The sequence below is a fragment of the Lissotriton vulgaris genome, chromosome 7 (genome assembly GCF_964263255.1).
Source record: "Lissotriton vulgaris chromosome 7, aLisVul1.2, whole genome shotgun sequence".
NCBI lineage: Eukaryota > Metazoa > Chordata > Amphibia > Caudata > Salamandridae > Lissotriton > Lissotriton vulgaris.
Window position 1 is genome coordinate 264,375,391 of NC_141695.1, and position 72,089 is coordinate 264,447,479.

A 72,089-nucleotide genomic window follows, 5' to 3' on the forward strand; every position below is an offset into this window, starting at 1 on the left:
TATTGATTGGTTGCCCAAATATTTGTATGGGAGAGTGAGTGTGTGTGTGGGGGTGGCTGGGAGGTATGTGACTCTGTGCATAGATGTGTGAGCAGTTGATTCAGTAGATCTATGGGTTCAAAAGTGCATGTGGAAACAGCTGTATGGGCGGTTGACTGTCTGTATGAGTGTATTGGTGAGTGATTGGATTTCTCAGTGCTACATGTCAAAGTAAGTACATATGTAAAACACAGTACATGTAAGAGTTGACATATATAAATAACTGTGCATAAGAGCCAGTGAATGTGTGAGTGGCTGTATGGATCATTGTGAACTTGTATCAGTGATTGTATAAGAGAGTAAATATGTGTTAGTATATGTTTGATTAAGTAAGGTGTGTATAACTTTATAGTTGAGGAAATGGAGGTGTGATTGATTCTTTGCATGACTGACTAGGTGTGTGAGTAACTCCATGGATGAGTGACAGTCTGTGAGTGTCTGTTTACACTGATTGTATCTAAGGTTATATTAGAGTCTGAAGAGGTTCATCGTATTATCACATGAATGATATCATCAGTGATGTGATCAGTAATGTCAAATGAGATGTTATCAGTGATTTCATCAGTGATGTCATTTGAGATGTCATCAGTGATGTCATCAGTGATGTCATTTGAGATGTCATCAGTGATGTCATTTGAGATGTCATCAGTGATGTCATCAGTGTTGTCACTGACCATGTCATGAATGATGTAATATGTGACATCATCAGCAGTGGATTGCAGGTGCGCGATATATAGTTATTGCAACTAACTATATATGCGAATTTCTATGGTTTTGTGCGAGTAAATTAAGGTTTTGTAAATGATAATCCCTAACTATATATGGTCTATAACCAATGGTTTTTTCAGTGAATTTTCATGGTTTTGTAAATGCAAATTCCTAACTATATATGGTCTATAACCTATGGTTTTTTCATTGAATTTCATTGTTTTTTTAAAAGCTAATATCTATAGCTGTAAAATATATTCTTTATTACGTGACGTATCACGTAGCCACGTGAAACGCCTCATGACGCGTCGCATAAACGTGACGTATCGTCTCTGCAGCGCAAACAAAACCCGTAACGTAAGCGCGCCAGAGCACGCTTACAGATATATATATTTTTTTTAACCTTAATTAGACAAAATCCACACGTGCACATATCTTGAGGCGTTGCAAAGGCACATCAAACAAACAGTCCCTACAATTTTGCCAAGTTTGGTGGAAATCTATTCCTTTAAATTTTATTTTACTGTTTCTCTTGGTTTCCCCTTGTTACGCTTACCGGAGCGCTACCCGGTACGCAAACCGGACGCTCCAAAAACACAAGATGTCGGACTCCCGTTACGCTGCCGGTTAGCTGCCCGGTTGGCGTACCGGGAAGCGCCTCTACCGCGAAAAATCGCAATTTTCTTTTTTTTTCTTTTGCCCCGCGGGGCACTTTAATATCCCCCTCATCAATCCTAGGGGGTCAGTAGGGGTCTACCTTGCCCCCTTTCCTTCATTTCCCCCTTCGTTTTTCACCACCTCTTGTCTCTCGATCCTACCGAGAGACAAGATGGCGGCCGCTCCGGACTGTTTACAATGTTGACAGCCAATGAGCTTCTCCTCAGACTCCCGTTACGCTGCCGGTTAGCTGCCCAGTTAGCTGCCCGGTTCGCGTACCGGGACGCGCCTCTACGGCGAAAAATCGCAATTTTTTTTTTTTTGCCCCGCGGGCCACTTTAAAATCTCCCTCATCAATCCTAGGGGGTCAGGAGGGGTCTACCTTGCTCCCTTTCCTTCATTTCCCCCTTTGTTTTTCACCACCTCTTGTCTCTCGATCCTACCGAGAGACAAGATGGCGGCCGCTCCAGACTGTTTACAATGTTGACAGCCATTCAGCTTCTCCTCAGACTCCCGTTACACTGCCGGTTAGCTGCCCGGTTCACGTACCGATTTGCGCCTCTACGACAAAAAATCGCAATTTTTTTTTTCTTTTTTGGGCCCCGCGGGGCACTTTAATATCCCCCTCATCAATCCTAGGGGGTCAGAAGAGGTCTACCTTGCCCCCTTTCCTTCATTTCCCCCTTCGTTTTGGCCTCCTCTTGTCTCTCGATCCTACCGAGAGACAAGATGGCGGCCGCTCCGGACTGTTTAGAATGTTGACAGACACCGGAGAGCCAATCAGCTTCGCTTCGCAAAGCTCCGTTACGCGAAAAGTACGCAAACTGGTACGCTATCCGGTACGCTGTCACAGACATATCTGTTTTTTTAAACGTTAATTTCTCAAAATCCACTGGAGCACATATATTGAGACCCAGCAAAGGCACATCGGGCTACCAGTCCCTACAGTTTTGCCAAGTTTCGTGCAAATCCATTCAGCCGTTCGAGCTAAAAGTGAGGCCAAACGCCCTATGGAAAAATGAATGGGAAAAACGCGTTTTGGGACCGCCATTTTTTCTCGGCCCCCCCTTGACGGAACCCCCCCAAATCTTCAGGGGCTGCTCAAAAACAAAATGTGCCATTTTCCTGAAAATTTCAGCCGATTCCGTCCACAAACGCCAAAGATATTAGACATAGAATTTTCAAAAGTTCCATAGAGAAAAAATCCTAACTATATATACCTACTGGCTATCCCCAGTAGGTAATATATATTTTTTTATATATATATACATTTTTATTTAATTAAAACATTTATTCTTTTAAATTGCATTATTTATATTATTATTATTTATTATTTTATTTTATTACCCTTTACATCCTAAAAACTAATCCCACCCTGCTCCTCATTTTAAATACCCCTGCCCCATAATCATAACCCACCCTTACTCCTTTTACTCCTTAAAATACCCCAACACCCTTAAACACTAACCCATCTTAACCTATAAATATTCCATGTACCCCGAAACCCAAACCTATCCCTAAACCCTAAAAATACCGCTGTACCCCATACCCCAAACCTAGCCCAGAACCCTATAAATACCCCTGTACCTCAAAACCCAAACCTACCCCTGAACCCTAAAAATACCCATATACCCCAAAACCCAAACCTAGCCCTGAACCCTAAAAATACCCCTGTACCCTAAAACCCATACCTATCCCTAAACCCTAAAACTACCCCTGTACCCCATAACCCAAAGCTATATCTGAACCCTTAAAATACCCAAACACCCCAAAACATATACCTCAGTACCCCAAAACATATACCCCTATACCCATACTTACCTTATCCAAACATTTTAAAAAAACATGCTTTTACTATTCATGCATTTACAACAAATTTCGTTGTGAATGTATGCATGGTAAAAGCATATAAAATGTAATGCCATGCGTTATAAGGGCATTGCGGAGTCATGGTACTTTCGTAATGAAAGTATGCGAAGTGATGGCACGCAGAAAGAAAGTTGCGGAATAATGGGTGTTTACCCTCCCCCGGTAAGTACATTGGTGGCACGGCGGCCCACATCTCCAGCAACAAACTCATATTTTTTCATCACCCATTTGAAAAATGCACAGGTCTCTCTCATTGATGGCCATCACCTACATTCACTTTTAGACACACCTCCCGCCACAAGTTCTAGAATTGCAAACTTTAGAGCTTGGGAGCTATGTTTGAATCTCGGCATCAGCTCAACATCCTGTGATTCCAGGCAAATCGCTTTGTCTCCCCGTGCCTACCACAAATGAATGTGTTCTTCTGTAATGTAAATTGTGCTCATGCCATGTTGTCGAGTTCGCGCTATATAATATTGCAAGGAAAAATAAAGTGCGGAAACTCGAGTTCACACACTACTGAACGCACACTCTTAAGTGCATCAGCAGTGTACTGTGAATCGGAGCGTTTCACAGGCCTGTCACAGATAAGAAATGCTGTTAAAACGAAATCCTACAAAACAATATACTACTGGCCGGCAGCAATTCATACCCGGACAACGTTGGGACGGGCTGCTAGTATCATATAAAGGAATAACCAGAGCAGGCTACAGTGGGAATTAACATTCAAAAACTGTTTTAGGATCCATAAAATCATCTATGATTTGCAATAAAAACATTCAGCCACAGAATGTCAACTTTGTTTATTACGGTTCATATTTTTGCATTTTCAAATGTTCAAAAAGTTTTGAAAATATTAACCAAGTTTGCCATCAAGCGCTACTTGAGTTCCAAGGAACACAATGGGGTCGATTCCGAATCGGGAAAAAAAACGTCCGTACGATTACTGTCCGGAGCCAACGCCGTATGAATCGTACCCGTCCGTCCGATTCGCATAGTACGATCCGTATTCCGTCCCAATTGTCGCGATCCGTACGTATTGCATGGCTGAAACAGTGAACCGTACGACTTGTACACATGCTGTACGACCCGACGAGTACGATCCGGACCGGGTATCAGGACGCGAGTCATATGGTCCACGTCAGGTAAGGGCGATTCGTACAGAAAAGCGCACAATCACATACACACCGTATGGCGTGTATCTACCATGATCGGAGGGGTACGGCGCGTACCCCTTCGATCATGGAGGTACGCGCGGAACACCCAGCGAACATGGGGTACGCACCGTACACCCAGCGTACATGGGGCACGGTGCGTACCCCATGTACGCTGGGTGTACGGTGCGTACCTCCTATGATTGCAGGGGCACGCGCTGTACCCTCTGATCATGGGGGGTATGCGCCGTACCCGGGGAGGGGGCGTTCCGTACCTGTTTCATCACAAACTCTGCTTTTACGGCTGCTTCCCGTAGAAATAGGGTCGTACGGTGCGTACCCGACACGCATCGTACTTGCTGGGTCGAATTAACCTACAGCGAACTGTACAGATGTCGCGGACAGCGGGGTCCGAGTGAGACTCATACGTAGATTAGAGTCGTATGGTCTCTGTACGATTCGTACGGAGTCCAGCTCCTAGTACGAATCGTACTTCGTCGTACGTACGGGGGACGTTGCAGGGTATGATTCGTATGGGAAAAACGCTCCGAACGGCTATTCGGAGCGCTTTTTACCGGATCGGAATCGACCCCAATATGTATTCATACTGTCTAGTAGTGTATAATTAATCAGAATTTCTATGTGTAAAAGAACAAACCTGGAAGGATGATCGGGACTTGAAACCGGGTTTAACAATGACACTTAAGCCCTCATTAGGAAACGCTCATAAACTCTGATGGACCCAATAACAAGAGTTACTGGTAGCAGTTACTCCAGAGACAACAGCCTTCCAAAGCTGCCTAAATCTAGATGTCTAGATCCCAGTAGGAATGACAAATAACCAGTGGAATTATTTGTGTTTAATCTGATTCCAAGGATTTTTTGCCATTCCCAACTCTTAATAGAAAATGTTTTCTAATCCCCACTAATATGCATCTAGCCATAAGGCTTTCCCAGGGGCTGTAATTACCAAACCAATTAAAGGGCCACTCACATTGAGAGTCTTAAATGGAAAAAAATGTGGATTACCGTGTGCCGTTTAATATTCACAGATATGAACCCCAGCAGTACTGAAACTGCTTCAAATCCATTAAAGTACAATACACCGATTACCATTGACCTGAGTAATAACATCACTTCTTTGTCAAAGATCAGACAGTTTGTGATGTTTAGAAAATAATCAGTTACGTAAATTAAGAAAAGCCATCCTCGGCAATGATCTGGTGTGAAAAGCATTCTTTTGTATTATACATGCATTAACCCCTTGCGTGCTCGTGACGGAACCGTTCCATCACGAGCCTCGGGAGGGTTGTGCTATTGACGGAACGGTTCCGTCACGGCCCTCTGGTCGCGCCTGTGTGGCGCGAATTCCACGCTTGCACTGAAGGTTCTATTAGGTGGGCGGGCCGTGACGGAACCGCTCCGTCATAAGCACAGCCCACCCGAGGCTCGTGACGGAGGGGTTCCGTCACGAGCACAGGAATGCCGCGCGGCCCCCCCTCCCCCTTAGCACTGCGGCGGAATAGCTGCCGCAGGTAAGGGGTTAAGGGAGAAACAAGATATATTCAATATTTAATCGAAAGCCTTGCCAGGTGTTTCTCTGGGTCATCTGGCATTATCACTCGGTTTCCTGGAGTACCCTTATGTTTTAGAGCATGCCACTGCATCTGGAGGCTGTTTAAATTTTTGCTGATGCACTTTACATTGGTTTCCAGCACCCAAGTGATGCTGCATTTCTGACAGGTTATGCAATTGCTGCAACTTTAACTGCATAACCTGTCCTCAGCCAGGTAATCCTGAGAAAATCAAAGTCCTAGGGGGCTCAACTGAAACTACCTGAACCCCTGGTCGCAGCTAACCCCTGACTGAACAGACTTGTCGACGTTAATGACCAACAAGAATGACTTTCCTGCTTTTTGAATATTCCTGCTTGGAAATCCTCATCACAAGTAGCCTGTGAACATCAGAAAATGACATAACACAAACATCAAATAAGACCCCAAAGTAAAGAGAAAATGGAGATATAATATTAACCCCTTCAGCGCTGCGCGAATTCCGCTGCGGTGCTGACGGTTCTAAAGAACCAATAGAACCATGACGGAACGGTTCCGTCATAAGCACATGCCAACCGACGCTCATGACGGAACTGTTCCGTCATGAGCATCGAAAGGGTTAAAATGAGGTATAATTTCCTTGCAAAATAGCAAGCTAAAATCACTATCCTGCTGCTTTGACTTCATGCCTCCTTTCTTGTTTAAAAGGTGGAGTAAATCCTTGCATGCGCTTATGAAGAAGGATGGCAGGTTTTTGTTTTTTAAAGTGTTACTTCTGTGTACACCTGGAAAAAATGTCGCAAAGTAAGTTGGATTCAAGATCTTAAGATGATATTCTATCCTAAATAGCAATGGTAAGCGAAATTAAACTTGGAATTATTGTGTTTTCATACAATGGTGCTTACTTCAAGAAATGCAAACAGGGTAGGGGAAGATATACAGAACCTTCCATCTAAAGGGGCCATAATGAGATGGGTTATATCAGTGTAAAATGCCATTGTACACCGCCATTTATTCCTAAATCCTACTTGTTAGACCTGTATGCTTGGTAAATGCTGTAAATTAAATGATACTAGTGGGCCTGCAGCACTGATTGTGCCACCCACTTAAGTAGTACTTTAAACATTGCAGCCTGTGTATGTTCATCTTAAGACTGATTGAATTTTTGTTGTTGTGGTCTTGTTTTATTTATTAAAATACCTTTTATTTTCGTAACCATATGTGGGATACTTTTTGAGGGGTGTTTTCACTTTTTTACTGTGATGTGTTGCAAAAATACTTTACACAGTGCTTCATCCTGACAAGGATTGAGGTTGCTACTTGACTAGGGCTCATACCCCAGTGATCTAACAACCCGATTTCTCAGACCACTCCTGAAGAGTAGGCAAGGCATAGGTGTGTATCCTAGTGAGGCAGCTCAGTGGGTTAAAGCAATTAGTTTGCAGCCTACAGGTTACACATTTTGATCCTAAAAACTCTTTCAATGGGTGATGTGCCTGCTGCAAACACCTTCATGTTCAAAGTTCAAAATTGCTTTATTCGAGATTTAAAAACACTCATAAAAGCATAGACATTAAAACATTCCATTTGATAGTATCAGTCCAGTTAAATTAACCTTGACTGGCTGGCACATATACTCAAAAGGAAACCACTTAACACAGATTAATACTATTACACTTTTAAAACAATCTCTAAGATCATGTCTTTGTAAAAACAGTATGGACTCAGTTATATACACAAGGCACTGGTTCAATTCATTTTTAACAATTCTAAAATCATTACAATACTACATGGGATAGATTTAATCATGGAAGAGATTTTTTCTAATTGCCCAGACCCATCCGAGATATTTTGCAACTGCATATGAAATAACAGGTAATGTACTGGTGCAAATTAACCTTAATGCCACTGTACTTTTCCTGGTGCCTAAGAGTCTACGAACTGGTTTTAACCAGACTCATCTCGGGATGGTATAAGCTTTACACACAAAGAGAAGATGGGCGAGAAACTCTTTATCAGTCTTACAGACTGGGCACAGGTTGGAACTGGCAGAGGCCCATCTTCCTGTTAACGATCTTATTGGAAGGGACCCTGCTCTAAGCTGGAAGTAGAGCTTTCTATCTCCTGGCTTTGTGATACCATCCCAATATGGCTCTAATTTAGGCACAACTTTGCACTCAAGAAAACGACCCTCCATTGAGGAGGGAACAGCAGTATTCCAGTCTGTATACACAATCATTTCCCAGTATTTTTCTTTTAGTGTTACCTTCGAGGGAAAAAAGGCTACTTCTGGGTTCTCCCACAACCCCTTCATGCCCATTTCCACTAGATTTTTGAAAAGATCCTTTAACCAGGATATCTTATGAAAGTGGTCATTTTTGATTACATCCAAAACACCCTGGGCATAAAGGGCAAGTTCGGGGGTTATCCATAGCCGACGCCAATATAATAATGGGCGCAATCTAGCCATATCTACCAAGGCTTTCCTGCCTAGATCATACCGAAGTGGTTTCATAGGTGTACTTTTGGGTAGATTAGTTTGATTACGCAAAAATGTATTCTCAACACGTGTTAGGGGTAACAGATTGTCATAACCCCATATCTTGGCACCATATAGTGCATGCCACTGCATCTGGAGGCTGTTTAAATTTTTGCTGATGCACTTTACATTCGTTTCCAGCACCCAAGTGATGCTGCATTTCTGACAGGTTATGCAATTGCTGCAAGTTTAACTGCATAACCTGTCCTCAGCCAGGTAATCCTGAGAAAATCAAAGTCCTAGGGGGCTCAACTGAAACTACCTGAACCCCTGGTCGCAGCTAACCCCTGACTGAACAGACTTGTCGATGTTAATGACCAACAAGAATGACTTTCCTGCTTTATGAATATTCCTGCTTGGAAATCCTCATCACAAGTAGTCTGTGAACATCAGAAAATGACATAACACAAACATCAAATAAGACCCCAAAGTAAAGAGAAAATGGAGACATAATATTAACCCCTTCAGCGCTGCGCGAATTCCGCTGCGGTGCTGACGGTTCTAAAGAACCAATAGAACCATGACGGAACGGTTCCGTCATAAGCACAGGCCAACCGACGCTCATGACGGAACTGTTCCGTCATGAGCACCGAAAGGGTTAAAATGAGGTATAATTTCCTTGCAAAATATCAAGCTAAAATCACTATCCTGCTGCTTTGACTTCATGCCTCCTTTCTTGTTTAAAAGGTGGAGTAAATCCTTGCATGCGCTTATGAAGAAGGATGGCAGGTTTTTGTTTTTTAAAGTGTTACTTCTGTGTACACCTGGAAAAAATGACACAAAGTAACTTGGATTCAAGATCTTAAGATGATATTCTATCCTAAATAGCAATGGTAAGTGAAATTAAACTTGGAATTATTGTGTTTTCATACAATGGTGCTTACTTCAAGAAATGCAAACAGGGTAGGGGAAGATATACAGAACCTTCCATCTAAAGGGGCCATAATGAGATGGGTTATATCAGTGTAAAATGCCATTGTACACCGCCATTTATTCCTAAATCCTACTTGTTAGACCTGTATGCTTGGTGTGGTTTTTCCTTAACTTTTTGCCTCCGACCACCTGTTTTGCTGACTTTGATTTTGCTGGCCTTAATCCTCACTGCACTTTACCACTGCTAACCGGTGCTAAAGTGCGTGTGCTCTCTTTTTAAGAAATGGAAAGTTTGGCTTATATCCAATTGGCAGATATAATTTAAAACTAAGGCCCTAGTAAAGTCGCACTCCCTGAGCCCAGGGACTGTAAATTAAATGATACTAGTGGGCCTGCAGCACTGATTGCGCCACCCACTTAAGTAGTACTTTAACCATTGCAGCCTGTGTATGTTCATATTCAGACTGCAATTGTGACCTGGTAAAGTAAACCACTTGCCAGACCCAACTTTCCTTTTTAATACATAGGAATCACACCAAGGGTAGGCCCTTTACAGCCCAGAGGATAGGGTGCTGCGTACTTAAAAAGTGAGCATGTCCTGATATTGTAAAACCTTTCCTGTTGCAAGGCCTACATCTCCCGAAGGATTACATTTGAGTTACCTTATAACATTTTATAAGTGTACTTTTCGAAAAAGAACAGATACACCCTAACTTTCTTGTGTCTGGAACCCCAATTAAAACTCCTGAATTATGGTAAAGTAAGATTTAAAATTACAATTCTTAAATTGCCACTTATGAAAGTTGGCATTTTTTTTGCTTCAACCATTTGGGGTCTGCAGCTTATCTTTGAGTCACATGACTGGCTGTGGTTAACAGGTAGGCTTTGTGTACTCTACCTAGACAGCCACGCACAATGAGGAGATTAGTTGTGACTGGATCGGCCATCACTGGAAGGAAGAGAGGGAGGAGCTGGACCCAGCCACACTTACACTGGAATGGACTGTGTCCTATCTCCACAGAATGGGCTGCAAAACCCCTGTAGTTAGACTGGAGCCTGGGCCAGGAAGGCAGGGCACCTATGCACTCCAAAGGCTTGCCCCCACTTAAATTCCTTTCCGGACCTGTGAGTACTCTGCTAGGAAGAAGGAATGCTGTACTGCCGAAAGGACTGTCACTCAGCTGGACTGCTGTTCTGCCATGCTGCCCTCTTGCCTGATTGAGAAGGAATGGACCTGCATCTCTCCAACCTAGAACCCAGAGTGATTCCAAGGGTTTGTTGGATGGCCTCCTGATCTGAAGCCTCAAGGACAAAACAGGCTTCCAATCACCTTGCACTTGTACTTTGCCATCTGTGAGTCCACCCTGCCAAGTGGTACCATCCCAGTCCAGGACACTTGGAAATTTGCTTAAGGCAGTGGTGCTAGAACAGTTTTCAGAGTGAGGGTGCTGCCATCAATGTTACATCACTGAAGTCATAGGATTGTGAGGCATATAAGCATAAGCCAAAGAACAAGTGTAGCAAATGAGCCAAACCCATTTAGCAGGAGAGTAGTAAGGGTGCCTTTTGCAGGTTGTGGTCCATTTTGAAGCATGCTGATGCAAATATCATAGATTTGCACTTTATGGTAGTGCACTATCATTTAGAGAGAGTGTGTTTTCCATTATCCAATATAGTTTTTACTGGCATGCAGGTGTAATGATAAACCTATAGCACACAAATAACAATGTGAGGAAATTGGGTTTGAGTGACTAATTATCATATGCACATTGCTAAGTAAAATGTCTTGATTTGTTTGAATCCTATTAAATATCTTTATATTCATCAAACTTCAAAATTACAAAAAGAGTGCTTCATTTGTGTTTTGTTAGCTGATGGTATATTTGGACCTATTTGTGCAATATGTGTGCATGTATTTGAATTGTATTGTGTTGGTAAAGAATTTACATCCTACAACCTTTCCTTTCAAACATTACTTGTACGCTAGCAAGATTGACACATAGTTAACTTAACACAATCGGCCCACCTTGCAGTCAGAAAATAAAAAGTAAACACTAATTTCCATGTTAAATGATTAAGCACCAATTTGTAAGAAGGCATAGCCTCACTTTTGACCACTGGCTTTAAAGGCACAGCAAATGTCACAATTTCAATTTGTATTGCTCATCCATCTTATGTACTCTGACATGGCTATTTATGGGGGTGCTTCAGCACTGCCTTGCACCTCTTATTCCAGCTCCTATTGCTTAAGGTGCTCTGCCAGCCTTGGCGGATTTAGCGAAACCAAGACATCTCCTCTGCTGAGCGGTGAAACTCTGTACAGAACCAACGCATCTCCGCTGCTGTGAGGTTTGGACCTATCACAAAGACCCTCATCACTGTTGCAGCCCACAACACCCTTGGAACTGCCACTGCATGATAAATCTTTGCCATAGGCTCTGCATCTCTTATCAACAGCAGCCTCGATGACTCCGCCAGACTTCACATTGCAGCCTCGCAGATTTTGAAATGGATCCATCACCTCAACTGCGCCCTGCATCCTTAACTCCAGACTCCGCTTCGTGAGTCACATCAATAGGATCCTTGATGATGACGCAGGCCCTCTCATCACAGTCTCACTGCATCTCGGAACTGAAGCATTGCTTCACTTGTGCGACACATTTCGATGCGGATCCTCGCAATGCTCCACAAACCAGGATTCAGCATACTTTGATGAATGTCACTAACAGGATCCCTGTTGCCTGCCGGCCTGTACTTCATTGTGGTCGGCCTGAGCCTGTGACTTTATGCTTGTTGGAGCGATTTTCAAATTTTGAAATTGCATATCAATGAGTCTACTGATTGAATTTTTGTTGTTGTGGTCTTGTTTTATTTATTAAAATAACTTTTATTTTTGTAACCGTGTGTGGGATACTTTTTGAGGGGTGTTTTCACTTTTTTACTGTGATGTGTTGCACAAATACTTTACACAGTGCTTCATCCTGACAAGGATTGAGGATGCTACTTGACTAGGGCTCATACCCCAGTGATCGAACAACCCAATTTCTCAGACCACTCCTGAAGCACATTTAGTACTGGCTCTCACAGGCATTTTGAGGGCATGCTCAGGTGTGAACACTGTACTAATTAAAGGTTTATCGAGATTAAGAGAGCAAGAAGAAATTGTTACTCCTGCCCCTTCAATCACTCTATTGTATTCATTGTACTATACATATATGTAGTATACCATGAAAAGAGCTAACAGGGATCTGTAACAATGGGAAGGAATAAAAAATAGGAAGAAGGGTCGGGATGAAGGACAAAAGCCATGCACTCCCATAAAGTGATAAAAGCAAATGATATTTGAAAATGCAAAGAGAAAAATCAGCAGCCATACATCAGCTATGAGGGGAGCATGTTGTTAGCCTCCTGGGCTACACCACTTCGGAAACGCAAGGCTGCACCATATTTACAAGAATCTGGTGCAGCCTTGCGTTCCCCCCTGTGATGACGCTATGTTTAACAATTTAGCGTCAACGCAGGCACCCTTCACCAGGGTGCAAGGATGTCTGTTTGCAGGGGAGGACAGGTTATGTGTTGGAACGTGTCCCTTTCTGCACATAAAGAATTCTAAAATGACATTTTGTAACTTTCTTGTGTGCTGCTTCATGCAGCACACATAAAAGTTACAAAATGTCATTTTTAAAAGGTTTGTTTATGTACAGGAAGGGACACATTCCTGTACATAAACAAACCATGGCATTTTTTGCTTTTTCAATGTGTGCTGCACAAGGCAGCACACATGGAAAAAGCACAAACAAGGAGAAATAATGCATTCCTCCTCGTTTTGCCAACTTAAGACCAGGGCTTTCCTGGTCCTAATTTTGGCGCTGCCTCCTATGTATGCCATGCTCGTACATTGGGGGCAGCATCAAATACAATGGGTGTTGCGTTGGAACGCCCATCACAACACATACTGCACGCCCCTTTCACGCTAAAAATAGCTTGAAAGGGTGCCTTAAGTACAAGGCAGCGTTAAGCCACATTAAGTGTACATAAGGCAAACCCGTATCGCCATGGGAACCTCCTGTGGCGATAGGGGCTTGTACATATGCCACAAAGGTTTTTAAAAGCATGGATGGAGAGCTATGCTACAGTGGTGGAACAAACACAAGAGACAGAGGGAAGAAGCAAATAAGAAGCAGAACATTGAAAGAGACAAGAAAGGCATCCAATGAAAGAGCCTAAAGCACATTGGAAAGATTAGGAGGCAATGATGAGTCCAAAAGATAGCAAAAAATGACTGTAGCGAGACCACAAACATGAACAACACACAAAGATGTACAGCAGCAATCAAGACTGGTATGTGGTGTTTCAGATCAAAGAGTTTCAGGTCTACGGGATAGGTAGCAACTAGCTCTGCTATATCTAAGGTCTTCATAAATTGCATCAGCTCCATCACTCCTGGCCAATGCTGGCCCTGAAGAAATATTCTGGTGAACTGTCCCTCCCTACCAAACCTGTTCAGTCCCCCAGTCTCTCACACTGACAAGTTATGAATCAGTGAGATATTTCAGGGGACGATTTCATGGGCTGAAAAACCCCTCAAATTGAGGCCCGTTCCGCAAGAGCGAATTAAAGTTAAGGGTCCGAAAGTGCGGTTGTGCATGGAATGCTCAGTCTTGAGGAAATTCCTCCAGGTCTTAAACAATAGCCTGTTACACTACTCTTCCTTCAGACAAAATAAGATTAACAATAAAAGCTTTTCAGCTTAATAAACCTCAACTGATAATATATTTAACACTATCTTCAGCGTCGGTCTCTACATAATTAAAATGAGTATTGTCACTTTACAGAAAAGTGAATCAAAAATCTCTTTTGTTTTTCTGTCAGTGCCCATGTTCTAGAAACTTTACAACTGCTTAATTTATAATAGCAAAATGTAATTGGGATAAAACAGAAATGGTGTCCTCCATTAATGCACCCCATAACTTTCCAAAGATTCACACTCCCCAGTTCTAGATCTGAGATGAAAACAGACATAGCTGCAGTATTTGTATTAAAAGTAGGGCTGCTTAATTTACCCCCTGTCTACTCCATGTGCTGCTTTTGTGTCACTCAAACACATACCATCTTGTCATGATACCTTATTTAAGAATTAAGGTGTATTTCAAACTTTGTTTTAGATGTACACGTGAAAGTACAACCTTGAGTCACGGCCCGACAAACTGTAAGCTTGTGCAAAAAGGATGGACGTCGTGCTCTAGGATGGTAATATTTTGATAAGTGCATTGTTATGGACCAATTTCCTCTGTTGATTTTCAAAATCTTACACATTACTGACAATTTCCAACAAAAACAGAAAATCAATAGAAGCATGGGGCCTCATTCATGAAAAGTGATGCATCGCTGCGTGAAAACAGCGATGCGTCACTTTTCATTGCGTCCTCCTTGCGACACCAATGATGCGTCATATTTACATTATGATGCATCATTGCACAAGGAGTTACAGATACGTCAGTATTTCTGACATATCTGTAAGCGCAAAAGTGACGCATTGCTGGAGTGTGTCACAAAAGTGATGTAACTCCAGCAATGCGTCCTTTCACATGGGGCAAGCCCCATGTGAAAGGGCCTGCGTCAGTCTTACGCCTGCTGTGAGGAAGGCGTAAGATTTTGACGCAGCGGCGTCCTAGAAGTGACGCAGTGAAATCTCATAGATTTCACTGCGTTACTTCTACGACCCTTCCTTGCATACATTATACCTGGCGCAGGTATAATGTGGCGCAGGGATTTAGAAAGTGACGCATCTACCTAGATGCGTCACTTTGTAAATATGGCGCAACAAGGCGCATTTTTTACGCCACTGGTGCGTCACAAAAAGTGACGCACCGGCGGCGTAAAAGTGACGCAAGGGCTTATAAATGAGGCGCATGGTTTTTAACATCTCATGACAGCTCTACAACCTTTCTGTTCATGCAACTTGCTGTTCTGTGTTGCATGAAAGGGAGAGAGCAGAAATGCATCACATCTACTTAGATATGGCACACGTCTGTTCTCACATAATGCTGGTGTACTTTAAACAGCCTATCGCCAATGCAGGCACCCTTCCATCAAAGTGAAAGGGCTCCTGCATTACGAAAAGGATTATCTTTGCACAAACAGAGCTACCTTACTGCATATAAACAATCCTTCAAGGCATTTTATATATGTGTGCTTCAAATGCTGCACCCGTCGAAAGAGGAAATAACAAGGACATTTCTTTTTTTCTTCTCACTATGCATTCTTCAGGAAGACGTAATGATTTCATGCAATCCCAGTTTACATGCCTTTATAAATCCAGGAATGTATGAAAACCATGGGTGGATGCAATGGAATGGCAGGGCTCCACCCATGAAACCCCTCCCAGAACGGGTAAATTACATTTCTCCACAAGGTCATGCAAGGCGGTGCAAAGCTCCCCTTCTCTGGCTTTGTAAATATCTCTGGCTTTGAAATATGCCAGAATGTTAAACTAGCATTTAACATTCTGGTTGAAGCACAAAAGTTGAGCAGCCACAATGGAAATTCTTAGTAAGTCTCGCCCTCTATTCTTACATGCCTTTAGTTATGCTTTTCCAGGGATACTTACTGCTCTAATAATCATAATAACAACATTGCTCTTATAAATTTCAATGGACCAATTACCTCAAAGGCTCTGAGTTTAGATCCCAATACTTGTTGGATTCTTTGCGGATGTGAGTTTATTTTTGTCTATGGGGATTCAGTAGTAGGTGTTAGCAAGGGCAGTTGAGAGGGAGTCAAAGGCCCTGTGTCCCACAGCCTCATATTTGTCCTCTCCCTTGGTCCAATGTTAGGCTGGGGGTGGACCCTGAATCGATTAAACTTCAGGACAATGTTCCTCTGTGCACAAATCCCAACTACTCTGCATAATTTTCTCATTTTTATTTTTCCTTTAAAATTGGTGAGAAATGTAAGTTGGGCGGAACCAAACACGACCCCCTTGATGCTTTTCTTCTCTGTATCATCCCCATTGCCTTAACCGATTGGAAAGAGAAATCCCTGATGTGTTCCTACTGTGGTTGGAGAATGTGTTAGTTATCATTCCCTACTGTCCAAAGAAGATGAATTTAAGGACAATAGAGGGCTGTGGAGTTTACCAATTCCGAAGTGGACAAATATTAGTTTGATCACAGAATTGTTCTCATGTGTTATTTCATTATCTGCTACAATTTAACTTATTTGGATTACTTTCAACTTTTGTTTGCAGATTTGCCATCATCAGTCTCCTGACACTCTCTCAAAAAGTCCTGTCCTTTTTCTAGAAATGCTGTAAGTGGATCAGCCATTGACATATATGGTTTGTGTTTTTTTTACGTCCTAGTCCAAAATCCGCTCCTCTGCACAGCTCCTATATTTTGCTTAGGTGAACTAGAGGCAGCCGCTGATGTTTATCCTCCAACAGTGTCACAACAAACTGCTGACTCGGTTGTCCTCTCCAAATAGATGATATTTGATTAGTACACAATGTCAATTCCAACTAGAAGGACTCTTGTGGTGTTTTGTCACAGAAGGCAACATTGTTTTCAAGTCGGTCTATACTCTCTCGAAGTCCTGGTTGATAATTTTAAACTCTTGATCATTACAGATGTTTCCTTTATTTCAAATGAAAATCATACAGAACTTTGCTAGCTTAAGCATTCACGTTTTATTTTGAAAGAATAATGTATTGTATGGTTATGACATAGCCATGTAAATCTGACATAACAATGTTAACCTTTCTCTTGCTTCCAGATCACCATCATTGCTATCGCTCACAATGGGAAATAAGGTTAATAATCTACTGGCGCTCATCATGGGTGAGGATACAATGATTCAAGTGACCACAGTGTTGATTAAATTCCAAACCAAGCCTATATATTGTAGGATGCTAGAATCTTTTTTTATATGATCCAGTGACACCATTTCACATAAATACTTAACAATGTATGGGCAATTGCATTGCATAATCTATCAATTCTGATTTAGGAAATATATGACCATGACCTTGGCTGAAATATGCTAAAGTTCCCATTTGAGGTACCTTAGGAGGCCTACCTTCACAGATTTACCCAGAAACAATGTTAAAACTTGAAAATGAAACTTCAAATTAAAAGGTGGTGGAGCAATTATCATTTAGCATCTGTTTGAAGATGCCAGTCTACTTTTCTCTGCAGCAACAGACCTGGCCTCACATGTAAAGGTGTGCAAGGAGTCAAATGTTGGTGGGTGCAGTGAGGGATTGCACCCACCTGCTGGTGGCCAATTGGGGTGGGAGAGTTCCCTGTTACCCTTGTGCAACACTTTTGCCTCTGTGCTTACGTCAGTAAAACTGCATGGGCAAAGAAACAAAGTGTTTCCACATTTGTATTTTCCATTGTTTATACTCTAATGCAAAAGAGAGAACTCTCCTTCATAATAGCACTGTCTTAAAATGTTCTCCCAGACAATCCATATTATAGAAGAGGCTGCTTTAACAACCAGGGCTATTCCTATAACACCAATGAGCCCTGGGGGACCATGAAGTGGGTGCAAATAATTGTTGTGCCCTCAGGCCACCTACTGTAATTTGTCTGGGAAAAAAATTCCTAAATGCTCTCAGGCACCTGGCTCCTTTACATAAACATATAAACATAAAAAATGACAAGGTAATAACTAAATGAACATTAATATATCACTGGAATAAAATAGTGTGAGCTAGAGGAATGAGATAGACTAAGTTGTACCTGAAGGAGGACCTCCCAGTTTCAAATACATATTCCAGAGGCTGAAAGGTTTCATGATCAGTCTACAAAAAATGGATCACCTGTCACATATAGGGATTCTTCAGGTCCAGAATTGATACACCTGCTCCTTTAGTAACTATTACTGACTAAGCTACCTAACTCCAGAATGAATACATGAATGAATGATTGAGAAATGTGTATAGCGCAAACTAGGCCCAAGGACGTCAAGGCGTTTGTATACAGATTGACCACAGACAACTTCGGAAAACATGCTTAGGCCCTGCTCTTAGGAAAACAGCCAGGTCTCCAGAGACTTACGAAAGACAGAGTGTTCTTGTTGCCCTGAAAGGGAGACCGGGAGAGAGTTCCACGCATTGGCAAAAGTCAGAGAGAAAGCTCGCCCCCCACCTCATTATTTTGAACCTCTGGATCATGAGAAGATTACGATTTTGTGACCTGAGGTTCCTTTAGGGCATATATCTTTTGATGATGCTATTTAGGCCAGATAGGCCCCGAACATGAAAAGCGTTGTGGGTTAGGCAGAGGGTCTTGAATAGAACTCTACGGTCCACCGGGAACCAGTGCAGCAGACTGAGGGAAGAAGTAGCTGAGTGATACTTTGAGAGATTCAGAACCAACCTTGCAGCTGCGTTTTGAACCAGCTGAAGGCGGTGAAGCTGACCTTTCTTTATGCCCATTTAGAGGGCATTACCGTAGTCTAGTCTGGCTAGGATTAGGGCCAAAACCACCTTTTTTCGGCCTTCAAGAGACAAAAAACAGGATATTTTTCTAATAATACGTATAAGCCTGAAACAGGTGGACACAGTCCTTGAGACCTGCAGAGTCATTGAGAGGGTATCATCAATAATGACTCCAAGATTTTTCCCATGAGAGGCAGGAGTGGGACAGGTGCCAAGGGAATCTGGCCACCACTCGCCCGACCAAATGTCCGGGCCTTCCACAAAGACCAGGACCTCCGTCTTTTCGCCATTTAGTTTAAGGTATTTCTGAACCATCCAAGATGAGACTGCCATCATGCAATCTTTGAAATTACGGGCAGCGTTCCTGACCTTATGCGTAATGGAGACCATAATCTGGGTGTCATCTGCGTAGGAGAACACCTCAAGCCCAAATGTTTTCACCACCCTTGCCAGCGGGGCCACGTAGATATTAAAAAGGGTAGCACTCAAAGAAGAGCCATGGGGCACCTTGCAGGCAAGGGGGGAGGGCTCTAAAGAGAAACTTCCCATTCTGACTAGTTGGGACCGTTCACTGAGAAATGAGGCAAGGAGATCCAAAGCCGGCCTCCAACCCCTATCTCCTCAAGACATTCCACCAGTCTGTGAGGGGACAGGGTATCGAAGGCGGAGGTGAGGTCAAGTAAAATCAGGAGGGTGGTTTGACCTACATCCACCTCGACTCGAATATTATCCAGCAACAAAGTAATTGCAGTCTCAGTACTGTGAGAGCTTCTAAAGCCATGGTGGGAGACATCAAGAATCTGATGGTCCCTCAGGTAGGCACTGAGATGCGAATCAAGATGGGATTCCAGAATGTTTGCAGGACGAGGGAGAAGGGAGATGGGACAGAAGTTTTTAAGACAGGATGGATCTAGTAAGGGCTTCTTAAGTATGGGACTGACCACTGCAGCATTCCAGATCAGCGGATAAAGTCCTGAAGATATGGCTAAATTCAGGACTGTCATAAAGTGGGGGATGAAAGCTTCTTTTGCTCTTTTCATGACTTTAAGTGGACAGAGGTCCAGGGGGGACCCTGATTTAATCACATCAATCAGTAGATCTACGGCCTCGGTCTTAAGGTTGGGGAAAGAGCAAAAACTTCATGCAGAAGTGCGGGTGAGTCCGCAGTTATGAAGTGTATCTGACGTAGTATCCAGCATCAAGGTGGAATTTTGAGTCTCCAGCTGGGCATAGATGTCATCTATCTTAGAGTGGAAAAAGGAGGATAAGCTGTCACAGAGAGGCTGTGAGGGTTCCACCTTGTCCAAAGTAGAAGGGGCAGTAAGAGTATTAAATATGTTGAAGAGCTCCTTGGTGGAGGTAGTGCACCCAACAATGTTGGAGAACAATTCTTCTTTTTCCTGCAGTATGGCTAATTTGTAAGTCTTCAAGGCTTGTTTATAGGACTCCCTGCCTGATGGTGCCTGGTCCTTCCCAGTGGCGTCCCTAGGGTTGGTGTCACCCGGTGCGGTAACTCATGGTGTCACCCCCTCATAACTTACCGGACGGACCAACTCACCCTCTGCCTGCACCATGTCCCCTCTGCCTGCACCATCTCTCCCTCTGTCTGCACCATCTCCCCTCCGCCTGCACCATTTCACCTACTGCCTGCACCATCTCTCCCTACGCCTACACCATCCCACCCTCTGCCTGCACCATCTCACCCTCTGACTGCACCATCTCCCCTCTGCCTGCACCATCTCCCCTCTGGTTGCACCATCTCTCCCTGTGTCCACACCATCTCCCCTCCGCCTGCACCATCTTCCCTCTGCCTGCACCATCTCCCCCTCTGCCTGCACCATCTCCCCCTCTGCCTGCACCATCTCCCCTCCGCCTGCACCATAAGTGTAAATAGTTAGACACAGAGCAGAGGCGAGGCTGCAGAGCTCCGACCAGTCATTCTGGACCTTGGTAGCTCCATAGCCAACTCCATCCCGTAGAAACATTGCACGATCTTTCATTACATGTTTTAAGGAAGGCAATGTGCACATAAAACAGAACACACAGGTTATTTTTTTGCACAAAACCGGTATCTTGACACAGAGCTGCCTTTCACATTTTCCAATGTGGGAGGCAGGAACTAGGGTGCTGTAGCCATTTTAGTGACTTCATAGAGACCACTGCACCCTTTTTATGGCTACCATACGACCTTTAGTAATGACTTGAGATAAGATATCATTGTCGCCTACTTCAGATAGACCTCTAATAATGATTGACTTCTGGGAGATTGGCATTATGCAAGCCAGGAAAATGGGCCTTGTGCCTCGGTTAGGTTGCAAAAAAAGCTAAAGCTGGGGTGCAGTGGGCCCCTCGCACCCAGAAGCACCAGTGCCATGTACCTGCTACACTGCAGATAATAACGTTGTTTCACACAGAACACGTCTTGCAAGTGATTGTGTTGCCGCTTCAGCCAAAAGCACTTTCTGCAATACTCCTCCAAAGGGTGCCAGAAAGGCAGCACTGGTGGGTTTTTAATATATCCTAAGCAGCATATTGTTTGTTCTTCAGAGAAAATAAAGGATGACAATATTTTACCCCCTTTCCAAAAAGGATATCTGAAAATGTGTGCTAGATCTGAAAGCTACAAATGCCATGATTTGTGATAGTAATGCACATGTGGTATATGGCCGCCGGGGATAATCAGTGCAGCGCTGGCAACAGGGAAGTAAAAGCCTGACAAGCAGAGGGGAGGAAGAGGTAGCAGCAGCCGAGCAGATTGGAAACCAGTTAAGGTTTATCTACAGAAACAATGCAGAAAATAAAGCACATAATGCATATACAACTGAGCAACTCGAGATATTAGCGGCATTGCGACTGATGAGTCACAAAATATCTTTGAAAATACTATCTTGCTTCTTATTGTGTACAGTGCAGATTTGTGAATAAGCCCCGACAATGGCTACAGCCACAACCTGGCTGATTGGTAAGCAGATACGTTTTCTGTAGTATAAGTCACATTAAAGCAGGGGGAGAAACTACGCTGAGAAAATTTTCGGTAGGGTTTAGATCTACTATCGTGAGCGCCGTGATGAAAGAGTCTGCACAGAGTAAACACAACAGGATCACTTCTTGCTAGAAAGCAAGCCAACAAAATAAAAAGCTGTGTGAACTTGGAGCACTTACAAAACGTGGAAGACCCGTGCAGCTAAGAACAGAGAAGTGATTTCTTCATTTATTCATTTCAAACGATTGCAGTGGTGGTAGGGAGGCCGATGTGCACAGGAATGACCAAATATATTCAAAAGAACCACAACTCCCCATGTTTAGACTGTCTGAATCTGACCAGAGAGCAAGACTACAGGCGGCGAGTATTGCAATGCAAGAAGAAAGAAAATAAAACTAGAATGCATGAGCTAAATTAAAAACGAAATGGTGAGATTGCTCTGCAGTGGGTGATTGCCATGTGCTTAATGCATGTTTTCCTTTGACACCATTATCTGTAGTGGGGCGTAGCATCAAAACCAGGGCGACGAGAAAGAGCTCATTGATACCTGCAGTTCGCTGCAGAGTTTAGAGCTAGTATCCGACCAGGGCAGCTGCGAGGAGTAGCCACAGACAGAGGGCCCTCTGCTCGGAGGCAGGCTGAAGCGCAGCTCTCCCTCTCGCCTTCCTGGCTTCGCTGCTTAAAGCGCTCCGATACTTTTGGGTTTTAATTCGCGCTATTTTTTTTAAAAAAATGGTGCGCAATCTGTGTGGGGCATGGAATGGAAGGAAGGATCGAGGGTTAGTCAGAAACAGTCCCGTGCCCTCCGCCCTGTGGAGTTTGGGAGTTACACTTTGAAACTCAAAGATTACACAAATCTCAGCAGCAAGTGTTCAACCTACTAAGCCATTTTGTGACCCACAAATGCCAAGGTGCGTGCAAAGGGCAAGTTCTGAGGAAATGAAAGGCACACAGCCTCTATAGTTAAAGCATGCTGTGCTGCCACAGAAAAGAAAGCAAGGCTCGTGACGGCTATAGAAAATGTGTGCCACGCTGTCAAAGTTACCAAGCTAAGGCCGGTGATATGCTTTTCAGTTTTACATCCCTAGAAGCCCTAAAATGTGTTTACCTTTTCTGTCTAACAGCAGAGCCGCCCGCTACCTTCCCTCGGCTCGAGATATTACTGCCATGAACCCTCACGTCTGCCGTGGACGCGCGCGTACGTACCGTCGTTGCTGCGTGACTGAGCTGTGTTACATACACACAGCGTAACCAGATGGATGGTGTCACCCCATGTGAGGGTGTTGTGAGGGTGTCACCCGGTGCGGTCCGCACCCCCCGCACCCCCCTAGTGACGCCACTGGTCCTTCCTCCAGAGACTTTCCTTTATTTCTACACACCTGCCTCATTTTACGTAACCAATCAGAGAACCAAGGTGTGGTAGGCTTGGACCTGGCAGAATGGTAAGATTTTTTAGGGGGAAGAGTATCCATCATGGAGGAAATTCTCTCAACAAGGTCAAACGCAGCAGTATCCGCATTTGACAAATCAAAAAGTCTGAGAGTTAGAGAAAAACTTTGCGACCGTATCATTGGAGATCAGGGCAAAATTAAATGTTTCTTCCGTTTAAGGTACTGCCTTTTGGGAAGTACCTATCATGGTAGTTATTAGCTCAAAAGGAACGGCATGGTGGTCTGACCAGGAGAGAGGAACGGGCACATTCACAGAGATACGGTCATCATTCAAAAAGATCCCATCAAGGGTATGACCAGCAATGTGAGTGGACGACTTCACTAACTGATGTAATCCACATCCATTCAGGGCATTTAGAAGTGAAAGAGCATCATGATTAGTATTATTTTCTAAATGAAAATTGAAATCACCAAGAAGCATGAGCTTGGTGCGTTCCAGATATGGTTCTAGCATGTTACATACGTTCTGGTCAAACGAAGCCCTAGGCCCGGGTTGCCTATAACAGACAATCCTAGAGAAACTTTCTGTGGGAGTAAAATTTATGGAAAAATAAATTGCCTGATAGGCATCAAGAGTGGAGCTGAGAGGCATTGTCCGGCAGGTAAAGGCGTCCCTGACCATTATGCCCAGACCACCACCACTTCACCCCTCCCTATCCAATCTCCAGAAGCGATAGCCCGGGGGAATAGCCTCCGCGAGTTTGGGGCCTGATGAATCATTGGCCCATGATTTGGTAAGGAAAACCCAATCCGGAGCATTTTGGAGAACAAAATCTTTAAACGCAATGTTGTTCTTTATAAGGGACCAGGAGTTTATCAAAGAACCCTGCAGAGGCCACTGAGTGTGGGAGTGCATAGGATTGATAATAGTAGGGGAGATACTGGTTACCACCCCATCCCTAAGGAGGAGACCACATCTCCTACAGTTTGAAGGCCAGTTTTTTGACAGCCTTTCCGATTTCCAGACATGAGGACAGCAAGGAGGAATTCTCTTAACAATGTCTAGCAGGTACGCCCTAGAAAAGCACCTAATAGCGTCAGCAGTCTGTGTCACACAAACAGCATCCCCGGCCCCCGGCGCGTACTTGGCGCGGACGGGCGCAGATGAGCTTGCCTTTGGCGCACTATCGGTGCACCTGCTGCGCGCGTCTGCTGCGCGGGACCGGAGGCATGCTGGTTAAGAGAGCAGGAAGTAGGCAGCGCACTAGAGTGCTAACCGACGGTTTCCATCCCTTGACCAGCCGGCCGAAGAGCAAAAATGGCACCGCCTATTCACCCTCCTCAACAAACGGTAAAAACCGCGGTGGAACGGGGTGTGCGGCCCAATCAGGCGTCCTAGCAACAAACAGGCAGGTCTTCCACAAATAAAATATTAAAAGAAGATAAAATGTTAAAACTAGCGTGGAACAATAAAAAAACACAAAGTAAGCAGGACCGAGGTACCTGCAGGCGTCCGACCAGTACACAATGTGTTTTCCACATTGTGCATCAAGTCCAGGCATGGATGCGAAAGGCACAGAAAATGCTCGGATGACCTTTTCTTCCATAGTAGGTGCCGAAGTTCCAGTGAAAAACACAATTTAAGGTGGCATATTCTAAGCAGAGGTATAATAAATGTCTGAAGTAATAAATGTCTGAAGTTAAACTAAAAATATGTTTAAATTCCTAGCTCTAAAAAGGCATCTTTTAAGTGTTGTGTATGCCCATGTGGGCGAATGTCTGACATAATATCGACAGACAGAATATCGAAATACAAAAATATCGGCACAAAAATATCGACATCAAAAATATCGGAGTCATATCTTCATAAAGGTAAGTACAATAATATCGTAGTACAAAAATATCGAAATTAAAAATATCGTTTTTTTAAATGTATTAATAATAATGTAAAAATATTTTTAAAATACATATAATTTTACAAATATTAAATAAAAATATTAAAAACAAATTAAAACTAATACATATACATTTAAAATAAATAAAACACTTAATAATTTAATGTAATTTTCTTTTTTTTTATTTCATTTAATTGATTTAATGTAATTTTTTTTATTTTTACCCTGTACGCCTGTACCCCAAAACCCCAAAACTGACCCTGAACCCTAAAAATATCCCTGTACCCCAAAAACCCAAAACTGACCCTGAACCCTAAAAATATCCCTGTACCCCAAAAACCCAAAACTGACCCTGAACCCTAAAAATACCCTTTTACCCAAAAACTGAAAACTGACCCTGAACCCTAAAAATACCCCTTTACCCAAAAACTGAAAACTGACCCTGAACCCTAAAAATACCCCTTTACTCAAGAACTGAAAACTGACCCTGAACCCTAAAAATACCCCTTTACCCAAAAACTGAAAACTGACCCAGAACCCTAAAAATACCCCTTTACCCAAAAACTGAAAACTGACCATGAACCCTAAAAATACCTCTTTACCCGAGAACTGAAAACTGACCCTGAACCCTAAAATTACCCCTTTACCCAAAAACTGAAAACTGACCCTGAACCCTAAAAATACCCCTTTACCCAAAAACTGAAAACTGACCCTAAACCCTAAAAATAACCCTTTACCCAAGAACTGAAAACTGATCCTGAACACTAAAAATACCCCTTTACCCAAAAACTGAAAACTGACCCTGAACCCTAAAAATACTCCTTTACCCAAAATTAATTAATATTATTTAATTACCAATTAATTATTAATCAACAATAACAATAAAGTAAATATATTAGCACATTAGCTGTAATTAATTTAATTTAATAATTAATATTATTTTTCCCAATTAATTAATTAAGAATAACAAAAAATTATATATAAAAAAGTACTCTAATTAATGTAATTAACTAATTGATATTAATTAATTAACAACTAATTAATAATTAAAAATATGTACAAAATTATATTAATTAATTACCTAATTAATATAAATTAATTACCAATTAATTATTAATTAAAATATTTACAAACATATATTAATTAATTAATTATTATTAAATTACTTCCCACCCTATTCCCCTATAAACCCATAACCCGCTACAGAACATATTTATCAATTAATCAATTAATTAAAATTAATTTAAAATTAATTCTCAACTAATTAATTAATAATTCCTACTAATTAATAATTAATTTAACATAATTAAATTACTTCCCACCCTATTCCCCTATAAACCCACAACCCGCTACAGTAGTAATAGACAATAATTAAATTACATTAAAAATAAATAATAAAACATAATAAATACAATATAATATACACTAAATTTATTTAAAAATTGATATTAGTAACATCGAAGTTATTTATTTCGATATTATTGACATCGATATTTAAAACTTCGATATTACTGATATCATACTAATATCGATATTAAGACTGTTGATATTACTTACCTTCGATATTTTGTCCCATCGATATTTAAACTTCGATATAATTGTATATCGAAATTTAAAACTCGATATTTTGTCTGTGTACCCATGTGGGCATATTGAAACAGATGTGTTTATTTTTACTTGATGCATGTCATGAGTTTACATCTGTTCCTTCTGATGGTCATTCCTCTGTTGGTGCGAAAGTTTCCTGAATACCCACAGAGCTTTAACTTATGATCACGTGCAGTAGCGAGTACGGACTGTCTGAAATCAAGCCCTAATATTTGATTCGTTTTTCCTAATATAAATCTGAAACTTCCTAAGGATCCCCTTTAGGATAATTTTTGGGGCAAATAGTGTAACTTGTTTTACAAGAAAAGTCCTACCATGTTACCTCTGAAATGACCAAATAGTGACCGATGTGTTTGGAAAGTAAGGAGAGAGTATGTTCCTTCCATTGAAATTTGATCCTATTTGGAAAAAATGTATATCTGCAAACACTGTGCCTATATGTATGAAATTTGATAGATAACATAAGTAGTGGTTGGCGGAAAGTCTGGCCTGATGAACACAGAATTGTCTTGACTTCGGATGAGTTTACCATTTGATCCTGTCTGTCCACGAATTAAGAGAAATAAAGAATAGCAAAACTAACTTCACTAAAGGGAACAGGCTTTGCCTTACCAGAGGACCCCTGCAATTTTGTAAAATGTAGTTATTTTTTAGATGGTTAAATATTACACACAGACAGCACTGAATTCAATAAATAGGTTCCAGATAAGTTCAGTAGATACAATGGTCTGATGTATAAAAAATAAAAAAAATCTAATCTGCACAGTTGCAAACTAGAAAAAGTGCCGCTTTTGCTTGGAGACCTACAGAGAACGTACACATGTGTGTCTATGAAAAGCATCCAAGGCTGTAGTCAGCCCCATTGGGACTCTACATGTGTGGATAGTCCCAAAGTTCTGAGGAGCAGAGATATAGGCGTCACTCAACATAGCAACAAGAAATACTATCCTCTGTGGGATCCATGTTGTTTGAAGGTCAAAGTCCTGCTGCCTAGAGCTGCCCCTGTCCCTCCACTCATGGGAGTCATGGGAGATAAGGCACAAGGTTAATTTTCTGAAACACTCTAACTAACATAACAACACATTTCTGTCTTTAATTTACAGGATTTGCCCTGATGCTGGCACCTACACGAGCCACTGGTAAGTGTTTTTCCCACATTTACTCGTTATAGTAGTTTTCCCTTGGATAGGAAGCTTGTTATTTTAGCAGCAACACATTTAAATATGGCAGCAAGAACAGCGGCCGTATTAGGATTACTGCAAACATTGCCACTTTTTTTAGAGCCTGTCTGATAAATAATAGTAATATTGAGTAGTAACATTATTATCTCTGGTCATTTTCTCATCTTTTATCTAGCAGACTCTCACTGGCGCAAACAACACTGACTATTGGGAAAGGTGTGGCAGTATCATTGCCACTCCTGACAGTAAATCCCACTAATCTTTAAAAGTAGAAAACAGACAAGATATATGTGATTTATTTTCATTGTGCATAATTCTGGTCGAAAAGAAAGGGCTGGGTAGGAAAATAGGCAAACCCATGTTAATAGATTGTAGTGGAATTCTAATTTACCATGTGATGGAGAAACATCCTCCTATTCATCCAAAATTATAGGTATGAAATAATAAGTCTTGCATGGCATCATGAAATGTGATATATTTGTATACATTGTGGAAAAGGTAGCTACAATGACAAGAGCATCTGAATGCACCAAATTCCTTTATGTTGACCCTTTCCAGCCGTTGATTGTTTCCTACAGTGGCTGATATTATTATTTATTTACCAGAGTAATTGACATGTTTTATATACGTTTTCTGCTGTGGAAATCATGCAGAATGTATATGATGATGGCTCACAATTTAGTTCTGGTCTACCTCTGAGGCATAATTGGGAAGCCCTTGTACAATAAGACCTTAGTGTCTCAATCATCAGAGGTCATTATACTGAACTCTTTGACTTGCTCAGCGTTTTCCTTGCAGCTCTTGTTTCCCATCAAACAATTTTATGCATACATCTCACATTCCATTTGCCATCTTGATAAAAGTAACAATATATTGAACAAGCAATGATAACGTCAGAAAGTATTTAATGGTTGCCTACAATGCTATTGGCTTTTTCAAATGCTAAGTACTTCCTGTCAACCAACTTAAAATGATATTTCCCCATTATTATTTGTTTTAATCAAAGTTTGGCAAAAACCATACAAAGATGGGTGCGCTTCTGAATGCACACAAAGTTGGCCATTTATTCATGGTTTTCAAACAATGTATACTTTGTTACTGTGAAGAAATTGAGTTGTTGGTTGACTGGAATATGAGCTCTGGTTAAGCAACAGCCAAAATCCCTGGCAGGATGATCCATGAAAAGTCACTAAATGAAGCTGTGCTTAACTGGAGGGAGCTCCTCACACAGTCAGGCTTAACTCTGATGCAATGTGTAAAGTATTTATGCAGCACACAAACAGTAAGAGTGAATACATACCACAGGAAAAATTCCACAACAAGGTGGATAGAGTAAGTTTAAAAAAATTATTTAACAACAAAAGGACCAAAATCCAATAAATAGAACAAGAGTTATAAATTTTTTAATTTTTGAGTGAACTCTAGTATCTATAAATCAAAGTGGCAACCTCAGGTATATGGTCTCACGAGACCAGGCCAACATTTTTAAAATATGACTGACTGCTATAAAGCGTGGGTTGGAACAAGAAGAGAATAGGGCCTGGTCAGTGCTTACCTTCGGAATTAAAAGAAATTTGGTAGTAACTGTTTTGAGAAGGAAAAAGTTCAGCTGAGCAAGGCTGTAGGCGGAGTCCAAGGAGGGAGCATCCTTTTTGGGGAGCCGCTGGATAAACATTTCTACATTTAGACCTTATTCCTTTTTTGGTAGTCAAAATTCTGATCACTACTAAACATTGCCAACAGACCCCACACACGAAATTCAGAACCTCATCCTGGACATCACAGAAGAAGGCAAAAGCAAAGGTTTTTTGACACAAAATAAATTCCATTTACTCAATATTGAATTTACCAGAACATTGGTTATTTACATGCTCCCCAAAGTGCACAAGAATACCGAAACTCCCCCTTGTTAACCAATCGTATCAGGTTGAGGGTCCATTCTGGAGCCCCTCGGACAATATGTAGATTTTCTCATAAAAGACTTTATCCCCAAGACATGTTGCTAAAATTAAAGACAGCATGGATTTGGTCAATCAAGTGGAACATTTCCCCTTCAACCCCTACGCTGATATTCTCTGCATGCTGGATGTTGAATCCCTCTGCACTAACATCCTCCTAGCTGAAGGCCAGGCAGTCATTGAGAATATTTTTAACAGTAGACCACACCCCATGCAGTTCCCACTACATTTCTATTAAACTTACTCCATATTTGATTGACACTCAATGTATTCTCATTCAATGGTCAATTCTATCAACAGGTAAAGGGGACATTTATGGGAGTGATATTTGCCCCAAATTTTGCAGTACTCTACATGGATGACTTAGAGACTAACAAGATACAGACTCCCACCAACACCTAAACAGTTTTCAAATTGTAATACTATAAATGTGATATATGCCGTTTTTTGTCGCTGCAATCTAATATACAGTAAACAAACAACCTAGAAAATACAGATTCATAAATGCCAACATTGGAGCCATGTCCAATGCAAAGTACCAAATGCACCTCTAGTTGACCATTTCTTAGAAAAAGGATGCACAAAGGACGAAATTCGATGACAAATATTCACTGTGGTAAAACCACAACCCAGAGGTGCAGACATCAACCAGGCTCTTACCAAAGAGCACGAGTCAGTACACAGGTTTGAACCGAATGGAAGATTGGACCTCTTTAGTATGAACTGAATATAAACGTTTGATAACCTGGCCTTGTAGATGAACCATTGATGAATCTCAAATGCCATTTTTGCAGGCGCAAAAGGCCGAATTTTGCGATTCGCAACGTTTGCGCTCGCAAAAATGCTTGATGAATCTATGTGTAACTTTGCTACTCGAAAATGACCTTGGTGAATACCGAAAGTCGTAAAATTAGACTTTCATCTCAGTTTAACTTTGTGAATCCGGCCCATTGAGTCCAAATTTGCCAACACTTTCTCCTTACCCCCCACAGACCCATAAGGGTGTGTTGTTCACCCTGGTCAGTATGCACAATCATTTTTGCATTGTTACAGTTTTTAGTTTCTTTCACGCCCGCCAGCTCGAACATCACTGACTGACTCCAAGCATAGTCACTCTCCATGGAGCTATTAATTTGTATTTAGACACCACCAATTTGTCTTAAAGGTTTTTCACGCACCAATAGCACTTAAGAGCATGCTTATCACCTATGCATGCCTAACCGGCAATGATCCATCAGCTATTGCCTATTTTAATATTTTTCCTTTATCTTCCTTTTTTCTCCCTTTTTTCCATTTTCTTCTTTTTTCTTTCTTCTCCTTTCCCCATCACCCTACAAGCATCCTTCTCAGGCATTAATTGTCATGTCCTGATAATGAACCCAGTATCTTACTAAGGGATCAAAACGTTGTTGACTCTCAGAACCTTGGCACAAGTATTCACCTTGGCTCAAATATATATTTATCTTGCTGTTAACATGTGCTAGGTGCCACTATGTATGTTCTGTGGCCTAAATAACTAAAATTGTTTCTCGGCCACCATATCCAAATGCCTGAGTTTGTTTTACTCTAATTTTCTGTTGATAATTGTCCCAATTATATGTCTGTCTTTGTCATTTTCAGAATAAACTATTGTTGGACTTGGCCCGCAGGGCAGGTTCACCCCTAGACTTTTTGCCTTATTTGTGACCCTGTGTTAGTGATTTTTGGGTCTCTGCGCACTTTCCCCTGAGTCCCAGAGTGAAAGTGCGTGCGTGTAGTATGGCTGGCCTGCCCTCCCATAGGAATGCATGGGGAATGTGTGTGTCCCTGGTAGTTCCTGATGCGTGGGGAGTGCAGGCTCGAGTTTGGTATGCCTAAACTCGTGAGAGTGAATGCTGCAAGATGGTGTCTGCGGCATGTGTGTGTCTAGTTGGGAAGTGCTACTTCTGGACATTGAGATATGTGTACAGTGAGGGTGCTGGAGCGTGATTGGCTGGAGCTGGCTGGCATGCCAGGCTCCAGGAAGTCTGGATGGGTCTGCCCGGTGGTGAGTGGGAGATTAGCATGAGTGATGTGTGGGAGGAGTGTACCTGTGTCCTGGATGGGCTGGGTTTTCCCCACACAATGCTGGCTCCACCCCCCTGTGGTGTGTCTAATGACCCTAGCCTCCCCAGTGAAAGGAATGGGTGGTTGGGCCATCAAGAGTGCTCCAGAACCAGCTGCGACTGGTTTTCCCCCCACCCTGCACATTGTAACAAAGGAATTTACAGTATAAGAAGGGGCTGTGTCCCCTTGGAAAATGTTCTACTTTGGAATCCCGCCAGAGGGGGCTTTTGCCGCTGCTGGGGCCAGAAGGACCGCCACTTGGGGAGTCTCCCTGCCTGGAGACCCAGTGTGCTGGCTCTGGCCCAGCCTTGCCCCCCCTGCCTGCCTCCAGCCCTGCTGGAGCCCTGTCCTGTCCTCCAGTGCTGGGGAGCACTGAGGACTTCTTTCCTGCAGCCTGAGAGCGCTGCTCTCTGCCCTTCAGCGCTGGGAGCGTGGAGATCGCCTGCCTAGCGCTTGGAGAGCGCTGGATTTTACCCCTAGCGCCTGGGAGCGCTTTTTGTTTGCTGCTTAGCGCTTAAGAGCGCTTTATTGACCTTTGGAGCCGGTGCCCACCCAGCATTGTCAGCGAAATTGAGGGGTTCGTTGCTAGCGCTTTTGGAGCGCTTTATTGATAAAGTGAAGCCGGTGCCCACCCGGCATTGCCCCTCGACATTCACCGCCGTAATCTGAGCAGCGTGCCCCGGAGCCTGGAGGCTCGGCCAAGGGGTCGCGCTGCCATTGGCTGCCAAACCGGAAGTCAGGCAGGCCGGGGCGGGACCTCGAGACAACCGGAAGCGGACAGGAGCTCACCCCGCGCTCCGGTGAGAAGAGAGAGAGCCGGCGCCTGTCCGTCCGTCCCCCGGGGCCCCCAAGAGTGAGGGCGAGCCCCAGGGCGAGAGGGAGAAGAGTGAAGAGAGCCCCCGAGGAGCGGGAGCTCTCGAGAGGAGCCGCCACCCAGAAGAGCCCAGCAGAGAGGAGCTGACGCCGCGAGGAGCCGCCGCTTCCAACAGCCGGTGAGTGCGGGCGGGCTCCGGGTCGCTCCTCTGCTCAGGGAAGGGCCGGGGGTCCCGAGGTGGCAATCAGTGTGCGCAGAGCGGCCCCGGTTGGCAGCGGGCCGCTCCCACGATCTCTGGGGGCATTTCCTTATTTCACGAGCCCAGAGAGGCTCTGAGCGCCCCACGTTCACTTCGAGTCCCCAGAGGGGGGACTCCCAAAGAGAAGCGCCCGTGTGTTTTGAGCCTGAGGGCTCAGGGAGCATCTCCGCGTTTTGGAGCCACGAGGTGCCCCGGGGGCACCAGTTGATTTAGAGCCCAGCGTGGCTCTTGGCAAACATTATTGCTTTGGGTCCCCGGAGCGAGGGACCCCCCAGCCCAGCGAGGCTGCACCTGTTCGTTGCTGGAGCCCTGAGAGGCTCAGCAGCCCCCCCCTTACTGGTGAGAGAGCCTAAGAGAGGCTCACCAGTGCCACAGTGGTGGTTCTTTGAGCCCAGAGAGGCTCCAACTTTGCGCTAACTTCCCCTGCTCCAGTTGCCCAGCACTTTGTGGGCAACTGCCACGTTTAGGCCCTGACATTGGGACACCGGGACAGTCACAGGTGGTGACTGGTGAGTTTGGGGAAATTGTTATTGATTCTGCACCTCTGAATGTATTGATTATGCGTCATGTGCCTTTACACCTCTGAATGTTACGGCATCATGTGTTTTGCTTACACCTCTGAATGGGTAGATTATTCATCATGTGTTCTCTTTGTCCTGTTACACCTCTGAATGTTACGACATCATGTGTGTTGCTTTTGCACCCCTACAGGTAGTGTGACGTGTAGGTGGTTGTTTTCTCCCTAGTACAGGTGGTGCTAGTGAGGCCCTGTTACCAGTAATTACTGGTTGTATGCTATTACTGAAAGTATTGCTTTATTACTGAAGGTATTGCTTTATTACTGAAAGTATTGCTGCTAAAAGTGTTGATACCCTTGACAGTGGTTCAAGTGGCCCTGTCCTGTACAAATATCCCTTGTAAATTCCGCCCGTGCCTGTTGGCACAGTGTAACAAGATGTGTGTTTTATCTGATGTATATTTATTATAATACAAAGGCTATTTTTATATAACCTTGTGTGGAGTGTTTCTTTGTGGTGGGCCTTGGTTGTTGTTGCTGGGGTGCGTGCGCAAATACTTAACTTACATCGCCTCCAAGTTTAGCCTTGACTGCTCGCGCCACGTTACCTAGAGGGCGAGTGAGGGGTTATCTTGGCGTGTAACTCCCTTGCCCTGACACTTAGAAGTGGCGATCCCTGACTGACCTCGACGCAAGTCTTGGCCAGCCAGGGTCCCGGTTCTAACATTGGTGGCATCGGTGGGATAAGAATTTGTGTTTGCGTTGTACCACAGTAGCAACTGGCCACTACAAAGCTCTGCATTTTAGATGACCACATTTTTGGGGATTATTGTGTTTTGGTGAAGTTCCATTATTGCTTCTCCTGAAGAGTGTCATTTGATAATTGTGTTCAGTACATTTGTCCCCCGCCCTGCTTCCAGAGTTTGGTACCTGTGTCACATGTGGTCAGGTTGAGAAGTCAGGGGTGGTAGAAACTGCCTTACCGATCCGAGGGGAGGGTGTGTGTGGATGAATGGTGTGTTTCCCTGGATGCATGAGTGAGTTCTTTTTTTAAGGAGAGTGGAAGTTTTGGAATTGTGTACTTTTACTTCAGATTGCTAGTTCCCTTGTGTTGCACGTGTTTGTGAGCATCCTGTCAAGATGGAATCTCCTTTTAACCTTTGTGGCCTGTTTAAGTACAGTGTGCATGAGTTGGTACGGTTATGTAAGGAGAGAGACATCCCAGTGAGTGAGTCAGACACCCAGTCCAAGCTTAGGGATAACATGATCCTGTGGCAGAAGAGTGACTGGGAGCGTGAGCACAGTGAGAGGGAGAGGGCCCGGACCGCACACCATGAGGGTGGTGGGTCTGAGGGGAACCCTGAAGAGTCTGATGTGGAGAGTGAGTTTGACAGTGGATGGGCGCCAGCAGAGAGCGAGTACCCCCTAGATAGGGAGTCCCTTGCTGGGTCCAGTGTCAGATGTAGCACCCCATCCCTTTCCCTGTCCCCAGAGGAGTGGGTGGATAGGAGAGAGGAGAGGGAACACCAGCTGGCTATGGAGAAGCTCAGGTTAGAGTATGCCTGGAAGATGGCGCAGCTGGGTGTGAATGAGCGGATTGCAGAGGCTGAGAGGGCCTTGGCCAGGGAGAAGATAGCCCTAGAGTGTAGGTTATCCCCTGACCGCAGTCAGAATTTTCTGGATCCCCCAGGGAGGGTGGAGTCCAGTGGTGGCAGCTTTTTAAGTGTTGGTGTTGACAGTCCCACTCCCAGTTCCCAGAGTATGGTTCCTGTTTCTCCAGAGGAGGAGAAAAGGTTGAAATTCAGGGGCAGTAGGAAGCTGCCTCACCAGTCGTGGGTAGACTTTGAGGAGGACTGTTGTGGAGCCCTGTGTGATTGGGTACGGGAGCCCACGAAATGTGATTGGGACATATTGTTCGATATGTTTCTCAGAGAGCAGTTGCTCAGTTGTTGTTCCCCAGGGTTGCGGCAACACCTGTTGGGGTGTGGATTGTTTGATCCATGTGAGCTTGCAGTGGAAGCAGACCGCTGGGAGAGGGCCAGAGGTTCTGTAGAGTCATTGGTGAGTGAGTCCAACAGTAGTGGTACAGGGAGCTTCCAGCCCAGCGTGGTGGAAGAGGCTCAGTGTAGCCCAGCTAGGTCCCAGTATAGTGAGAAGGGTGGAAGGGCTGACTGCCTGGCTCAGTGGAGCAGGAGTCAGTGGGTGGCTGAGAGCCCCCAGAGGCCCGAAGCCCTGTCTCAGAACTTGGGTGGTTTCTTTAGGGAACACCAGGTTAGGGACCTAGGCTGTCCTGTTGGTACACTTGAGGAGGATCTCCTAGTGTCTAGGGAACCTGGAGCGTCTGTAACTAGAGCTCCAGGGGTTCCAGTGTCCGGCAGTGTCGCTCCAGTTGGGAGGGCACAGAAGTCCGAAGCGAGGAGTGATTGGGGGATGAGTTTCCCAGTGGATGCACCAGTGGACCAGAGACTAGCCAGTTGGGCTAGATCTTCTTGGGTGGACCCGGGTGGCGCCACTTCTGGTCTGGGGGATCTTTGCGCCCTGTCAGGTGGACAGGAGGCGGGAGATCTGCGCCAGACAGACCGTCACACGACACATGGGTCATGTGTCAGCCTCAGGGGGATTGCGTGTGAGTCCCCAGAAGTCCTGGAGTGCCAGGCAATTATTCCACCAAAGGTTTTAGACCGGAGGTTGGGAGGCCAGGTTCAGGTTCGGCCTGACCCGAAGGGTAGGACGACTGAAATCAGTGTCCTGACCGGTTCTTCCAGAGGAACTTCTCCAGTTGGGAGAGGGCAGACCTCTGGAAGGGGGTGCAGAGGGTGGGAAAGCCCACCTCTGACCCCGGCGCAACCTGAGGGGTTAAACCCTGGGTTGGAGTGGCGTTGTAAGGGTACCCCTCGCAGGAGGAGGAGGAACCCTGGAAGACGAGGTAAGGGGAGGAGAGCCTTCCCTGAGACTCCTGGTCCGCCTGAGGTTGTAGACCAAAGGCTGGTGAACCAGTGGCAGTCTAGTCCTGTCTTGCAGACAGGGAGAGTGGAGAATGGACACTATGTGCCAGGGGTTACTACCCCCCGCTCTGCGAATTGGCAAGGACCGGTGGCACCTGGGTGGCCCAGGGCCAGGTCCTGGCCGCGGACAGCTGAGGAGTACCAGTGGGGTAGCCCAGTTGGTCCTTACAGGAGCTTTAGAAGGAACCCTAGGGGTTCACCGTGGCATAGAACAGGAGAGTGTCCAGGCAGTGGCGGCCCTGCGTCCGTGTTCTATCGCCCCAAGCAGGGAAGTCCATCACGGTGGTGATTGTTCTCCCCTGCGTTTTGGCTGAAAGGGGGTTGTGTTGGACTTGGCCCGCAGGGCAGGTTCACCCCTAGACTTTTTGCCTTATTTGTGACCCTGTGTTAGTGATTTTTGGGTCTCTGCGCACTTTCCCCTGAGTCCCAGAGTGAAAGTGCGTGCGTGTAGTATGGCTGGCCTGCCCTCCCATAGGAATGCATGGGGAATGTGTGTGTCCCTGGTAGTTCCTGATGCGTGGGGAGTGCAGGCTCGAGTTTGGTATGCCTAAACTCGTGAGAGTGAATGCTGCAAGATGGTGTCTGCGGCATGTGTGTGTCTAGTTGGGAAGTGCTACTTCTGGACATTGAGATATGTGTACAGTGAGGGTGCTGGAGCGTGATTGGCTGGAGCTGGCTGGCATGCCAGGCTCCAGGAAGTCTGGATGGGTCTGCCCGGTGGTGAGTGGGAGATTAGCATGAGTGATGTGTGGGAGGAGTGTACCTGTGTCCTGGATGGGCTGGGTTTTCCCCACACAATGCTGGCTCCACCCCCTGTGGTGTGTCTAATGACCCTAGCCTCCCCAGTGAAAGGAATGGGTGGTTGGGCCATCAAGAGTGCTCCAGAACCAGCTGCGACTGGTTTTCCCCCCACCCTGCACATTGTAACAAAGGAATTTACAGTATAAGAAGGGGCTGTGTCCCCTTGGAAAATGTTCTACTTTGGAATCCCGCCAGAGGGGGCTTTTGCCGCTGCTGGGGCCAGAAGGACCGCCACTTGGGGAGTCTCCCTGCCTGGAGACCCAGTGTGCTGGCTCTGGCCCAGCCTTGCCCCCCCTGCCTGCCTCCAGCCCTGCTGGAGCCCTGTCCTGTCCTCCAGTGCTGGGGAGCACTGAGGACTTCTTTCCTGCAGCCTGAGAGCGCTGCTCTCTGCCCTTCAGCGCTGGGAGCGTGGAGATCGCCTGCCTAGCGCTTGGAGAGCGCTGGATTTTACCCCTAGCGCCTGGGAGCGCTTTTTGTTTGCTGCTTAGCGCTTAAGAGCGCTTTATTGACCTTTGGAGCCGGTGCCCACCCAGCATTGTCAGCGAAATTGAGGGGTTCGTTGCTAGCGCTTTTGGAGCGCTTTATTGATAAAGTGAAGCCGGTGCCCACCCGGCATTGCCCCTCGACATTCACCGCCGTAATCTGATCAGCGCGCCCCGGAGCCTGGAGGCTCGGCCAAGGGGTCGCGCTGCCATTGGCTGCCAAACCGGAAGTCAGGCAGGCCGGGGCAGGACCTCGAGACAACCGGAAGCGGACGGGAGCTCACCCCGCGCTCCGGTGAGAAGAGAGAGAGCCGGCGCCTGTCCGTCCGTCCCCCGGGGCCCCCAAGAGTGAGGGCGAGCCCCAGGGCGAGAGGGAGAAGAGTGAAGAGAGCCCCCGAGGAGCGGGAGCTCTCGAGAGGAGCCGCCACCCAGAAGAGCCCAGCAGAGAGGAGCTGACGCCGCGAGGAGCCGCCGCCTCCAACAGCCGGTGAGTGCGGGCGGGCTCCGGGTCGCTCCTCTGCTCAGGGAAGGGCCGGGGGTCCCGAGGTGGCAATCAGTGTGCGCAGAGCGGCCCCGGTTGGCAGCGGGCCGCTCCCACGATCTCTGGGGGCATTTCCTTATTTCACGAGCCCAGAGAGGCTCTGAGCGCCCCACGTTCACTTCGAGTCCCCAGAGGGGGGACTCCCAAAGAGAAGCGCCCGTGTGTTTTGAGCCTGAGGGCTCAGGGAGCATCTCCGCGTTTTGGAGCCACGAGGTGCCCCGGGTGCACCAGTTGATTTAGAGCCCAGCGTGGCTCTTGGCAAACATTATTGCTTTGGGTCCCCGGAGCGAGGGACCCCCCAGCCCAGCGAGGCTGCACCTGTTCGTTGCTGGAGCCCTGAGAGGCTCAGCAGCCCCCCCCTTACTGGTGAGAGAGCCTAAGAGAGGCTCACCAGTGCCACAGTGGTGGTTCTTTGAGCCCAGAGAGGCTCCAACTTTGCGCTAACTTCCCCTGCTCCAGTTGCCCAGCACTTTGTGGGCAACTGCCACGTTTAGGCCCTGACATTGGGACACCGGGACAGTCACAGGTGGTGACTGGTGAGTTTGGGGAAATTGTTATTGATTCTGCACCTCTGAATGTATTGATTATGCGTCATGTGCCTTTACACCTCTGAATGTTACGGCATCATGTGTTTTGCTTACACCTCTGAATGGGTAGATTATTCATCATGTGTTCTCTTTGTCCTGTTACACCTCTGAATGTTACGACATCATGTGTGTTGCTTTTGCACCCCTATAGGTAGTGTGACGTGTAGGTGGTTGTTTTCTCCCTAGTACAGGTGGTGCTAGTGAGGCCCTGTTACCAGTAATTACTGGTTGTATGCTATTACTGAAAGTATTGCTTTATTACTGAAGGTATTGCTTTATTACTGAAAGTATTGCTGCTAAAAGTGTTGATACCCTTGACAGTGGTTCAAGTGGCCCTGTCCTGTACAAATATCCCTTGTAAATTCCGCCCGTGCCTGTTGGCACAGTGTAACAAGATGTGTGTTTTATCTGATGTATATTTATTATAATACAAAGGCTATTTTTATATAACCTTGTGTGGAGTGTTTCTTTGTGGTGGGCCTTGGTTGTTGTTGCTGGGGTGCGTGCGCAAATACTTAACTTACATCGCCTCCAAGTTTAGCCTTGACTGCTCGCGCCACGTTACCTAGAGGGCGAGTGAGGGGTTATCTTGGCGTGTAACTCCCTTGCCCTGACACTTAGAAGTGGCGATCCCTGACTGACCTCGACGCAAGTCTTGGCCGGCCAGGGTCCCGGTTCTAACAACTATTATATTCAGTTTTGATATATTATGCTAGACATCATTTTATCTCTATATGAATCATTGATGTGAGGGCCCACTGACCCAATTAAAAGTTAGCACTTAATAGATTTACTAAGGCAACCAAATATCATCCAGTGGGATTGGAAAGGCAGGTCTCAAAATAGTGAAAAAACGATTTAGGAATTGTTACCACCAGGACATGTAAAACTTAAAAGTAAATGTCCAGCCTTTCAATTACAATGCACCCTACACTATAGACTACCTAGGGCTACCTGGGGGGTGGCAACTCAAATAAAAGAGAGTTTAAGGCTTGGCTATGAGCTTACATTGCCAATTTGAATTGGCAGTTTAAAACTGCTGTCAGGCTGAAATGGCGGGCTTGGGGCATGTTTTAAGAGGTTACTTAAGTGGGCGGCAAAATAGGTGTTGCAAATACCCTAGTAGCATGCAGGCCCTGGTTACATGGTATACAACTCAACAAGGGACTTATAAGGAACTTAAATGTTCCAATTTGGTGTAATCTAATCTTTCTACGTTTAGGGAGTGGTAAAGTGCACAGAGTACTAAGGTCAACAAAAATTAATTTTTAAAAAAGGGAGACACAGGCAAAAAGTTTGGGGGAAGACCACTGTAAGGTTGACAGGTCCAACACATGCCGCACCCCGGATGAAAATGGGGATAACTACCCAATCTCCTGGGAGTTCCCATTCTAAAGGAAGAGGAACCGGGATAGACCATCAGCATTAGAGTGATCTGAAACAGTAAGGTGAGGTCCATTCCCTGTAGAGAGATGGACCACCTCAACAATTTTGGGTTAGCATTCCTCGTCTGCTTGAGCCACCTGAGGGACCTGCGGTCGTCTGAACCCAGAAGTAAAATCTAAACAAGTATGGTCTCACCTTCTTCAATGTCCAGACTACAGGAAAGGCACACCTTTCAATAGCACACCATCTCTGTTCCCTGGGAATTAGCCTCCTGGAGAGGAATGCTGTAGGCTGGAATAAGCCCTCCACATTTCCCTGTGTTAGGACAACCCCTTTGCTATACTCTGATGCATCTGTTCGAATAATTAATTATTTGGAAAAGCCAGGGGCCTTTCTCATAGGGACTGTCAACATGGCCTAATTGAGGGTGTCAAAGGCTTTATGACTGAGCTCGCTCATGATTACCTTCTTTGACTGGTTTTTGGAAGTCAGCTCAGTTAAGGGGGCAACAATAGTGCATATCTCTTGACAAACCTCATTTAAAAACCAGTGAGGCTCAGGAAGGGGTGTCCAGGTAAGTAAAGTCTCTCTCTCTCTTGGCCTGGAGGGACTGTACCCTGCCTCCACACACCAAGGTAGTTGCGGCAGGTTGTGACAGCTAACATTGAGATATATGCCTCTTGCACTGAGGAAGCTGCTGCTTGAGTAGAATGTCTACTCGGGCTGCAGAAAGCAGTAGCTCCGCCTGCCATAAATCATGTGCTATTTGCACTGATTTCACAGCATGGGTCAAACTTCTGGCACTAAAAATCAGTGCAACCTAACTCAGTCAGCCGCTGCTAGAAATCAGCCGAGTTTTATGGTGCCTTGTGGAGTTCCATGGAGTAAAACTCTGCAAACTCCACCCTGACCTCCTAAAAAATACTATGAGAACTGAGAGAAACTGAAACCAACCTACATGTCTATCCGCACAAGGTGCATCACCGGTGGCCTGACTTCAAGCAGCTCCAGCTACATTCTTCTCTGCATCAGCAAAAGTGCTCAGCAGTTCATCGCCAAAGAGTTTGCGGGAACTCTCATCTGCTACAGACTCCTGCCTCGTCCTGCTGGAGATTTTGACTCTCAAGAAGTAACTAAGTCCGAAAGTAGAGATCTTCATGGCAACTTTGTCCATCAGCAACCCAGGGGTGATGCTACCTTCTCGGAAACTGCCCTGCTGAACTTTCACTCCACAGAATATTATCTTCAAAAGGTTGATAAGCAAATGCCAACCGGGATCAATCAACTTCTTGTATTGGACCCGCTCTACATTGTAATAAGACATATTATTCGGCGTTGCACCTAGTCTTAAGCAACTAGGGGTGATATTTACAACAGAACTGGGGGAGCGTGTCCTTAGCCTCCTTTGCTTATCTACACGTTTCACCACTTCAGAAATGCAGGGCTGCAACATTTTTACAAGAATATGGTGCAGCCCTGTGTTTCTTCCTGCGCTGATGCTACACTTAACAGTGTAGCGGCAATGCAGGCACCCTTGCACTATAGGGTGTTTGCCTGCAGGGGAAGGTTGTTTATGTACAGGAAGGTCCCCCTTACTGCACATAAACAATCTTGAAATGCCATTCTGTCACTTCTATGTGTGATGCTTAATGGAAGTTACAAATTGTCACTTTATTTAAAGGTTGTTTATATGCAGAAAGGGTCACCTTCCTGAAAATAAACAATCCAAGGTGTTTGGCTTTTTCCATGTGTGCTGCACAAGGCAGCGCACATATAAAAAGCAAAAACGAGGGTAAATAAATAATTTCTCATTGTGTTACCAAGTAAAGACCAGGTTTTCCCTGGTCTTCATTTTGCTGCTGCCTCCTATTTCTTCTGCCCTTGTATATAGGGTTACAGTGTCAAAATAAGTAGGTGTTGCATTGGAACGCCCACCACTACACCCACTGCCCACCCTTTTCATGCTAAGCATTGTGTGAAAGGGGCCCTCATTTGCAAGGCAGGGTTAAGCCATGTTAAGTGACTTAACACTAACTTGTAAATAAGAAAAAGCCCCTATTGCCACAGGAGCGTCACAAAAAGTGATGTTCCCATGGTTATAGGGCTCGTAAATGAGACCCAGGATGTCTCCAGTTCATGCTTTGGTCTTTTAGGTACCTGTTTTACTAAACAATTTAGAAATTCATAATTACGGTTCTACCGATTGGATTTTAGTCATTTTGGTATCAAATCATTTATTAAAATGTGCTCTGTTTCTCTACATTGGTGTGGGATTTTTCATATGTTGTGCTTTAACGTTATTAATGTTTGTGTCTTGCATAAATACTCCAAACATTGCATCTAAGTTAAGCCTGACTGCTTTTGTGCAAAAATACCAGAGGGTTAAGTACTAGTTAATTTAGGGACTTTTGTGGTTTACCCTGATGGGGAATGTGGCTGCTGGTTGACCAGTGTTAACTCTCCAGCCAAACAACTAACCCAGTGTCTCACAGAAAGTGTAAAAGGTTGTGAGGAAGACAAGTTTGACAATTAAAATAAATATAGGCTGATGGAGATAAAGAGATAGCATGGAAGATAATGATTGAGCAAGAGAGAAAGAGAGAGAGAGAGAAAGAGAGAGAGAGAAAGAGAGAGAGAGAGAGAGAGAGAGAGAGAGAGAGAGAGAGAGAGAGGGCAGGAGTGACTGAATGGTGACTTTACTTGTAGATTCATGTATAGCATCAATGTAATGCAACTTGCCTCTTGATGTTTTCTCTGCAGGTACATGCCCAGTGAATTCGTATTTTAACAGTTGCGGAAGTTCTTGTCCAAGGAACTGCGCCCAACTGGGTGAGGTTAAAGTTTGCACAGCTCAGTGTGTCCCACAGTGTGTCTGCGATCGTGGCTACATCCTGGAAGATGCCAACAGCACACCTCCATGTATATCCCTGGCTCAATGTTTAGAATGCAAGCGTAACAACGCCTTCTACACCAGCTGCGGCACAGCTTGCCCTCTGAACTGTCAGAATTACCGACATCCACCCAGTAGCTGTACATTGAACTGTGTTGCGGGATGCTTCTGTGGGAAGGGATTTGTCTTCAGGAGTGGGAACGAGGGCAGGTGTGTGCCACTGTCCCGCTGTCCGAAGCCATAAAGGGTTAGATACAGAAGGGAACATCGCAAACAATACACTTGGCCACCAACACAGATATGTTATCATTTTCTCTGGAATTCTTATTATAATGGTTGCAAATCATACCTAATCTGTCACCTTTTTCTTGCTTCTAAAGGGTAATAATACTGCTAGCCTGGCATTCATCCCCAAACTACAGCTGTATTTATAAGAAAAGGCAAAATATTTGTACAGTTTCAGAGTTTTGTGTTTAATCTGCTCTTTTAAAAAAGCTACCCATATTCACGCTCCATGCTCTCCCATAAACCTAAGGCAGGCCAGACACAATCACTTAGGAGGTTGCACCACAAAGCAAGCGGAAGTTACCTTGATAATCTATTCTCCTTTCAAGTTTCAATGCATTTTCCACCGACCTTCATTTGATAAGCCACATTGTTACAATGTCCAGTGCTCACTAAATGTACTCACCCTATCTGAAAGATGGGTTACATAGTCCTGCTAGCTGGAGCAAAGACCATATCAAAAGGACCTTTTTGTAGGGTTTCTGGATAAACATGGTGCTCCCCTCATGCATGTACTGTGTGCGTGTTATTTGCTTTGATGCACCAGGGTCAGTTTGATGCTACAGCAAGGCAAGACTAGGTGCCTGCCTAGTTCACCAAGTGGTGAGCTAGGCAGGTGCCTAGTATTGTTCTTGTATTGCCTTGCTGTAGCATCCCACTGACCAAGCTGCTTTAGAGGAAATAACCAGAACACAGTACATGTATTAATATACCTTGAGTCCAGACAATGAAAAGGGCAATATTATTAGTTGTGGTACTCACAGGGTTCATCATTTTTTTTTTATGTAAACCGTTTTACCTGGACATTCAGCAACTCAACCTGAAAAACACATATACGTCCTCGGCAGGAGAAAGTATTCTACAAATTCAAGAACTCCAAATACCATTTTTAAATACTACAACTGACACTACCATCTATTATAAACAATATGTAAACAATATGTACACTTTTCTGCTAGCTCATCCAGTATCCCACCATTTTTTACTTCTACATTCATCACATTGTTCAATCACAATTTCACTAAATTCCCCTAACGTTCTTCTGTCCGTCATTTGTACACATCAACATGCTCCCTCTCACTTAAACATATTTATAGACCAACAATTCTCCCATCATTTTACTGACTCGTCCACTTGCTTGTACGCTCATTCACTCACTGATTCACTAAAGTGTCAGAAATGTGTGCACTCACGTGCCCTTGGTTTTGGAAAAAATGACCTGCAGTTTACCTGCCCATGTCCTTGATTTACCTTGCAAGGATCTTCGAGTATGTACAAGGGTGATCAGTATGGCCTCGAAGAGGTGTAGGGACAGGGCACAAAACCTGAACACTTAACTTCCCTGATTAAAAGTATAGAAAAAACTGCACTAGAGAGGTACAATGCCTACCTGTGTGGTGCATTCCAAAATGGACGCCTCCTGAACGAGTGTAAGTTGGTAGATTTAGCTATGTATTCAATGAGAGTAGAACACTCACATAAGCCTTTCTCCTCGACATTGAACACCCTGCCCTTCATTATATCTACTACACTGCACCTACTCCACATACATGTTTACCACTTCACACTTCACTCCACTCAGAAGCCTGATCTCCGCATCTTAACTTGAAATGTTGAAAGAGAAATCGAATATGTCAATAAATAGACACATAGGGTTGTGAATAAAAACAACGCATGTTTACCGTTATTTGTTTATAAATCTTCCAAACATCTGAAACATCAATATCATTCTGCACATATACTGAGTCCAAAATCTCTCAGTATCATTACATTGACAAGGTCATCACTGCCAGTTGAATACAGATTTACTATTCAAATTCAAGATCCTATTCTTCACACTATAGTATAGATCATTATTATGGCATCATAAGGGAAGTTTAATATTGAAAATTCATTATTTTGGTAGGACAGACAAAGACATCTTCCAGTAGATCTTTGAGAAGATGTTATCTTTTTTAATACATATTAGGCACCACCACTGCGGTGATAAAAAAGCTGCACTTCCTCATACTTATTAGGAGGATTAATCATTATTGGCTGGGTGGGTGGGAGACCACAGCTCTGGTGAGTGGGATTTGAATGTTGTATCATGAAGATTACGGATGAGTAAACAAAACTCACCGATCTTCATCATACCCATTACCATTCAGTGTCTAAATTTACCTTCTTCCGTGAGAACCCACAACTGCAATCCTCCTCTCTATGCACTACAGTTAAATGCATGTTCACCCGTGCAGGCTCCAGGCACTGCCCATGAATGACTTACAACTTCTGTTTGACGTTTTTACCAAAGTTCATATAAATGAGCAACTTTTGCTTGAAGCATGTGAAATCATGGAATATTTACTTCTCTGCTGTACTCATTGTTACTGATTGAGTAGTCATTGTCTTTATCGCTGACATTCTCTTTAAATAAATGTTGATTACAAAGCTCTTTCATTGTTTGACATGTTTTGTTATTCTTCTTAATTTGGAAGATTTACAAAAAAGTACCAGATTTACTTAGCCTTTGCATTGTTCTTACAGCTCGGTGATTTAACTCTATTCCAGATTTACAAAGGTGTGTAACCTGAGATAGCATCAAATTGATATGCCTTGCAATTGATGGTGTAACAGAAAAACATCTATTTTATCTCTCTTATTAGTTATTTGTACTCATGATGCATCGAATGTGGAATGAGAAAAATACATTTTTAGGTTGTTTTTGTGCAGGATCCCTTCCTGCACAAAAACAATCCTATATGTATGACAAAAATCCGTCAACTTTATGCAAGGGTGCCTATGCTGGTGCTAGGCAGCACACATTGTGCTCGCGCAAAAAGAAGAAATGCCCCCCATCTTTTAAATTTGGAGCATTTCTGCTCTCTCCCTTTCATGCCACATAACATGGTAGGTTCCCTTATTATGTTGTGTGAAATAGTAGTAAATATAACACTTAGGGGCCAATTCCAATCTCCCTCGGAAGGGCTCGGAACGTGATCCGTCCGGAAAAAGTAAGAGTAGTACGCGTGTTATCTGCCCGACTGGTACAGCTGTACGAGCGAGCAAGTACGATGCGAGAAATGTAAAATCTCCGACCAAATAGTTTTTGGGTCCGAACCGCTCCCGACGCCTCATCCGTAAGCAAACCGTGCCGTGCAATGTTGATTTCCCACTGAGCCAGTACGATGCACGCGTAAGACAGACGGATTGATTCGAAGTTTCTGGCTCGCAAAATATCAGGGAAGCTGCTTTTGGAGGTCTGCGTCGGACCCCCTGTCACCCGCAGCCTTACGACTCGGACACAGGGGGAGACCCAAGGATCTCCACAACACAGGCATGCACGGTGCCAATGGCACTGACGCGTACCCATTGTAGGGTGCGCCCTTGTGTGAGACGTATCCATTCAGTCAATGGGAGCCCATGTACGGGTTGTTCGACCGGCTCCCATTGACTTCCCCGGCAGCATGCTGCCGCATTGTACTCGCTCGGTCAGACTGCAGGAGTTTGGCTTGGTCAGAAAACTCTCCAGATCCTGCTTTGTTTGAGAGCTTTCCCAGAGAAAATGTGTACTCATTTTAGGTTTCTAGCACACAAGTATATTTCCTGTGACAAAAAATTACCCCTCGTTTTGTTAATCTACTGCAATATCTTCTGTAGTGAATTTCTTTTTCAGGTTTACAGCTTCTAGTCCACCATGGTGGAGTTCAGGTATGCCACAAATTTGTCATAAATACAGAATGTTATCCTTCTAGTTACTCCTTAGGCTCTGTGGGGAATTGTCAGTAGGAAAATGCTGCTGCTGTTAGAAGTATACATTTTACACATACGATACGACTTTATCCTCGCATTCCTGAGCAACATGGTATAACCTGTAAAACTGTGCTCCCAGTTTAGCTTTTGGAGTACTTTTTGTAATTTCTTTGAGAAAAAACATGGAAAAAGATATTTCTTTCGAACATGGTTCAACACATCGCAGCAGTGGGTCAGCGTTTTTCACAGGGTAAAATCACCTGAGAACTAACCAGAATTTCTAAAATTAGTACAATACGACCAAAAATCTTTTTTTTTAGGGGTTAATCTTTCTTATAACCCTTCACATGTACTGCTTTTGTGACCCTCAAAAACCTAACATTCATTATAATGCATTTCAATTATGATCTGTTGTGTAGTTTCCACCTGTCAGTGAGAACTGCATTTTTGGGGGCAACATAAACTTACAATGGTGCCTGACTGATTACATGCAACCCCCAGGATATGCTGCCCCTTGGACTACCTATCTTGCAGTGCTACTGTTATGCCCATAAACCTAAACAGGGGACGAACAGTTCTGGCAACCACTGAACATGACAACTCTGTTGCCCCAAAACGGACTTCCAACTTTTGCTCAGAGAAATATACAAAGGATACACAGAGGGGAGAGTTCAATATTTATTGAACCGTAGAAATGTTTACATAGAATATTTGAGCTGGACACATTAACACTGAGTGACCGAACAGTGGACAAAATGAATAGCTCAACCATTTTACTGACACAACTTATATATTCAAACATTTACACTAGTACAACTGTGTAGTGCACTCCTGAAATATGAGACGTGACCTATGTGTCTAAGATACAGATGTATGCTTTACTAAAATCCCACCCTTGGAAGATCTAACCCCATTAACTGATAGGTAAGAGTGTAAGACCCTGCCTTGGTCACGAACTGGACGACCCTCACGGTAATGTCGTTCAGCTGCTAGGTTAAAGATTTCCGCATAAAGGGACCCCTTGAAGTCAGCAGAAGTGTATCTTCTGATTATGTTAGGTAACAAAACACTATATATAAAATGGTATCCTTGCCTTGGGCCGAGATTGTATTCAGCCTACCAAGGTTTACATTTCACAGATAGCTGCATTGCCACATGGATGCAATAATAAAGCACATTTCTGTCATGCACCTGAGTGCCGTGTCTAATGCCAAGACAGTGTGAAAGTGTGCTCACAAAGTATTCTGTGTCATCAAGGCCAGTGTTTCCTAGAAACTAGCCTAAAAGTTATGAATTCAAATGTGTGCCAAAGAATGACGTGGCAAAGAGAAGGCATCCTTAGGAAACAACAGTGTGCATGGAAAAATGGCACTAATTCTTACGGGCCTAACTTGGGCACAACTCCGTAAGTGATGCATTTTCTATATTGTCTAGAATTACATAGTTCAGTTTTCCTTGGCACTAGGGACTCAGTCAATATACCAACCGGAGTCAAAGCATTTGCATTACAACCATCCCACAACACATTGAGCAATAGCTGCAAGAGATGGGTCTCAGGTACAATACATCCCTTGCGATTTTATAAGGATATGTTGTGGAACCTCAAATACTCTTTCTTTAAAGAAAAATACACTCAAGAACACTAGAACATAAAAAAGATACATTTAAGGAATTGCTTTTAAGTCAAAACCCTAGAGAGTGAAAACATTATGAATTGTAACTACAATGAAAACAAATAAAATGAATAGCAGCAACTTTTATCAAAAGTGTGAACAAGAGGAAATACAACACATGGTTGCTGTTATTACCACTCAGCAATTCTACATCCATTCTGCTACTTCTAAACATAAACAATCCTATTACACAGAAGAAATTAAAAACCTATTACAAATTTCAGAGATGGTTCACCACATCATATCTTTTTAAATAACAGGATTTGTGTTTGAAATAATAGAACAAACGTCTGTTCTTGTTGTATCAGGAAAGCTGCACTGATACATTCAGCCAGCGAAGAGCCAAAGGCGAAGTGGCTTCCCAGTAGCCTTAAATTAGAATCTGTGATATCATTCTGCATTGCATGTTCTGCTGACGCTTGGCATAAAGGCCTACTTTCTAACCATTTACGTCAGACTTAAGCTTTCATATCGTTATTTAACTCTTTGTTAAAACTATCAGAATAAACAATGAACAGACAATAGTGTGATATCCTTTCACTTACATAGTGCGAGACGGTGTTCTTTCAAACAACAACAATGAATGAGACATACAGGGCCTGATTATCAAAGGTAAAGTTGGACCAAAAGTCACCCTTTGCTACTTTCCAGTATTCACAAAGGTACATTTTGAACAAAAGTCTCTCTTTAATAATTTTTGGTGTTCACAAAGGTTGAAGTTAGACCAAAAAGTATAACTTTACTACTGTTCAGTAGTCACAAAGGTAAAGTTAGGCAAAGTCTAACTGTACTAGTAGTAACTTATTTTTGTGAATATCGAAAAGCAGTAAAGTTAGACTTTTGGTCCAAGTTATGCTCTTGGTCTAAAATTACCCTTGTGAATACCAAAAAGTATTAAAATTAGACTTTTGGTCTAACTTTACCTTTGTGAATCAGGCCCCAAGTTATCATTCTCCTACCAAATGTTTGAGAAATCAATAAGCAGTCAGCACTTAGACTAAACGCTGGAAATATATTCAAGCAATACTAGATTATCACATTGCAGAAATAATTATTTAACTTACATGTGCACTCTATTAATTGCACTTATTAACTCATGTTTGATTGATTAGTATATGGAGCTCAAGATAGGGAATGCCCTGGAGAGAAAATACATATTATTCATGACATGTTTTCCATGTTGTGGATAGCTAATCAAGAGGGGCCTTTTGGCAGCACCATCACATGCTACTTCCTATTCTGCTTCTTATAAATTGTTTTAACTCATTTTCAAGATGCAGGGGCAATGCCATTGAGTCCTGCAATTGCTTCCATAACATACTGTTCACGTTGTGGCTGGCCAACCAGGATTGATTAATACATTTTAAATTGCCCAATCAGTGCATATTTCTCCAGCAATCCTGATACATTATTATCCCCTTCATGATGAATCAGAATCCCTCCACTAATTTCTCAAAAATGGCAATGCAGATTTACAACAAATCTTAAAAAGTATGCTTTCTGAGTAAACTTCTAACTTTTGGCACTCTTTGGTGTGATTCCATTCAGACATTTCTTTCTGTGTATAAGAGAAACATTTTCTATAGGTACTTAACATAGGAAATTGCACTTTTGGTATCCCGCCTCCTTTTTTTGGTCACAACTTGATAGATCAGCATGAAACTTTCCCTAATGGAGCTGGAGTGGGCGTGGTCTTTTTTTAAAAGTTTCATGAAGATTCATCAAACTGCATGAAAGTTAATTGCTAAACAAAACAGACTCTTCGTATGGAAACTGAGGCCTAAATATAAATACATAGTGGCAACAGCATATTTATATACAATTCTTTCCCTAATTGGAAAAGCCAAACACTCTAGAGTAGCGGTGAGGCAGCCTAAATGTTACACCTTCTGGTAAAGTCCTTCTCATTACAGCATGAAACATTAACGATGCTCAAACATTTAAAAACACACCTTCCTGAAAAGCTCCATCACTAACTGACCGAACAAAAACAAGGAAAGACTGTATATATATTGTTACTTGCAAATACAATATTTAAAAATGAAAACAAAATCCTCTATCACGCATAATCATACAAATGGTGTGAAATAAATAGTAGAGAAATAGTTCAATGTGATTGTTAGAAATGGGCCATTAGCTTTGTGGCCTTCACAAGTAATGGGCCCACATTTGTCCTGCAATGGAAACCAAACACCCCATTGTGGAGTTTGACTCTCTCAGGGTGCAAAGCAGAGCAGTCCAAGGCCTATGCAAGGAAGATAGTATGGGCTAGTAATCACTATTCATAAATACACAATATTAACACTCAATAAATGAGTGTCCAGTTTGTGCTTTTTCTTTTGAAAACGGAAAAAGTACATTTCTTACACACACTACGCAGTACTATACAGCAATATACAAATATACATAGGCAAATGGAAATTCTTCTTGATGGCATTACGTAATCACTCTTATTCCCCCCCAAAAGGGGATCTAGATTAGCAAATCACATCTGAAAACATTCACTTTTAATAAAATGCAATATTTAATATAAATTTGAATGAGCGTCCTTAATATTGGCAAACAAGCATGGGTACTCCCAACATGTGTGGTTTCTGTAGCTTCCTCCTCAGCTCAGGAATTTATGATCACACCAACACAGAGCTTGGTATTACACGTCTTTATTCCTCAGTGTGTAACCGTTAACTGAACATTCTACATCATTAATTCTATCACCGGTACAGTTATGTCATTGTTTTACAGAGTCTGTCAGGAACCAAAAGGGTTCTGTCATTTCTAACTCACAAGACACCACATCTCCACTTTTGTTAAATAAAAAGTATGAATAATACATATATACACCAACATTCTTCAATAAGTCCAGTTCCAGTTCAATGACGTCATTCGGTTTACAAAATAGAAAATCATAAAAGATTACAAATCTCATAAAAAAACAGGGCATATCCAAATCCTATACATATTAAACCACAACCCCATTGTGTACAGAATAAAATACATACACGCCGTATATAAAAATTATTAAAAAACACACACTATTATTACAGAGTAGGTGGGCCATATAGTTAATAAAAGGGGATATCAGCATTACGGATAAATTAATTAGGCGGCTGAGTGGGCCATATGGCCTCAACACTGTATTACAGAAAAAACAGCCATCAATTAGAAATTAATTTTCCATACATTTTCTATATTTCAATGAACATTTCAAAAAACCAACCACAATAGAAAATATAGGGCTGAGCGCACTTTGGAATTATTATTTTTTTTTTAAAGTGATTTTAAAAAGAACCTTGGGGGAGCATCATAGAAACTACAGAAGAACATAAACTGCAGCAGGTCCTGTGGAGACACTCCGTCACAGCCACAGGGTGCTAGCACTTGCCCTCTATGGCACCCCAGAGGAACAGCAAGTAAAAAATGGAAATAATCCATTCTGAACCTGGTCAATTAGAACCTCTCGTGGTTCGACAGGGGCATTAAAAGATACGGCTCAGTACCCGGAGTAGTTTTTAGCATCACGAATTTCCGGACGCTAGTTTTTGATAGTTCTACCCCGTTTCTGTTTGCTTTTTTGAGCAAGATAAAAGATTCCTTTACAAACACCACGTCTTCTTCACTTATAAAACCAGGTCTTAAAAACAAGGCTGGGCGCCCCAAATCACCAAAACAACCCTTTATATATTTTAGCCATGGGATATCAAGCATTTGGTCCAGACTCATTACTTCTTTCAGTAGCTCATGATTAAGGCTTAAGTCTTTATTCAGCCAGCAATTGAGCCAAAAGAGCAATGGACGTATAGCCAGAGTATCAGAGATAAATGCAGTCCCAGTCTCTTCATGTACTCTTAGGTTAGCGCTACCTTTGGAGACCCCCAGCAGTTGTTTTAAAAAAATATTCTCAACCACCTGAATTCCCTTCGAGGCTACATATTCACATAGTTCAGGTGGCAGCTGCTACGCTTTTTGCCTGGTACATTTTCAGTAATGCCGCAATTGGGCGCTTGCCCATCTTTGTAGCAAAGTTGAGAATAGATGCATTTACTTTTGTCACTTCCCCCTTCCTTCCCCTAACCAGGCCCTCCAATCCAAATGATCATCCATTAGGGCACCCAAGTAAGAGAAGGTTGGGGTTGTAGGCCCCTTCTCTGCATTCACCCTAAAGGAATACTGCTTGACCCATCTTGCATTACAAATGATTTTGAGTTATTTACAGACAAATCGCGGTCTGCCATAAAACTGCAAAAGGTATCCAACAAGGTTTGTAGGCTTCTTGTGGTTCGGCCTAGGAGAATCGCATCATCCGCATAAAGCAGAACGGACAGACCCCTTTGCCCCACATTCGGGAAATCTACCCCTGTTTCTAACAAGGTCCTATCTAAATCGTTGATACAAAGGTTACAAAGAAACGGGGCAAGGATACACCCCTGTCTTACAACCCTTTCAATACTGAAATCCCTGGAGACCCCAAGGTCCTGAGCATACCTAATATTTGCCCTCATATCACTAAGCAGATCACTCAGGAAGCCCACAAGCTTGTCCTCCACCCCCATGGCCCCCATGGATTGCCACATTCTCCCCCGATTGACACAGTCAAAAGCAGAAGAGAGATCCATGAAGGCCATGTAGATTGTCCCTTTTCAGGCAACAGTGTACTTCCAGAGGATCCGGTAAAGGTTGAGGCATTGGACTATAGTAGAGTGTCCTGGTCGGAACCCATATTGAATATCTGAAATGATCTTATTTCAGGTAGCCAGTCTATTGAATATACTGGCTTAAAGACGGAATTAATAAGGGAAATCGTCCTATAGTTCAATGTACTATTGCGATCAGCTTTTTTGAACACTGGTAAAATAGTGGATGTGCCCCAAGACTTTGGGCAACCGACCTTAGCTGTTGCTTTAAGCACACCCAGCAAGACCGGGGCCCATTGTGAAGGGTTTGATTTAAAAAAGTCCGGCGGAATATCGTCCGGCCCTGATGCCTGATGACAACCCAGCAATGCTTTACTCCACTTCGCTCTGGGAGAATGCAAACAAGGCATCATTTTGAGAGCCAGCTTGTGGTTGAACTATGGATAAATCACTCTTGAAAATACGGCAAAAATGCGAGACCCAATCCTCTTCCAATATGTTGGTACCAAGACCTTCATTCATAACACTTTCAAAAATGTAGCGCTACTACCTAACGTGCTAGGGTCTACCAATTCACGCCAGGTTGCTTCCTCCAATTCCGAGGCTAGCCAGTATCTTTTTGTAATTGAGTGGAAGGGCACGGATCCGAGGTAGATCCCTCGGGTTAGCTTTCAGAGCATCATTCAATACTCTTGCTGCTTTAGAGCATGCCGAGTTAAACCATTTAGGATCATTAGATGATGTTTTTCGGGCAGGGACAGAAAGAAAAAGCCCCCAACTCAGCAACAATCTATGAAAATGAGTTGAGGATGCCTGCTGCTGAAAAGTCAGGGGACACACAAGATGCAAATTCTGCAACACAAGACTCGTGGAGCTTTTCGTAGAAAAGGTTTGGAGTCAACTAGGGCCATTTAAGATGAAGCCTACCATCTTTGAATTTAAGAACGCCTAGCACTACCTCCCTGGCCCTCCTATTCAAAATACCACCCCTAACTGCACACACACTAGATTGTGGTCACTGAAAGAGCTCTCCGTAATTTTAAAATCCTGAAGGATAGCCTGTACGCAAACAGAGATCAAAATATGATCTATAAAAAACCCTCTACTATGCCCTTTAAAGGATGGCATAGGCTGTTTACTAGATGGAACAGCAAAAGATATAGAGGAAAACAGATCATATTCATTAAGCAGATCATTGAGTACATTTCCTTGCGCTGAGTGCTCAAAGTGGAGACCCCGTATCCTGGCACACCCCATATCTCCCATCCTAGTTGTTTCAGGGTCACCACACGGGTGGACATTAAAGTCTCCCACTATCATAAGGCTATGAGAAACATAAGCACAATGCTGCCTAAGAAGACCATTCAGCAGTGTTATCTGACAGAACCTCTGTCTATTCAATGCATTATAAAAGTTAATTAAACACACACTAGCGTTTCCATGCTTTAATAGAATAGCATGGGAGTCACTTTGGGCAAATGGGAGGACCTTAATCCTGCATTTCAAAAGCTAAAGATGTAAAAATGGCTAAACAACCCCTTGTCCTTCCACTTGCTGAAGGGGCAGCAGGTACATAGAAAGCTTTGTACCCCTCCGGATATAGGTTGCAATTCACCCGCCAAGTCTCCTGTAAACATATCAAGGAGAATTGACTGATAAACTGCACCCACATCGGATTGCGATATTCTCTTCCGACAGCAATGTTCCAGGACAGAACATTGTAGTCCTCTACCCTGGGTGAATCCTTAGAAGATACAATGGACCGGTGACTTCAAAATAGGGAGCTCAAATGATGTTTGTACTAAAGACCCCGCACCTATAAAAAATGAATGAGCTGGTTCTAAGGACTGAACGGTTGATACTTGGGGCTCTAAAACACCAGACAGTCAATCACAGTCGTTCAGCCTTGAAAGTACTGTAAATCTGTTTGGACCCTGTATAATGGGAGAAAAATGGCAGCTCCCTGGTAATTTAAACCCATCACAGGCAAATCTATCACCTAAGTGTCCCGGTCGAGATCGCTCTTCACAGCTCACTTCCAGCTGACCAGAGTTCTCCCTACTCATTGCGGTGGTATAAAAGTAACTAAGATCAAAAGGTTGAATAGTGGAGCTCGCATTCTGGTTAAATCCACCGCAAATATGATGCACTGACCTACTGTCACTAAAATGAATAATTATACAATTACCCTCTATATCGAGGCAATAGAGAACCAACGGCAGAATCCAAATGCTGCACAATCCTCAAAGTATTCCCCAAGGTGTAGTCTAGGTATCAGATGGTTGAGTGGTGTGCACGAGCCACTCCTGCACCCGCCATTGAGGGATGCAACCCGCCCAGGCAGGAGACAAACTATGAAAACAATGGAGCAGTGCACTCCCAAGGTAATATATAGTTCAGAAATGAAGAGTAGTAGTTCCTTCGTAGGTATTATCTTTATTAAAGTACATCCAAATTCATAGAAACAAACAACAGCCAACGCTTTTCGTTCATCAACTTCATCAGGGCTGGCTAACAAACATAAATGACATACATGAGTGCTGTGAAAAGCACACAGTGAACAACCATGTAACAATACTAACACTCTTGAGAACATGACATATACGACAAAGGGTGCTATATACAAAGGTGGAACCAAGGGCCACACTGGCGCGATACGTTAAAAAACAACATAAAATACAATTAATAAAATCTTGCTAGCAACAACCAGGATTGAAAATGTCCCAGTTGTTGTGTTGAAACTGAATGGTGGACCAGCATGTCAAAGCACATAGACATATTTAAGGACTCATGCGGTGGGAAGGGGGGATCCATGGTTGTCCTCTAGAGTATGTGCATGACTAAATGCAGCAGTACCATAATAATTCTTTTTCTAGTGTGTATGCATCTGAAACACATATACAGTCCCTATTTGTTTAAAAGGGAAGTTTGAACATGTGAAATCAGTATATGCCTCTGTAATCCACAATATGGCCAGCAGGTTAGCCTCTAAGGTAATCACAGAGCATGCCCCGCCTCTGTGTGAGATGTAATAAACAAATCTGAAATCCCCTATAAGATAACATCCAAATTCTTGCCCTTCTGTGTATAACAATACGGTATGCTGAAAGAACTGGGCCAGAAAATGGCATTAACCCAAAAACAGCATTTAATACACATGTACATACCAATGTGTTAAGCGCAAAAGCCTCACCTAAGGTAAAGGGAGTCTGTCCAGTAAGTATCAAAATGTAGCCTGGGTCTCCATGATAAGAGCCAGCGGAAATAAGCCTGAAAATGAAGTGAAAAGAGCAGAGAGGTCACAGATCATCCTGCAGAGTGAGAGCAGGCAAGTAATAGGGTGATCTAAATAAAGAATCCCAAGAAGCGGAGCGCGTGGCTGGAATCAATCTGCCCCTGCGATAAGTATAATTGGTGTTATGAACGGGAGAGGTGCTCCTCGCATATTGAGGATTGCCCTTAAATTGTGTGGCAAGGACGGAAAAAACGAAAACGTGCCAAATGAGAACAGAAATATGACACACAGTGGAAGTATTTGCGTGGAACCACAATAAACACGTGGCGGTTTAGAAACAATCAGAAATAAGGTCCAAACACCGCAAAATACAGTTCGCATGGATGTAGGGAGCAATAACTTCCCCAGTGGGGGCAACATTTATAAAATATGTGTAAATATTATTGTGCTGCCACAATTTACTAAATGGGATAAGTCTAAATCCGACTAAACACAACTAAATTTAAGGAGCAAAAAGTCGGTGGTGGACGATAGAGAGATTAGATGCAGGGGGAATAGTTACATGAGTCAGAGAATTGTCATATAGTAAAATAACAGCAATGAGGCGCAGGGGTCACACATAACAGAAACATGACACATAAATCTGAAAGCAAAAGGGGACCAAGGTGAGGGCAGAAATGAAAAGCATAACGATGCAATATAAGCACGAGACACCAATTATCGCATATCCGAATGAGACACCAATTATTACATATCGGAGTCGGCACAGGGAAACACAAGGGCCTCACATCGCTAGAGCTTGAGCAGGTGGTCTGAACTAAGAAGCGATAACAGAACACGCATACAAAGTTGCCAGATGAAGGAAGAGGCATGGGGAGGAGGGTGGGGGAAGGTAGAGCAGCAAAGCCTGTTAAATGGCTACTAAGTGAATGCCAAAATAGCGGAAAGGAGTGTAAATATAGGCAATCAGAAAGTTAACCCAAAAAGCGCACAGGCAAAAAATGCACAGAGAAAAATAATAAAACAGAGTTTTTCTAATTGATGGTTACTAAAAATAAAAGTACACTAACTACAGCTAAAATGATAAAGGATACCTATGGCCAGAGCATACCAGAGCGCGATTACATAAGTGACAGAAAAAAGTGCATTCCTGGGCTTACCTGGAGAAGAAGTCTCAGCGTCACAGTGTAGTATATGCCTACTCTCGTGCTGCACTCAGCACGAGGGAATACTCCTTGTTTCCTTTTGTGTTGCCGTTCTATGGCTCCGTTCGGTTCTAGCACTCTGGGCAACGCTAGTCAGTTGCCCGGAGTCCTGGAGTCGAGCGGCAGCATTTTCCTGTGGGTGTTGTTTCTTCTGCAATAAAGAAGTCTTCAACTAACAACTCCAGCCATTGAATCTAACTTTATTTCATTTGGCAACGAGCGGGTTCTGAACCTCTCAAACACCCACCAGGAGATACTCGGCCGACCCTTCTCAGCTCGCCCTCTCAGCTCCTACCAGGCGCTTCATCACCCTTCAAACCCCGTTGATCTACCTGCACTTCAAGTCTTCGGTAGCCTGCTTTCTGCCTGTTTTCCTTGGATTTCCTCGCAACTCAACGCTTCCTTGACGGTGACGGTTTGTCTCGAGCTCTAGCCCGTGAGTACGCGGGATTCCCAGAGGGTCATCAATCCTTGCACGTCATCATCCTCCCTTACGTGCACTCGACGCTGCAGCTCCTTACCTCACCACGTCTCTCCGTCAACTCGTTCACGCAAGGCAGCCATCTTAGCTGGTTGCCTGGTTACAGCTACACGCTCCGCGATAAATGCTCACACGGAGTCAGTTTACTTGAACTCAACGCTGAAGCGCGACCTCCGCTTCGTTTTATTGACATTTCTTCGTCATTCTGAAGAATCAAATACTGGTATTTTCACAGTCTTTTGCTACATTTCTTAAATGACAAAATGTGTTTATTTTTGTATTTTTTTATTTTAAAGTGTGTGTTCTTTCGGTGACAGGCACACCCCTGCCTGCATCTCAATTAGCTTTAAAAGCTTTAATTTATAAATTTCATTTCTTGGGCACATGTCATTGTTTTAATTATATTTTATTCAATTTTACTATAACTGTGAAACATTTCATTTTAAATGGCTTCTTCTCAACAATTTGCTCAACCTCCACCTTTTCTTCAACTTCCTGGGAAACCTACTATCCCTTGGCGTCAGTGGGTTAGAGCTTTTGCCAACCATATTGTGGCAATTGATGCAGTTAAATTCACTCCTGAAAGAAAAGTCGCTATTATATATGGTTGCTTAGGAGTTGCTGCACAGAATGTCTTTGAAAATCTTCCAAGGTCTTCTCCTCCCTCTGGTGATGCGGGTGATAATTGGGACGAATATAAGGAAGCTTTGTCTCGCTTAGCTCGGCATTATGGTGAAGAGCCAAATGAAATGCTTGAAAGACATAATTTCTTTAAAAGGAGACAACGGGAAGATGAGTCTATTGAAGAGTACATTGCCCAGTTGAGAATCTTTGCATCTACATGCGAATTTGAATCTAATCCTGACATATACATCCGGGATCAATTCGTGTTTGCGTGTTTTTCAAAAAAGATTCAACAACGCCTGTTGAGTTGCAAGAAGCCTACACTACAAGAGACCATTGACATTGCCAAGAGCATTGAAAGATCCATTACCACATCCAATGCTCTTCAGAAAGATCAACCTCATACTTCTGTTCATACTTCTTCATTTGATAATTCTAGTTCTGTTAATTTAGTTAATACGAACAAGTCTTTTAGACAATTGCAAAAAAAACCTAACCCTTATTGTTACAGGTGTGGCTCTAAATCCCATATTGGCAATAATCCTTCTTGCCCTGCTATGGGAAAAAGGTGTGTTTTATGCAAAAAATTAGGACATTTCCAGGGTCTGTGCAGATCTGTCAAAAAGACGACCAGACCTTCTGTTAATAATATTGTATGTCCTGATTTGGATGATTGTATTGATGAATTCCAAGACATGGTTGTATCTATCCATTGCAATTTCATTGATGCTTCTAAATTAGTCAAAGGTCCATTCTGCTCTGCACTATTTGGGAACATTGAAATTTCAGTAATGGCAGATTCTGGATCTCCGATATCCATTCTTAATGATGTATTCTTCCATGAAAAATGGAACAATTCCATTACTTTGTTCGAATCTGACCTCAGTCCAAAAGCATTTGGTGAATCTGATATTATTATGCTTGGCTATTTTAATTATAGGCTAGAGTGCTTTGGCAGATCTATTATTACAAAGATTTGTGTTGCGATTAAGGGTCGCAATATTGTTGGCTGGCAAGATCTCGCCAAAATGGGTCTCTTCCTAGTTCCTGGTTCGGATGATCCTATTAGAGTGGGTGATCCTCCTGAGGGTTATTCCCCTGTTCCATCTTTTGTTTCTGATTGTCTCCTCGTTAATGATCATGAGTCAGACATCAAACAAATCTTGGACAAATTCCCTAAAGTTTTTTCCAACCAACCAGGTACTGTCAAAGGCTTTCGACATGAAATTAAGCTGAAAGCTTCTGCTCAAACCATTGTTCATAAAGTTCGCCCTGTCCCTATTAGTGCCAGGGATGAGCTTAAATCTGTGCTCACTTCTCTTAAAAAGGATGGTATCATTGCACCTTCAGACTCTTCCGAATGGGTTTCGCCCATTGTTATCGTTCGCAAAAAGAATGGTGAGGTTAGGCTATGTGCCGATTTACGCACGTTAAACAAAAACATTTTGGTTGATTGCCATCCCCTTCCCAAAATTCACAATCTCCTGGCCAATCTAGGTGGTGCTAAATATTTTTCTCTAATTGATTTGCGTTCAGCATACCATCAGGTTCCCCTCACTGAGCCTTCTCAAGATCTCACCACTTTTGTGACCCCATTTGGTGTTTTCAAATATTTGAAACTTCCATTTGGACTTGCTAGTGCAGCTAGTGTTTTCCAAAAAATAATGGATCATCTTTTTGAGTCTATTCTCGGGGTGCAGGCCTATCAGGATGACATTTTGGTTTTTTCGCCTGATTGGAATTCCCATTTGTCTCATCTGTCTTCTGTTTTGAGCAAGCTCAATGATGCTGGCATGACTGTAAGAGCTGACAAATGCAAATTTGGCTCTCAATCCTTGGAATACTTAGGTCATACCTTAACTCCTGAAGGCATAAAACCCAAGTCCTCTCTCATTGAGGCTATCACTCATGCTACCCCTCCCAAGGACAAGGATGCCCTCCGCTCCTTTTTGGGTTTAGCAGAGTATTATGCCCGTTTTGTAAAAGACTATGCACAAATTGTTGAACCCCTTCGTTCTTTGCTTCGCAAAGGCTCTAAATTCTCTTGGTCTGAAGAGATCGATGCCCCTTTTACCCACATCGAGAACATGATTGTTGGTGCTCCCGCATTGCATCCCTTTCAAGATTCTGCCAAATGTTTCATTATGGTTGACGCCAGTTTGACTGGTTTAGGTGCTGTCTTAGGTCAGTGGGTTTCTGGTAGAGAACACACAGTTGCTTTTTCTTCCAGGAGACTTAAGGATTCCGAAACCCACTATAGCACCATTGAACGAGAGTCCTTGGCTTGCGTTTGGGCCATTGAAAAGTTCAAAAACTATATTTGGGGACGAAAATTTGATTTATTTACCGATCACAAGCCACTCACTCAACTTCTCAACGGGGATGGCCTAGGAAAAGCCTCTTCAAGACTTGTCAGGCTCTTGTCCAAATTACATGAGTTTCACTTCAATATTAAGCACATTTCAGGTGGTAAAAATGTTCGTGCAGACTGTTTATCTCGCATGTCACTCAATGATTCATCTGATTTTCAAGAAATTGGTGACGTTGAGTGTGTAGTCGCCACTCTTGACGCCACCAAATTGTGCCCTTGCATTACGGAAGAATCTTGGTCCAAAGCATATGAGAATGATCACAATTTAAAATTGGTTGCACAATACATTTCTAAGGGCTGGCCTGAGAATAGGAAATTGTCTAATGAGCTGAAAGCCTTTTCCATGATTTCTTCTGAACTCTCTCTTGTCAACAATTTAATAATGAGGCATGATGTTTTTGTTCCTCCTTCAGATGTCAGACCCGATATCATTAAATTTGCACATCAAGGGCATCTGGGCATAACAAAAACATCTCAACTTATCAAATCCCATTATTGGTGGACTTCTATTGAGTCCCAGGTAAAGTTTTACATTGATTCTTGTAATGAATGTTTACTCTCGGATAAGAAATGGAAACTCATTAGTATGCCCCTCCATCCTGTTCCTTTTCCGGTTAAACCTTGGGAAAAGGTCGGGTTGGATTTTTCTGGCCCATTTGATGTTCTCCCTCATGACATGAAATATGTCATTCTTCTAATTGACTATCATTCAAAATGGTTGTATCACATGTTTTGTGACTCTCCCTCCTCTGCCAACGCCATCAAATTTTTGCGGAATCTGTTCATCATTGAAGGTTGTCCTTCTGTTGTTGTTACCGATAATGGTTCCCATTTCATATCCGAAAAATGTATCTCATTTTTACTGGAACATGATGTTGTTCATTTCAAAGTCGCACTTTACTCGCCCACTTCAAACGGTTTGGTTGAACGGGCTAATAGACTTCTCAAAGATGCTGTTCAAACTGCTATTTCTTCCCACAATGATGTAAGGAATTTTGTTGAAGAGAAATTTTGGTCATACAACATTTCTCCTCATTGTACAACTGGGATGTCTCCCTTTTCTTTATTAAGAAATAGGAGTGTCCACACCAAATTGTGTCCTAAATGGTTATCTGAGAAAAATGTTGAGACCCTTCAACCCTCTGATGTTTCTTTATCTGAAAAAGTCTCACAAAAACAGTTTGTCATGAAGAGCAAACATGATTCTGGTAAATGTTTCAGTTCTATTGTCTTAAAAATTGGTGATTGGGTTCTCATCAAAAACCCAAGAAAAGTTGCTAAAGGTCTCTCTAAATTCTCTACCCCAGTTCAGGTAACTGCTGTCAGTAAGGCTTCTGCTTTACTTGGCAGCAGAGGATGGTGGAACAAGAGAGCTTTAGTTCACTTGTCCAATTCACAGGCTCGTTCCTTATTGAATTTGACCAAAGAACAATTTGATCAGTGTGACTGGTCTTTTTGGTTAGATCTTCCGGTTTCTACTGACTCCTCCTCATCCAGTCCCTTGTCAGATGCATCCGCATCATTAATGGGTTCCTCTCCCTTTTCAGATGCATCCGCTTCCTCTCCCTCATCCGTTGATTCTGAGGTTGGTGGGAAGGTTTTACATCAAGCTTCTGCCCCTTCTGTTCGATGAAGGAAGTTACCTGTCAGGTTTAATGATTACGTTTTAAGTTGAAATTTATTTTCATGTTTCAATTTGAAATACTTTTGATGTCTGAATTTTATTTTCATGTTTCAGTTTGAAATACTTTTGTTGTCACAGTTCAAATGCTTTTGCTTTCTTTTCTTTCCTTGTTTTGATATGTTGTGAAGAGGGAGAAGTTGTAGTATATGCCTACTCTCGTGCTGCACTCAGCACGAGGGAATACTCCTTGATCCTTTTGTGTTGCCGTTCTATGGCTCTGTTCGGTTCTAGCACTCTGGGCAACGCTAGTCAGTTGCCCGGAGTCCTGGAGTCGAGCGGCATCATTTTCCTGTGGGTGTTGTTTCTTCTGCAATAAAGAAGTCTTCAACTAACAACTCCAGCCATTGGATCTAACTTTATTTCACACGGCATACCGAGGATGTTGGGAAAGGAAACCAAAGGGGCCTTATATCGGAAGAGTCAGCGCGCGACAAAAGCAAAGTGATGAAAGAACAGAAAAGACAGTCTGAGTTGGCTACGAGCCAGTAAATGTAAGGATCGGCACGTAGCACCATCTTGCGTTCCAATGACATCAGAAACAGCTGTAGGAGACGTCGGGCGTTTCTCTCCATGGTTGCTAGGCAATGCGTGTGTATCACGGTTGCAGCGGCGAGAGAGAAGGTACTATAAGCCTTCCTGTAGAAAGAAAGCAGCCTTCCTATAGACAGATGGCAACCTTTATACGAAAGCGGCGCCTTTGTGGATTTGAAGTGAGCCATCCAAGAATGTGCAGAAAGCGAAACTGTGTTGAATGGCTCAGTCAAATGACAAGAAAAGATATATGTATAACATAAGTAAAAAAAGAAAGAAGGGAAGTAAGCCGTGATCATATACACTCTCTCTCTCCCCTCTGTTCCCTTAAACTATTTTATTCTTCTTTCTATCCATACTCCCTTTTCCTATCTCCCTTTCACTTCCCCTTACTTCCTTCTATCACCCTTCTTTCCCGTTCCTTCTACCATCTATCTTCCTCTATCCAGACGTGTAGGGGAGTGAGTCGCTCTTGAGTACTATTCCCAAAAATAAAAAATGTGGGCGTGGACATGGGACTAACCAATGAAAAAAGGGGGAAGAGCAAGAGAAATCTATCATGGATATCATCCATGGACGGCGCAAGGAAAAAGCACAGGTTCATGACCAAGTGTAGGGCAAGGTAATATCTTGTACAGTCCTGTGGTGAACACTAGGCAGGGACGCGACATTAAGTGTGACATAACCGATTATAGGAGAAAACAAACTGAAGGCAAAGAAGGCTCTGACACGTACCAAAAGGAGAAAAGGGAAGAAAAGAAGAGAAAAGGAAACCTAGCTGGGCATTGAGTAACAAGGCCATCGAACTTCAGGTAGTCGCCAGGTATGAAGGACACTAGTGTCTCTTCCAGGGGTTCGTGGTCTCAGGCTGATTATGTATAAAAATAGGAATGATGCTTCCATATTCAAAGATGGGGGTGGCGGAAGGAGGAAGTCAAGGAATGTGGCCAAATGAAAAGCCGGAGGAGTACCTGTATACAAATCTGTTAAGAATCTCTCTAGATGAACTGTTGGTAGCGCACTTATCTGTGATAAAGTTGGTCAAGAATCTCTCTAGTTGAACTGTCGGTGATGTACCTATCTAAGCTGAGGTTGTTCTTATTTATGGCAAGAGGGTGGGTCAGCCAGCATGTGCAAAATTGTAGGTAACAGTGGCAGTCTAAAGGTTCAGTTAGGTCAAAAATAATGGAACTCATGGTCACTGTTATGGCCTTTGGCCAATGATTGGAGTCTGCAAATCCATTTTGCTTCCAGCAGCGTAGTATCAGCTCTCTGTTGCCTCCCCGGTTGTTTGGTTGCACATGATCAATACCACAGAATTTAAATGTATTGATATCCTTGTGCACATTGCGGAAGTGTTCAGTCAACGGGTATCTTGTATCATCATTGAGGAGTGTGCGGCGATGTTCCTGTATTCTCTTCTTAAGGTCACGCACTGTGCTACCCACATACACCATTCCACATGGGCATTCTAGAATTTATACTACAAACTGGGTATTACAGTTAATGAAGTGTTTGATCTGGTGGGTTCTAGCGGTGTTGTAGCAAAACTCCTTATGTTTGTTCAAACCATACGGGCAAAGATTGCATGTGGTACAGGTGTAGAAACCCTTGGGTGCTGGGGGTAACCACGTGTTAGGGGGTTTTGTGGTCACGTAACTAGGGCACAGTGTTCTCCTCAATGTGCGACCACTTCTGTATACCAGGGACGGCTTATGGCTGATGAATGGTCCTAATTTGGGAATATCCCAAAGTAGATGCCAATGTTTCCTGAAAACCTGGAAGATTTTGGTGCTATGTGACGTATAGTTTTTGTAGAATGAGATCTTATCTCTATTTGCGCCTGTGGCAATGCCTTCCGTTCTGGTTCTGGTGGTGGATGTTTGGAGGGTGTAAGCTCTGGGGACATTTAAAAATCCTTTTTACAGCCCTTTTCAAAATGCGCTGGTCATAGCCCCTGTTGATAAAGCGTTGTTTATTTAGGAAAAAAGGGACCCCTATAAATAGACTAGCTATAACATAGGGTATGAAACTAGTGAAAGGAAGTCATAGCTAGCGAAGATATTAAACTTTTGTTGACTGAAAAAATACCCTTCTATGCCTCAATTGTAGACATATGTGATAAGCATTCTATAACAACCTGATAAACCAAAAGATTTTTTGTATACTTATTTTGATTAGTTTATTTGAAATATTTATTCTTTTTGTTAGCTTATACAAAGTTCATATTTAGATAGACAAATCAATGGTACAAAAGTGCATTTGAAAATCAAAAGTACACCATCAGACATTATATACAAATCCATGCAATAGATGCGAACGTTGATTTGGGCAGTGGGGCAGATGTCTTACAACGCGCGTTTCAGCACATAGCCTTCATCAGGTAGCCGTCCACTACTCATATTAAAGATGTCAAACAGGGATATGCTGTGATTGCAGCTCAGTTGGCATTTCAATATGCATGTAATAGAAATCCCTGTAGATGCATGAAGATCTTATTGATATGATCAATTTTGAGGTGTCTATTCTTATATTCGTTTTGTAAAAACCAAGCCCATATATATGTATAGTATCGATGACAAATTATGTAGAAAATTCCTCTAGTGGAAGTTCTAAATGAAATGGCAAAGCCAACTTCTTGGATTCGTCAAGAACGGAAAGGGCGGATGAATCAGAATATTGGAGATTCTAAACCTGACTCCTGAACAGTTAAATCTTTCCTGCTTGATAGTGACTGCCAATTGATGCTCGTTTTAGTTGGAAGCTACCACTGTGGTCTGCTTTAGAAATGTCTCCCTTAATTAATAGTGACTGCCAATTGTAATTTGTTACACGTCTTAGCTGGAGGCTGTCGCTATGGTCTGCTTTAAAGATGTTTCTCTTGATTTAAAAGACGATGCAAACAGCCTTCCGTCTAGAAATTGCTGGCCTAACTATAAAGAGCAAGGCAAATTGGTGCTCGGTTCACATCGGTTCTATAGAGCCCATTTGGAGCCAGCAATTTCTAGACAGAAGGCTGTTCGCATCGTCTTTTAAATCAAGAGAAACATCTTTAATCAAGGGAGAAATTTCTAAAGCAGACCACAGCATATCAATAAGATCTTCATGCAAAACTGGGACATAAAGCAATTTATAACGGCAAGGGTATTAGGTTCGGGTGATGGGTGGGTCAAACATTTAACAAGTGTCCAACGTAGTCTTAATAATCTGCCAAGAAATTCTCTAAAAGGTCTCACTCCATACGAACTGTGGTTCAGTACTAGAATGCACATTCAGGATCTTGATTGTCACACTTCAGTGGTAGAAGAAAAATCCTTTGACATCAAAGACAATTTGGCTGTTTTACTGTAAATGAAACAAGAAAAAGCCTGAGTAACATAAAGTTGAAAAAACAGCCGACAGCCACTGAAGAAAAAACACTTGTCCCAGCAAGACCTGTCTAGATTCCAAAGATTAGGGATCAGGTCAGAGAGAAGATCGCGGTGAAGAAGGAATTTGGGCCTTCTTACAGAAAAGCTGTACCTGTCTTAGCTGTCAGCGGAACGAGATCAGTTGTACTACCGCCCCTTGCTGGTAAAAAGGGGTGATACTTTGATATTAAAATGTGACAATATCTAAAAATTTGAAGAGTTTCTCACTCAAAAAGTCCGTTTAGTGCGATGGTAAAGTTTGAACTCAAATAAGTGCTTATGTCTACACTTGATGTATACAAATTCCCATTCTGCCATAATGTTTGGTAGAGCCATAGAAACCAAATTGCCACAATGGACCACTGGAGAGCTATTGACATTTATAGAGTTTAAAATTACTCAACAACTCTGTCATGAGTAGTTGACAACAAATCTTCCACAAGGGAAACACAGAAATAGGCATCAACAATTACTCGCAGATGAAGTCCATTGTCAAGAGGTCCAAAGAAACAATTGCAATCTTCTCCTAGGCATGTTTTAGAAAGGTCAGGCATGTTTAATCGGTGTGGGGTTGTTTTGGATAACAAGCAGTTGTACAAATAGCATGCCCTTAACTCTTTTTCAAATCTTTCATCAAGATGAGGAAACCACATTCATTCCCTTAGAGGTTGTTTAGTACCAACAACTTCACAATGTCCCTCATGAGTCAGTTAAATAACTTGTTTTCTCAGACTCTCTCGTATGATAATTATTAACCCTCCTCTGATGATGCCTTCTGGGGTAACTGAAAGTTATTCCTGCACTTTTTTTTCTTTTTCTGGTATACAAGGTCATTATGAAAAGGTTGTCTTTGTTTTCACTATGATTGATGTGTAATAATGGCTTTTAGTATTAGCAAACCTCTGACAGTGCTTGTGGTAGCAATGCTTTGTTTCATCGATATGAAAGCAGAGGTTCTGGATTTCACAATGAAGTTATCATAAGCATCAGCCATGTTAGAAGTAGTGCCATGACAATCTATTTGCACATGTGAGAAGTAGTCAGCAGGGTTTTGTTCTTTTCCTGGATGATGCACAATTATAAAATAATAATACTGCAAATGCAACCCCACCTCTCAATGTGAGGAGGCATCTTGGCTTTTGGATTGCTGAAAAAGGGTGAGCAGTGCTTATTCGTCAGTGACAACTTTGAAATGCTGTCCATATATGAACACATGAAACACTCACAAGCCCACACCATGGCGAGGCCTCGTTTTTCAGGTTGTAAATAGGCAGGTTCTGACATTGCCAAACTTTGGCTAGCATTAGCCACAATGTGTCTTGGGGCATTGGGCTGTTCAGTGTGCTAGGCAAGGTTGGCACACAACCCCACTGGGCTTGCATCAACAACAACCTCCGTCTGCAATTTTTGATCAAAGTATGCCATTTCAGAGGCATTTTCATATGCATGCTTCATTTTCTTGATGTTTTGTTCATGTTCAAGTGACCATCACAATGAAACATTTTGTTCGTTAATTCTCTCAATGGGGCACATACAGTTGCAAAGTTAGGTATCTACCTTGAATAGTAACTGGCCATACCAAGAAAGGATCACAGCATAGTTACATCTTGAGCCTTATTCGGTGCAAAATATACAACCACAAAAGCATTGTAAACAGAAAAAACAGTTATTCATTACTACTTTAAAATAAAACACAATCAAAATTTAAAAAATGTATAAATCCATATGAGTTAAAAAAAACATATTTCATAATCACTCAATACATTCAGGGTACGATACGTGTTTATACAGTATACAATACTTGTGCAAAAATAGCCTATATGATAGAGATACATAAAGTGCATGGTGCCAATATATATATCAGGATAAGAGCTAGATGACACAACTATGTGCAATCATCGAGTTTTTCATATGTTGTTGCATCCAAATGTGAATAATCCTACATTTTGAGGAGTTCGGCAGCTGATAACTCTCCAAAACCTAGCCTTTTATATCTGAACAAACCAACACAAGTCAAAATTGAAATAATATACCTGCAATCAATTTTCCTCCAATTTGTGTTGATGATATCCTTTGTTCAAATCACAGGGGGAAAAGACTTTCGCTCCATTTAGCTTGTCAATCATGTCAGCAATTCGTGAACCTGGAAGTCGTTTCCTTTCAATCGCCATGTTCATTTGGCAAATATCAATGCAGACTCATACAGTTCCTCCACTATCCTTCTTCAGTTCTACACCATGGTTGATACCCATGGCATCACACCACTGGATCGCTCAATGATGTTCTGTTTTAATAGTGTTTTAAGATCTTTCTCAAAAGCCTCTTGTAAATGAAATGCAATTCGACTATGTAATTAAGTAACATGGCAGATGTCCTAATTTATATGAAATTGCACTTTCATAGTCTTAATTCTTCCTATTTCATGAAACATAGGATGGAAACTGATTCACTATCTCTTGATAGGCATTGACATTGTAGTTTACAGGGCTCTCAGCAGCAGTACTGGCACCGTTTAAACACACACTCAGTGTGATGCCTGGCAGGGCACAAATTGGTGCTTGTCTTTATATGCTTCACAGTTGCTATGACTAAACCTTGAATTTGCAGTGGCGTGGAAGCTGCTGAAGTGTACATTTTTGGTTATCAATGGCGTTAGACAGGACACCGGACACAATGCATTGTACTTTTACACTGGCAAAATGTTTATCAATGCACAACTGTCCATGATAAAGGGTAGGGAGCACCCATTCACTTTCAGTGTTTTAGTGGGATAGTGTCCAAATAAATTCCACACTTTTACTTGTTAATCTTGCATTCTTGCAAGATGCCTATCCTACATGCACACGTCATCCAGCGGTTAACAATGACATTGCACACCCATCTTCCTCACTGTCGCTTGACAAAGGCAATATTTTAGATAAGGATTTGACAACAATCAATGTCATTCATGTTTTACTTGCTTAACTGATGTGGGTGCTTGGTCTTATGGGTAGACATAAAATATCGCATCATTTTTGTTTTCTCGACATAATGCACTTGATCTTTCCTCCATTTTGTTTTCTCGACGTGAGACACTTGATTTTCCCCTTGCTTTGCAAACTGTTAAAAAATGATTCTCTTTCCCACAGCCTTTGCATATCTGTCCAGTGGCGGGACTTTGACCTTCATGTGCAAAGGAAAATTCACATTGGAAACACAACTTCTTTTTCTTTGGAGCCATTACCCTAGGGCCTTCTCCCTTGTGTTTGGCTGACTTTTCACACTCAGCGCTGATTTATTTTGGTCCGTCCTGTCCTCCATTTTAGATGCTTATCTATCAGCTCTTTCTTCTGCTCCGGCAGCCATGAGTACTCACTCCAAGGTCTTTTTTTTTTATCATTCATCATCTGAAGGAGTCGGAGAGACAACCATTTATTACTCTGAAACGCATGTCCTCTTCTTCATTGAACTTTTTAAACTCGCAATCCTTGATAAGCAAATCAAGTCTTTCAACAAACTCATCCCTTGGTTCACCAGTTTTCTACCTTTCTTGGTTAAACATGTATGTTTCAAAGTCTCCATTTGACTTTGGATACTTGGTGTCATATTTACAATGAAGTGGCAGTGTGTGGAAAATGGTGCAAGGGTGTCTGCATTGAGGGGAATATTGTTTATGTACAGGAAGGTGCTCCTTCCTGCAGATAAACAATTTTTAAATGGTGTTTTGTCACCATTAGTTAGTGCAACGCACATAGTTAGGGATTCCTTCCTGCAGATAAACAATCAATGGCCTTATGCTGTTTCAATGTGTGCTACATAACACAGCACACATGGAAACAGCAAAAAAGAAGAGAAATAAGGCATTTCTCCTCATTTTGCCTGTTTAAGATCGGGTTTTCCCTGGTCTTAATTTTGGCGCTGTTTCCTACTTATGCAGCCTTTGTAAATAGGGGGCAGTGCCGAAATCAATGGGTGTTGCGGTGGAACGCCCACTGCAACATCCATTGCCCTCTCCTTTCACACTAATGACAGTGTGAAAGGGTGCCCTATTTGAAAGGCAGCATTAATCTACATTAAGTGGCTTAACGCTGCCTTGTAAATATGGCAACGCGCATATCGCATCCGCTATTCGACTAAGGCACAAGTGACCACAGTAAACTCTCTTGAAGATCACTCTTGTTTCCTCGAGTTGCGGCGTTTACTTAATAACCTATATAAATCGCCAGTTGTAGCATCATCCCTTGCTAATGATCATACAACACACTGAGGTTTGTATTAAGTGTCTTTTTTTCCTCAGTGTGTAAACATCAATTGAACATTCTACATTATGAATTCCATCACCCACACCCGATCACTGTTCTATGAAGTCTATCAGGAACCAAAAGGGCTTCCGTCATCTCTAACCCAGAAGACACTGCAGTTGGCAGCTGTCATCACTAAATTAAAACATTCACACATGAGAAAATGTTTATGCATGTTTTGGTGACTTGTATAACTTTCAGCATGAATACTGCAATTAGAACATAGCTCCTAAAGGGCATTCCATTTAGAATCACAACACAGTGCAATATATTCCTTTACCCATGGAGGATGCCTGCAGCACATACTCATAACATATTTCTGTACTGCATTTTAACCACAGCCCCTGAAGAGCATCACATTTAGAATCACAACACATGTGTAATTACATCTTTTCACCAGTAGCGGATGTTTCCATAACATGATCAATCAATCAATTAAACAGAATTTGTAAAGTACAACACTGTCACACCTAGGGGCATCTTGGCACTCTATCTCCATTGAAGAGGTGTGGATTGCTTCTCATTCTGAAGTCTGCTTTTGAGAGGGCTGTCTGAAGATTGAGGGGAAGGTCATTCAAGGTCTTGGCTGTGATGTAGGAGAAAAAGTGGCCACCTCAGCAGCTGTGACAGATATGTAGGGTACGTGTGAGGGCAAGTGAAGAGGAGCTGAAGTATGTAGACGGTTGGTGGAAGTTCAGTAAATGGTTGATATAGGCTGGTCCTAGGT

The 72,089-nt window shown here is 43.0% G+C and overlaps 1 long non-coding RNA gene across 1 annotated transcript; it reads left to right on the plus strand.

Moving 5' to 3' along the window:
* Window positions 1-17,163: 17,163 nt before the first annotated feature.
* On the plus strand, window positions 17,164-43,392 carry LOC147701338 (uncharacterized). Its single transcript, XR_015297172.1, has 3 exons — window positions 17,164-17,230; window positions 27,818-27,853; window positions 43,091-43,392. It is a non-coding gene; the product is annotated as an uncharacterized LOC147701338 (long non-coding RNA).
* Window positions 43,393-72,089: the final 28,697 nt, after the last annotated feature.